Consider the following 72,089-nt stretch of genomic DNA (forward strand, 5'->3'; position numbering starts at 1 on the left):
TAGATGCACTTTCTTATCCTCCTCACCTCCACACTCCATATCATAGTGGCCATATTTGCCAAAATTGTAGCACTTGACCATTGATTGGTCATATGGCCTCTCACTTCCATCTTGGCATCAACCACCATCATTCCAGTTATGTACATCTCTTCAGCAACTGCCATCATTCCAACCATATTCTTCCCTGGCTCGAATACCATCATTGCAGCCATGTCCTCCATCACTGTAGTCTCGACCCTGACTTCAACCTCTTTCCCACCCCCAACCCCATATACAAGAAGCAAACTTATCATCTTTCCTGGAATTTAATTAGGTCAGCACATGTTCTTCTTGCCTTGTCAACTTTTCAACTTATTCTTGTGGGCTACTACTGATCCAATTTCTTTCTCCAATGACATTGCCCTTAAATCATCAAGCTACTCGATAGAGCTTGTGGTAGCATCTAACTTGGTCAGAGATTTATGAAACAATTGTGCTACAATATCCTTATCTAATGCCTTCTCCCCCAATGTTTGAGCTAAGTTTCCAGGGTGGTGAATTTTGCTCCAAAATCTTCAGTATGCTCGTTTTCCTGCTTTAGGAAGAGCTCATACTCTTAGCGCAACCGATGGATCCTTGTCAGCTTCACCCGATCCACTTCCATGCGAATCTTCAATAGGGCCTCCCATGTCTCCCTAGAAAAGATGTTATCATCTTGCTGCTCTAGCACATCTTCTGAAAGCATTTCATAGAGAATCGCAAGGGCCATTCTATCCTTCATCTTCTCTACTCTTTTATGATGAACAGCTTCCCATAGCCTATGGGCTTCCAAAACTATATTTATCTTCCTCGCCTAGACCACCTAATTTTTCTTCGTCAAAATAGGCCAAACTACCAACAACATTTGTTGTGATTTAGACCTTTAAGCTTTTGGAACCACACTAGAGGCTTCCACAATGGGTCTTTCTTCTTCATATGCTCCCTTTAATCTCATTGTCATCACCAAAACTTGATGATACATAGAACACACTAGCTAAGAGTATTTGGAGTCAACACCCTACATAAGAAAGATTTAAGAGAAGAAGTAGCACCCTTACTAAGGGCCAGAGATTATGGGGTAGTTGTAGGCGCTTAACTCCAATAATTGGTATTAGAACCCATGTAAGGGTTTCAAATCCCGATGGGGACATGTTGGGTTAGGCCAAGATAGATGGGGCTTAATTGTGTGTACAAGCTAGCAACAAGTAGGGAAGGACACGATTCGGTCTCGGTCCGATTTTACCGAAAACCTAAACCTGGACCTGAAGTTTGGTTTGGTCTCAGTCTTGGTTCGGTCCCGGTCCGGTCCGGTCTTTGGTCGGTCAAGTTGATTAGTCAATGTGCAATTCCATGTTAAGTTGACTTGGCCTTCTCGCCACATCTGCATGTTAAGTTCCCTCTATCTCTCTCTGGAACCAAAGCAGTATTGGATAATGAGAGAGAGAGGGAGAGAGAAAGAGAGGAATATTATTAGAGAGGGAGAGTGTGAGAATGTGAGAGGGAGAGAGTGAGACTGAGACTTAGATAGTGCAAGACAGAGAATACCAGAGGGAGAGAGTAAGACAGTGAGAGAGTGAGAGGCCGAGAGAGAGAGAGAGAGTGAGATAGATAGATAGATAGAGAGAGAGAGTGAGAGAGAGAGAGAGTGAGAGAGTGAGATAGCGAGATAGAGAGATAGAGAGAGAGAGTGAGAGAGTGAGATAGATAGATGGAGAGAGAGATAGATAGTGAGAGAGAGAAAGAGATAGAGATAGAGAGAGACTGCGAGAGTTATGGAGGGATAGAGGGAGTAGTTAAGGAGAGTAGAAGAGGGAGAGAACAAGAGAGGAGAGGGTGGAAGGGAGAGCCGGAGAGGGGAAGTGAGAGGAAGAGAGGGAGAGAGAGTGAGAGAGTTCAGTAGGGAGAGAGTGCGCGAGGGAGAGGGAGCTGGTTAAAGGGAGAGAGTATGAGAGAGAGAATAAGAGACGGAGAGAAGGAGAGCCAAAGTGAGGGCGAGCGAGCATTGAACGAGAGGAAGAGAGGAGTGAAAGCGGGAGAAAGGTTGACCGAGAGAGGGAGAGAGAAAGTGAGGGTGAGAGAGGAGGAGAGGGAGAGCAGGAGAGAGGATGAGAAAGAGGGCCTTGAAAAAGGAGAGGGAGAGCCGGTGCGAGAGAGAGGGAGGGAGGAGGAATGGGAGAGTAGGAGAGAGATAGAGAGGAAGAAATTGAGAGGGAGAGAGTGAGAGGGGGAGAGGGCAATATGGAAGCAGGGAGGGAGAGCGAACGAGCGGGAGGTTGAGACCGGAACGAGGGAGAGAGAGACAGGGAGAGAGCGGAAGAGAACGAGCGAGAGAGAGGGCAAGAGAAATAGCGGGAGAGAGGGAGAGAGGGAAAGAGAGAGAGAGAGAGAGAGAGAGAGAGAGAAAGAGAAAGAGAGAGAGAGAGGGAGATAGAGATAGAGGAAAAGAAAATGAGAGGGAGAGAGAGATAGGGTAAAAGAAAGCAAAGGGAGAGAGAGATAGAGGAAAACAAAATGAGCGGAGGAGAGAGATAGAGTGATAGAAAATGACAGGGGGAGAGTGAAAGCGGGGGAGAGGGCGAGAGGGAGGTGGTAAGAAACGTGAGAGAGGGAGAGCGAATAAGTGGGAGAATGAGACTGGAACTACGGGAGAGAGAGGGGGCGGAGAGAGAGAGAATGAGAAAGAGAGAGGGAGAGAGAGGGAGAGAGAGAGAGACAGCGAGAACGAGAAAGAGAGAGGGGGAGAGAACTAGGCGAGGGACCGAGAGGAGGAGAAAGAGAGGGGGGGAGAGAGGGGGGGAGAGACAGAGAGTACGAGAAATAATATATATTAGGTAAATGAAAATTAAATTTAAATTAATACCATAAATCAAAAATATGTTTTTTTAGAATTTTTTAAATTTAATTGAGACAAAAAACCACTAAAAATAACAAATACATCAATTACAGATAATTTAGAATTCTTTAATGTTAAAATCATTAGAGAGTAGTTATATTAATTTTAGAGATCTTTTAATGAATTTTCTAATATTTTTCAAAACACAAAAAATAGAAATAATAATTAAGTTCATATTTAGGGGTTCGATCTGGTTTAAATCGGTTTGAAACAGTTCGGACCGGTTCGAGGGCCTTTTCGGACTTAGCCAAAAATTTGGACGAGTCCCGAAGGGTTACTCCTATGCCCAGCAACCGCTCCGATGTGCGCGTGAGGGACTAGCTGGTAGAGAGCGCTCCTGCTACCCCTAGCGCTGCCGTGTAGCGCACACCACCATACAACAACAGCGGTGATGGTAGAAACTCAAGTTTTTAAAGGTAAACCTGATTTTTTTTAACGCAATTGTTTTGGGATTTGAAATGGGAAATAGTGGAACTCTAAAGTCCTTCTGATATCTGTCCAATATCTGGTATCGGACAACTGATATCCAATATCCAGAAAAAATTGGGACGGTTTCTGATATCGGATATTAAACAGATACCGACAGTGATGTGTAAAAAAGATATTGGGAGGGATATCAAACAGTTAAGGACGAGGCAGATCTCAGATACTAGATACCGAATCACGATATCTGGATATCCGAACTGATATCCAGATATCGATATCCGGTATCAAGAGAGAAGATCAATATTGAACATGATGCTAGATGATTACTGTTAACAGCGCCCAAATGTTTTAATTATATTACTACCTCGTTTAACATATACGCCTCAAAATTTTTGTTTTCTTCCACATGGTTTATAGGATTCAGAGATTAATATAAACTCCAAATCCTATTATCCCATATGGAAGAAAAGAAAAATATCATAGCATATTTATTAACCGAGGTAATAATATACTAAATATATATATATATAATAATCAAGAATAAATTAAGTATATTATTAACTCGTTTAATATATACACCACAAAAGTTTTGTTTTCTTCCACTTGTGAGTTTAAACTCTGAATCCTATTATCCCATATGGAAGAAAATGAAAATTTCAATAAGTATATATTAAACGAGGTAATAATTTACTTAAAAAATTATCAGCTTACCTGATGGCTGACAATTTTCCTCACCAAACCATTGCAAGATGAATATCTTAGACAAATAAATGTATTTTCACAAATATTCCATGTTGCATATCGAAATCTGATATCCAACTCCAAAATCCGATATCATCATCCTTTTGGAGAGACGGAGGCGGATGATGATATTGAAACAGATAACGATATCAGATATTGGTACTATAGCAACCAAAATCCGATATTGTGATTCGATACCCAGATATCGATAAAAACAAATATCAGAATAGTGTTTTTGATATCCGATTCAGAAACTGTCTTGATACCATACTTCGATGTTGGTATCAGGATGAGCAAACACTACTCTAATGTGGGATATTAACTTCCTTTAGAGAGAGAAAACATGCTCTAGAGAGAGAGAAAGTAGTCAAAATGAGGATAGAGAGAGAAAATGAAGAAATGGTGCAGAAGGAGTTTCAGATAGAATTGAAGGTGCAAATGGAGGAGGTTTTTTATGAAATTTAAAGGAAACAAATTAGGGATAAAGATTAAAGTCAAGGGAGAGAAGAAATTGTTTCCAGGTAGAGAAAGTAGGGGAAAAAGTGTTTAGAGTGAGAAAGTGATGGATTTAAAGGAGAAATGGATAGATATTATGGGAAAATGGAAATATAAGTTCCCAAAACCTCAATGCAATTCTAGTGAGCTATCAATGCTTCCTCTCAAGTCTGGATCCTTATATTTTGCTAGGATTAGACTTTTTCAATGCAAATAAGACACAAGATTGAATGAAAACTTCAACAAACTTATATGAAGTAGGTCGAACAACCTGGATTCTGAAAATGCTTTGTCCTGCTGGCCAGCCACATGCTAAAGCATGTACAAAATGAGGGGACCTGAGGGAGAAGAAGAGTATTTATACATAGTAAGAATTACTAAAAAACCCTTTTGGGCATTTTCTATTATATTTTCTTCCCATTTTGTCTCTTTTTCTCCTTGGGTTGAGAGCTTCCCTTTGCGATCTTCAACTTCTTTCTTTGTAAGGCTTTTGAGAGCCTAATGGGCAGGTCAGGTCATGGTCCATCTCCCTCAGATTTCTCTTTTGAAGTCCCAAAATACATATACTCCTTTCAACCCCTTTTTGAGAATCATTAAACTCTCGAAATTCTCCAACTCCTTAAGAATTGTATCCTCTCATTCCTGTAAATTTTTGCTCATTTAAAACTATAAAATACTCATCAATAATTAAACTGCTTGACTTTAGAGGAGTCAAAAAGGTTAGTTAAAAATATCCATAATGTGAAGATTGAATTTACAGCTAATGCATAAATATTCATTTAACTCAAACAATAACATCATGAATTCCCAATTAATAATACCAAAATCATGAAAAAATGTATGCAAATAACCATGCATTTATCATGTTGAATTCTTGATGCACCCAAACTAAGATTATTTAGAATCCCATGATTAGGGACTCGTAGTTTGATAAGCCGAAAAATCACGTAAAATTACGTGGTCGTTGCGCTTTTTAGACTTATGCAATAAATTTATAATTCCCTTAATTACTAAATAAGAATATAGAGCAAGCAAGGGGTCGATCTGCAAGGAGGCAACAATTCAGAATTTTCAAACAATTTTTATGAATCAAGTCAAGTAATTTTGAATTTTGCAATATTTAATTCAATTAATATTAAATAATATTCTTAAAATAATCAAAATTAAGTAAAACTTAATTTTGATTTCGGTCAGATAATTCCAGATAAGAATATTATTATTATTTTAAGCTCATAAAAATATAAATTATTAATTTCCCAATTTAATAAAATTTATAATAATTTTCAGAATTAAAATTGGGAATTTAATAATCAAGAAAGTGATTTTTGAATTGGAGTTCAAAATGGATGAATTTTCGTTCAAATTTTATTTTTGGGTTTTTATATATTAAATTAAATTCCTAAACAATAAAAAACGAAATCTACAGAGAGAAACAAATCAAATTAACCTAGAGAGAGAAAGTGAAGAAATTGGGGAAAGCCCCAATTTCGACCCTAAATTAAAAATGTAATGAAGCAGAAATGTCCTAAAATGATTAAGAATTAATTATCAAAAGTCAGATCTCGAATCCAAATCAAAAAGAAGTGCTGATGCATTCAAAACATGAATCTAGGGCATGTACATTTCGCCCATGCCAAGGCGTTTTCGAATCGTTCTAGAAGATGATCAAATACAATTCAGAAACTTACAAATTTGATAAAGAGATCCAGATCTGACGACTTCCAGAATGCCTCCTGTGTCCTTCCTGGCCAATTGCTTGGGGAGAGCCTCCAAAAGTGAATTTCGCCTTTTTTTTCTGACCTCTATTTAAAGATCCAACCGTCCAGATTGTAGAGGAGGAAAAGACGAACCTGCCCTCAAAATTTTAGCCCAATCGGAGTTGTAGATCTCAAGATATCGCAGTTTTAGTGAGATCAAATGTGGGCCGTTGGATCTCTTTTATTTTCTCTAAAAAATCGGAATTTCCTATTGGCTGGGCTTGATTTTCTCGCTTTCCGTGTTTCGGGACACGTGCACCCTCGTTGTCCGCATCGGCCGCACTTTTTCGCTGCTTTTTAAGAAAACAGAAAAGGACAAAATAGTGATTTTCCTGACTTTTCTATCTTCTCTCTCTTCCGCCTTTGTTTTCTCTCTCCTCTCTAGCCGCTCTTTCTGACTTTTCAAATCTCTCTCCTTCTATTAAATATCTTTTCTTCTCTCTCCTCTCTAGCCGCTCTACTCTCTCTCCTCTCTCTTCCGCTTTTCTCTCTCTCTCTTTTAATCACTCTATTTGACTTTTCCTATCTCTCTCCTCTATTCTCTCCTTTCTTATTTAATTAATATATCCCTTCATTCGCCCGAATTTCGGGCGAATGACGTGGATATTCATTTTAAATGCATTTAAAATGCAAAATAAATAATCAATATATTATTTAATTAAATAAAAATCATTTCTTGCCTAAATAATGGTCAGAAAAATTCAGAAAAATTCATAAAAATATGGGAAAAATTTAGAAAAATCAGGAGATGATTTACTGACCTTAAACCAAGCAAATAAAATCATGTAAAAATATTTCTTCACTGAAACAATGTCAAATTCCATGTAAAAAATTGATAAAAAATATGAAATAATAGAAAAACGACATGTTAACTGATTTCAATGTATTTTATCATGATAACATGCAAATATGACCATTAAAACACATAAATAGAATGTATAATTCAGTAATTAAGTATATTAATTTGCATGTTATCATAGTTCCTAGTCAAAGTTCAACTGACGGTCCACAAGACGTCTTTGTTGTTTCAAGTCTAAGGATGACTTAAACAATCGTGATGTGAATCAATCTGATTGAATGTTTAATAGTACCATTCAGGGATTCGTACGGATCAATTTAGTAAGCTCTTTCCACTAAAGAGCAACCATTATCTATCCTTAGTGTCTCCACACTAATGGCTATGGAACTGACCATATTCAACATATGAGTGAAGCTAGATAATATTATTCTATCCGGATACTTTGATGTCCTTCTCAAGTATCCGTTGCATAGGAATTTTTTAACACATGCTTAAAGACTAGTGATCTCAATATTACGATCTTATCATAATTCACTAAGTCAGATCATGTATTCATGGACTTCATTATAAGCATCACGTGTGCACTACCATGGATATGTTCTATTAATGAACATGGAATGATATACGGAATGTGTGATTGGCTTGGCGGCCACATATATTTCCATCAATAGGCACTTAATGGCAACAATTTGTGCTCCTTGCTTCAATCTCTACATTTTTCTCCATTGTTATTATGTACAATTACTTCAATTTCAAGGAGAAAAAATGTTTGCGATACACTACAGTGAGATCCCAAAGGCAAAGGTTTTATCCAACCACATCTAGCTCGAGAAGATTTCTGTAAAATGATTCTGTAGTTACAATTGTTTCCCTCAATATATCATATCTGACAAAAAAATGTATGTCTCATATTTCATAGAATAGTTGACTTTAGAACAAAGTTTTGTGCGATTAGAAGATAAAATGGGGAGGAGGAGGTAAATACAACACAACCATCTTTGGGGTCAGAAGCATAGGCCCAATGTCGTTGATGTAGTGAAGAGTTTGCGCTGGAGCTGCACTCTTAATACCTTTCACGCGAAGAAGGGTGACAATTATCCCGACTTTGATCCCATAGAGGATTCCTTCCACTCCCTTTTCAAGCTGGAAAAGCTTCTCTTGAAGGCCACAACCAATGGCAATCTCGTTGAGAGAGGATTTGGGGGACTGTGGATAGATTGCATGAAGAATGAAGCAGATCGAGGAAATTCATGCATCAATTCACATATTATATATATTTTCTGACTTTTGAATTATCTTGATTATGACAATGAATATAACCTAAACATGATAATTAAACAATTAATGATGATTAAAAATGGTTGTGGACTAGAAAGATGGCCACACAGAACTGCCAGGAAAGCCACAACTATGGGTATTAAGGTGTCATCATAGGCCACAGCTTCAGCCACATGCTTAGGCAGCACACGACAGCCACAACTAGGGAAGGTATGGAGTGTCAAGTCCCATGCTCGCATGCGTGGGAAGTGGTCTTTTCAATTCATATATTGTAGGATCCTGGAATTTATATATTTTTTATCATTTTTAAGTATTTCAGTATGGGATTAATAAATGAGGAACTTTCAGAAAAAATACAAAAGGCATAAACCAAACCCGTAACCCGTCATGCAAACAAATCACACAAAGAAGTCGAATTTTGGGTTTTGAGCTAACCCAGTCCAAAGCACGTGCCAACATTAGCTTTCTTTAAGGCCAAATGTTTTAATCTTGACCATTGACCTTGTCTTAGAAGATAAAACGGTCAAGTTCAGTTCCCATTTTCCCTCTTGCTAGCACTACAACGCCTTCTCGAACATCTCTCTCACTTTATCCTTTGTCGTTGTTTCTGTTTTCTCTTGCTACCATGCCTCCCTAGCAATTCCATTTGTAGAGTGGAACGAAAGGAGCCCATTTTTTAAGAGTTCTGAGAAAGGTAGAAACGAAATACAGTTGGCACAAACATTCAGAACAATGTTTGCACTTCATAATTTCCATATACTCTGTCATGCCTGATCTTCTTGAGTTTGTAGTGAAATCCTTAATTCCTCTTTGTAGGGAGTGCACTCAAATGGAAAACCAAAATGAAACAAACCAAAAGTCTCAAACCCATTACTCTACAAGCCTGCCATTAGATCTAATCCTTAAGCCATTAGATTTAATACTTATCCACATTCTAATTAACCCTAGTAAATGAAGCCAATAGTCAGGTTGAAAGCACCAAATCAGATGTTACGCTAATTGTTCATAGCTTTTAGCCATCTATGATCCTCTCTCTTTTAATAAACATGATCTCCTTTTTAGATTAATTTCTTAAACTCTGGAGAATTAAATATTATGTATATAATTTCATATTATTAAGTTATCTATTATAAATCTGAATTAATGTGATTCACTCAATTAATGATGGGATTAAGAATAAGTTGTCATTAAATGTGTATAGGCTGTGTGTCTTAATTATAATGATGGGGTTACTTAAGATAGAATAAAGAAGACTAAGTAAATCATCTTACTACAGACTAAGGGACCAATAGGTCATTGACTTTTCTCATGAGCATCCCATTAATCAAAGAGACTTCAGAAATTCATCTTGTACTGATCTAAACAACTCCCCCTCAAGACTGTTTAATTCATTTAAAAGAAGATATGAAGGATCAAGGTTTGTTTTACATTCATTTTCACTCATGTGTGATCTTCTTCATACCTAAGGATTGGTGCAAGCTTCCTGTGAATCTAACACTCGTATTTATATTCCCACTACAAATTTTTAGCAACATAATTTAGCAGATGTTGTTCTCAAAGAGACGATCATATGTTCTTCGAGAAAAACTTCATGGTGAAAATGAGTGTTCATAAGTTAGCTAATAGTCTGTAAAATATATACGACTTTCAGGGTGTGATCAGGGGTATCATTATGTGCAGTGCATTTTTAAATGGCCTCATAGTTCGAACCCTAAAAATGTATCATTTATCGTGATTTCTCTTCTCACTACCAACATGGCTCTCTTGCAACTCCAGATCAGAAAGACCATCTGAGTTAGAGTTATGGGATCGCTGGAAGTGGAAAACACAGACATTCCAGAAGGATGATATGATTACCCGATTTCCTCTAACTAATTGTTGCAGTTATTCTTGAGCTCTCCCACAAAACCCCTTTGTTCTTATGGTAGGGTGTGTGCTCAAATGGAAAATCAGAATAATGCTATTACTCTAGAGTTTGGATGTGTGAACTTAGTAACCTGTTAATTAGGGACTGCCAATGGCCCTAATCATTATTTGAAATTCTTGTTTAAATAATGAACCGTGCGATGAGTCCAATGTGAAGTTTCCATATCATATATTATAATAAACATAAACTTCTTTTACTTACCGGTGGTTATGTCTTTCAGTACAATTAAAATAGTCCACATGAAAATCTAGCAGTAATTCTTCCAGAGATGCTTGTCATTTAAATATGTATATTGCTGCTAAATGAGGCAATGAACTCCATTTATACTTATAGAGACCAATTGACATACAATTAAGATAATAATTTTGCTTAGATGTCAACTAATTGGGAAGAAGGGTATGATACCCTAGAAACTCACATTTTCAGAGTACAATAATGCGTCTAAAACCAGTCCTCATTGAATCCAAGTAGTCTATATAGAAATGTATGGTGTCTTAGACACTGTCCATTGTCTTCAGTTTAGATTTAAAGTCTTCTTATGTTCTCAAAATCTAAGGTTACCCTATGTTTGAATAGAAAAATAATCTTCTACTTAATGTAAGCTTATCCAGCCTAAGAATTCTAGGTTTGGAGTTCAAACATAATCATTTCCAGGACATATACTGGCCTCAGGAAATGAAAAAAAAATGGGAATGCAGATAATTTTGATCAGGTTAAGATAAATATCCCAAGGAAACTCTAAAATAACATTTAAAATTTCAATTAAAGTGCACATGCTTATTCCAGCAACAAAAAATTAAGACAAAGGGTAATTACTTGATGACACAACCCATGTTTATTCATAAGATTGCCCACTCACTTGTTTTCACTTGGGGAGAGGATGAGCGCACACACATGAATCCAAATTTAATTAATAATAAACCATTTTTCAAGACATGAGTACTTTTTTTATAGTGTTATAGAATGTTGTGATCTCCAATTCAAAAATAATTATTGAAATTTATTGGATAAGTTTTGCGTTTAACTATCAAAGAAGTCAAAATGGGTCTCATATAATAATAATTTTCAGGAAAATCACAACATTTAACACTATTTACTTTCATTCATAAAGATCTGAAATGAGTTTTAGCTATTTCTCGGTGAAATTTTTTATATTGTTGGGGTTTTATTAGTAGAGACAAATAAAATCAAAAAAAAAATTATTTTTAATGGATGATACAAAGCATAAACTTTGGATTAATATGTGGAACTGCAACCAAATCCTTTGAATTAATAAATAAAGAGTTCACATACCTTTCACATATTTCTACACCTGTTTAAAAACACAATGTGGTTTATTAATTGGGTCTGTTTGGACATTAATCAAACTCACACATGTCTTGAACATATCAAAATATTTAAATCTTTTTTTGTATTTACACACAATAATTGTTTTATTTTTAAATTTTGTCACCATATGTGTTATATGAATACAGAAATTTTCTCTATTTTATATTAATTATTAATTAATCATTTTCCTATGAATTAAAAAAAAAGAGAATTGAATGATGATTGGCATGTACCTCATGTGATAACAAATGGGAGATATGGAAAGGGTGACATTCTTCTCATTTTCAGGTTCTCCCATGAGCGCATAGGATATCATGCACCGCATTGAGCAATGACTATGACAAACCCGTCCCCTATTCCCATCTACTACATCCACTTGTTCCCTATGTGTGAGGTGCTACACACCTGGCGCATCCTTACCTTTATACATGGCACCACCATGCAGCTCTATATTGTCCGCAAGCATCCACTATCGATACCCATTATTAAGCTCAATGTGGACAGTGTTGGCCAAGAAGAATCCAAGTCTCGCAAGTGGGATTTTTCCCACTTTTATGGCATCCAAACTAACACATCAATAGAGGATATGATGATATATGAGGGATTTCTCCTTTGTGAGGAGAGGAACCTCCATGACCTCATCATAGAATCAGACTCACAATTTTTAGTTGACATGTTCCTTTCAGAATCTTGATCCGAATGGTGTCTACGGAATATATGGTAGGACACAATCAGGTGTTGCATGCACCTTACTGGTATATGGCACCAACAATGAGAGGGAAACCACACAATACATGCACTCACCACGTATGGGGTATGTTCTCTCACCCACTCATTCTTCATTACTCGGAAGGACATTTTGATGACGGCATGAGGTAGTCATCCCATCAAGTGACTGGAGCCTCCATCAATGCCCCCAATGGACCTCGTGAGTAGCACATCGCATGGACCATTGGAGGCAGGCTTACTCAAAATCATGCCTAGTTGGGGACTATATTGCTCAACCGACCCAACAAAACTTGACATGCGCGATGATAGCACCTCCTTGCACCAACAACTCATGCAGGACAAGTACCAATTGCTAGCACCTAATATCTCCTGAGAGACCAACTGCCGTACTTCTATATCTCTTTTCTTTGCTTCGTGTGCATGGTCGAGTGGAGTCAATATGTAATTGAGATATTTATGCTCATCCCACTCCCCAAAACTCTTGCAAGCACTAAGTTATGTATGTATAAACCCCCGTTCGGTGGGTTCAAGGGCACAACTGGATTGGTCTATGAGCATGACCCTTTGGTCAATCATACCTTGCACCATGTTTGTTTCTCAACAAAAAACCTAATAAATGTTGGGTCTTCTTATTTATGCTCATCCCACTCCCCAAAACTCTTGCAAGCACTAAGTTTTATATGTATAAACCCCCGTTCGGTGGGGTCGAGGGCACAACTGGATTGGTCTATGAGCATGACCCTTTGGTCAATCATACCTTGCACCATGTTTGTTTCTCAACAAAAAACCTAATAAATGTTGGGTCTTCTTTAACATGCTAAAAGTTGTGCCTTAAGGTTATTTTAGTAAAATACCTTAATATGTGTTTTGATGAATGTTGGAAGTAATGCATCCAAATGCAAGTTGTGATAAGTCAACCAGTTGATTAGTTCTAACTAAAGAAAAAGTGTCATTCTTAGTTATATTAGAAGGATACTAAGCTATATAGATAGCGGGTAATCTTTAGTGGATAGAGTTTACTACATTGATCTGTACTAATCCCTCATAGGTATTATACCTATATATCAATCAGGTTGATTCAAGACACAGTTTTATAAGTGGTCATTAGACCTGAGACACCGAAGATGTCTTGTGGATGTATATATCTGTCATGTTTGTCCATTATCATCTTATATCTCTCTTATTTCACATATATCTCTCTGGTCTCTCTATTATCATTTGTCCCTCTATAATTTCACATATATATCTCCAGTCTGTCTATTATATTTTGTCCCTATCTTCTCTCATTTTATCTCTACAGTCTGTCTGTTATCATATGTCCCTCACTTGTTTCATATATATCCATACCATCTTTAGATTCTAATGTCTCTGATTTCACATTTATCTCTCCCATTTCTTGGTTATCTCTCTCTTTCATGTTATCTATCTAATTTCACATCTCACACTATAGTTTCTTAATTCTTGTCTATGTTTCATTTGTTTCACTACGGTTTCACTACTCCCTGTCCCATATCCTGATTCTCATTTCTCTCTCTCATCTATTTATCCCTCATTTCACATCTTCTGTCTCATGTCTCTCCAGTAGGTTGCTACTATCATTATTAGTGTACAATATTATTACCAGATACCCTGATAACCATTATCTGAAAATCTAGAAACTTGTTCCAACGACAACAGATACTCTTACTGGATAAGCACCGGTGTTTCTAAGCTGATTACAAATATCAGTGATTGCTAAGGAGATAATGATAATTTAATAATGAATACAATGTTTTTCTATAATAGTTATTAGATACTGTTTACAAATATCACTAATCAATAATGATTATATTTTAAAATAAAAATATTGAATTAATGCTTGAAATTGATTTTTTTAATCATTTTATGTAAGGATGATAATTGTGTTGATTATATCTCACCTTATTTAGAAATATGGATAAAACATTTGGTCAATAGACTTTTTTACCAAGGATAGTCTGGGGCTTGAAATAAGAATTTTTTTAAAAAATGAAATACAAGGAGACAACGAAGATAGAAGAAATTATCTACTAGGCTAAGGATAGTTTTGCAAGAAATAGTAAAGTCAATTCTGTATTTAAGAGAGTTAAATGAAAAAAGCATCCTGGTAAGGTGGGACCAAAGCCACAAAATGTTACATTGAATGAGCCATCTGTTGTCACTACATTCCTCATTCCATGGGTCAACTATTGGGAGGATGACATCGTTGATTTGACACTAGACCAAAGGATCCATCACCAGCAAGAAGTTTTCATGGCTCACAAATATGCTATCAGCCCACCTGATAGAGTTTGGTTCTACTCCATGGTGAAGTGGGGAAGAAAAGGCGGCCTAGAAGGATGTGCTAGGTATGCACTCAAATCATAATAAATTATTCCAATGATAATGGATAAGCATTGCCCACACTTTGGTGCATCATTCATTTATGTGTATTATCATTATTGTCCCCTTAATTTCAGCATCTGAGCTGAACACAATTGTTGTTTTGCCAATTGTTGTAAGAGGAGGCACAAATCTCGATGTAGTATGCATTGAGGTTAGCTAATGATTCATTTGATGGCGCCATGATGTCATCACAACCATGAGATGATCCATCAAGACAAGTGCAATATACACGATGCTACCAACAAGAATTCATTTTTTGTATTTGAAAGACAAAATGGGTACAAAAAATCGACCTATGTCAAGTAATGACTTGAGATCAAAAGACCGAAACATCCTAATGTCACACAAATGAAATCTTCTGAAAATTCTGCAACAAATGTGATATCATATTTTCAAGTGCGATATGAGCTTCCCTAGCCGATAAAGCCCACTTTTCCTCTCTTCGATTCCCTTTCACCTGCTAAACCACAACGTGAGCTAGTAACAAAGTGAAATGAAAATAAGTTCATTGAGTGAACTATGATATCAATAAGACCTACACGTATACACATTAAATATGGGTAGTTCATGAAGATTCTTGTTTGTCATTGATGTCACTGTCGAGACAGATGCCTTACCATTGTTCTATTTTCTCCTTGTCACCAACACTTCATGCACATGAGATCCTCAATTCTAGGTGCCTCTAGTAAGGCTTGCTCATAGGTGACTATTGAACACCTAATAAAGAACAACCATTCTAATGGAGCACTTGTCTCGGACACTAATAGATATTCACAAACAATCTTCGCTAGTGTAGGGTAGATGAGAACACCTTTACAATTCCACAATTTGCATGCATTTTTACCACCTCTTTGGTACATTCTACGTAGGAAGCTGTCAAATTCATCTAACAAAGATGGTGATATTTTTTGTGTTAGGGGTTCATTGATCAGGGTCTAATTAACCTGGGCCCATTAAAGTGGTTATTGTTGATTGACAGTATTTGCATCGCCTTTGCCTAGTGTGACTGATGGTTCAATAGGGAAACTAACTGATATAAAATACAACCCTTGAACAATGGATCAAGTAGGCAACAACAAGGATGACATCATTGTTCCATAGGCCAGAATTTGTTTATACATGGAAATGCATGTGCTCCTCAATGAGACTCGCTCATCGTGGAAAGCCACCTGCCAATGAACACTGAGGCACTAGAGACTCATAGCATGACTTCATCCATGTGTCAGGATAGTGCCTGCACTAATTGAAGGAAATCTCCAACAACTAACTCTGTGGACCCGCTCGCGTGATATATTCTGTAGGCAAACAGAACGAACATGAAGGAAAACTCATAAAACAGCTCCCAGTCTTCAAGACAAATATTCATTTATTTTTCTCCTATTTTGAATAAGGTAGCACTTGCATCAATCACTTTTCAAATCACAATAGCTTCCTCAAGCATATCTTGAGTGCTAATCCATTACATTAAGCAGTGAAGTAGATAACATTGGCTTTGATTTATGCCATACAAAGTTGTGCATAATACATTCATCACTTTCTACTTCAAGGAATGGCCCAAACCAATGCATTTCTGGGATGAGTCTCCCTCGTCTTGGCCATCCTCCAACTAAGAGTCACTGTCATACAAGTCAGACATATTTGTGATATCATTCTCTGTCTCCACTATGGGTGCCATCGGTGAGATAACAAAACTCTTAAGTGCCAACAGAAAGGCGATGTTATTATGCATGTGATGGACCGAACATGTCATCTAGCACTGAAGCCTACATTTTTTTTTTAATCGCTCAATTTTCTTCCTGCCACGGCCATCATTCTTTTGTTGCTTTATGCATTGTCCATCTTCATTACGCAAAAATAAACTCTTACCGATATCCTTACGTGATATTCATTTTTCCGTTCATTATGGGATACAGAGTCTTGTGCGTTTTTACAATATGAATAGTCTTTCTACTACATGCAATTAATTATAACTATCCTTTATCCCAGCCGAAACTTAGAGAGTCAACTCACACCCACTGATTAATTTAATGAATTGTAATATATTTACAATCAATATTAAAAAAATCAGGCTACAAAGAAATGTAAGTTAATCTACACCACACACGCGTGACGGTCCGTTGCGTACGGGAAGACAATTGGACATGGATCGCTGAGAAGAAGGCGACAACCACGGGGAAAACGGCTGAAAAATAATTTCTAAAACCAGTAAATTGAAAAAAACGGGGGCTTTTCGTTTTCTTCTCGCTTGATCTGTTGCGAGAGGGAGACTAAGTCGATGGCGATGGCGACAGAACCCATCTTCACCTTCCTACGCAGCGGCAATTAAGGGATGAGTCACTGGCTTTGATATGTTGTTCAGGTAAGGGAACGACGCAGGAGAATATGGCTGCACGGCGAAGCGGAGGTGGCACCGCCGTTGAGATGAAGGAGATGGAGGCGGAGGCGAAGAGAAAAGCGGGTCTCCGGCTGGTGCGATACGACGAGCTGCCGGATTTTCTCAAGGACAACGAGTACATCCTCGATTACTACCGCTCCGAATGGCCTCTTCGCGACGCCATTCTCAGCGTCTTCTCCTGGCACAACGAGACGCTCAACGTCTGGACGTAATTCCGCAACCTCCGATCGTTATCGCCCTATCCTCTTCTCATCTCTATCTCTCTAAATAAGCCTCTCTTTCTCTCTCTCTCTATTTATTTGTATATATCTACCCACATGTCCATCTCCCTCATCATTTCTCTTTCTTTTTCTCTCTCTCACTCTATCTATGTATCTATCTATATATCCATATCTCTCATCACCTCTCTTTCTTTCTCTCTCACTCTCACTCTATCCATCTCTCTCATCACCTCTCTTTCTTTCTCTCTCACTCTCACTCTATCCATCTCTCGCATCATCTCTCTTTGTTTCTCTCTCCCTCTCACTTATCCATCTCTTTATATATCCATCTCTCTTTATTTCTCTTTCACTTTCTATCTAGCTATCGATCTGTATATCCATCTCTCTCATCATCTATCATCATTTGTCATCATCTCTCTTTCTCTCTCACTTTCACTCTGTATATCTATCTATACATCTCTCTTTCGCTCTCACTCTCACTCCGTATATCTGTCTATATATCTCTCTTTCTCTCTCACTCTCACTCACTCTATCTATCTCTATATGTATCCAACAACCTACATATCCATCTGTATCATCATCTCTCTTTCTTTCTCTCTCTCTATCTCTATTTATGCATCTATATATCTCCCTTGTCACTCTTCCCTCTAGCCATCCATGCATCTCAACTATCCACCAACCTACCTATCTCTCTCATCATGTCTCTTTTTCTTTCTTTCGCGCTCTCTCTCGTTCTATGCATGTATGTGCGTATGTATCTATCTATCTATCTATCTATCTACCCATCTACCCACCTATTCATCCGAACGATATATATATATATATATATCGTCTATCCATCTATTTCTCCATCCCTCAATATATCTCTCTTTGATTTGTCCGATCGATCGGTGGACAGGCATTTGGGAGGATTCATCTTGTTCCTTGCGTTATATCTCGCAAGCTCGTTCGAAGTCATCGAGGCCGCACAGCTGCTCGTCCCGGGTTTCTCCTTCAACGGCACAACGGCGTGGAGTATCGTGGGAAGCAAATCCCTGGTAAAACGATAACCCCACCTTATCAAATATTCACCTCTACGTTTCCTGAAAGTTGATACCTCTGGGCTTTGGGTGGAATCAGGATACACCAGAGTCGGACTGGGCAGTGCCGAGATGGCCGAGAGGGGTGTTCATGGTGGGCTCTTTGGTCTGCCTTGGGTGCAGCGCCATATCGCACCTTCTAGCCTGCCATTCCCATCGCCTGAGCATCTTCCTCTGGAGCATGGACTACTTCGGCATCTCCTTCATGATCGTCACCTCCTTCTTCGCGCCCATCTACTACGCCTTCCTCTGTCAACCTCTCTATAGATTTCTCTATCTTTCTACCATCTCTGCACTGGGAGGGGTCTCGTTCTACGTGCTGCTTAGCCCCGCCATGAGCGCGCCAAAGTACCGGAAGCTAAGGGCGGGGCTCTTCCTCGCCATGGGCTGCTCCGGCGTGGTGCCGGCGGCGCATGCGGCGGTGCTGAGCTGGGGATACAAGGCTTGTCGCGTGGCGCTGTCCCTGGAAGCGATGATGGCGGCAGCCTACGGTGGTGGCGCATGGGTTTACGTGAGTAGAGTGCCGGAGAAGTGGAGGCCTGGTATGTTTGATCTGGCGGGGCATAGCCATCAGATTTTCCACCTCTTCGTTCTTTTGGGAGCTATGCTTCATTACGTCGCCATTGCCGTCCTGCTTAATTGGCGAGATGGCCACCCTTGTCCGCGTCTGCAGTGAGCCGTTGATGGTCTCCCCTTGATCTCACTTCCTAGAGAACGCTTCCTCAATCAATCAATCAACCAAGCAACCAACCAAAGTTTTGAATTGATCTATTTAAAAGTCCGCCTGTCTTTCTGTGTATTTATCTATTTAATTTTGTGAGATCATGCTTGCGCCGTCTTCCTAGTCGAGCGAATCTACGCAGTCTTCCTAGGCTTTTGGGGTGATCTCCTCTTTGATCAATGGAGCGGTTTGGATGGCGTCTTTGAAGGTTCTCCAGCTGTCCCAGACATGTAGAGTTTTGGTATGTGTTGATTAAGATGCCATTGATCTCATTTGTGTCAAGTTCTTTGCCTTCTTACTTTTGTCGTCCTTGCATCGTGTTGTCCGCAACTTCAAATACAGCTAGGGGCATAATGTGTAACATATTGAATATTTATTTGTCTATCTCTAACTTAGGCTTAAGGCTAGAATCTTGGGAAGAATATTTCAGTCCAAGGTATCGTAAATACGAGAATACGTCCTAGAAAAGGTTGGGTCTTGGGTGGAGTAAAACTGTGGATATTAAATAAAAGAAGATCGTTATTCAGTATATTAATTTAAAAACTGAATATTAAACTTATGATGCGAGACAGAATATCACTATCTCGTTTGAGTTTACTTTGTGAAACTTATGTTGGGATACTTTTGTTATTGTTTAAATGGTACTTTTGTTAGTATTTTATTTTTCATGAGTTGGTAAAAAAGAAACGTGAAGTAATTCCATCTGGAGTAACAACTTATAATTTTTGTGTTGTGTCATGAAATTATAAAGTAGCTAGGATAATTCACTAAAAATTCTAATCTCGTGGTTTGTTAATTTATGATGTTAACCAATAGACAAATAACATGGTTTCTGTGGTTTATCATAAATTATGGTGTATATGTATGTGGAAGTAAAAACTAATAATTAAGTTACACATAAACAGAAATAATTGTCAAAACCTATTTAACGTTGTCACTGATAGATATTATGTGGCCGTCAACTCTATTGCAAATTTATATTATGTTTAGTTCATTGAAATAAAATTTCATTCATTATCATTCTCATGAGATGTTTATAATGAAGATCTCCAATACATAAAATGTGTTAGTGAATTATGATGCGATGACAATATATTGTTAGTTGGTCATTCAACAACTATTCTAAATAGTTATATTTGAAGGATATGCATTCTACTGTCCAGAAGGAATAACAGTATCTCATCTAACTTATATGATAAGTATGGCTGAACCTGTGGCGATTATTTTATAAACATTATGGACAGTGAATGCTCTTTAAGGAAAGAGTTCACTAGATTGATTTGCATGAATGCCTAAATAGAATTATCCCTAATGTTAGTCAAGTTGATTCATGTCACGATCGTGTAAGTGGTTCTTACACATGAGACACCACAGATATATGGTGGATGTGTGATCATAAGCTGACTATGACCTAATAGTCCCTAATCATTGATATCAAATGACTATTAGCTCATAATATAACAAGTGTAAATAATGGTAATAAAGTGGTCAAGATGTGATTGTTTGCCTTGGTATATGAGGAGATTTACTCAATGAAGAAAAGGCATCAAATCCTTGTCAAGGTACTAGAGATATTGGAGAAGGTATTCTCAAATGATCCCAAATAGTATTTAATAAAATGATACATTAGGCTTTCATGATTAACCATACCCAAAGTCATTTGGAAATATTGCACGAATTAAGAATTATACAAATATGGCAATTAATGATGGTAAAGGTTCCATGAGATAGTTCATTACTTCTATGTATCTTCTAAAGCACAAGGTGTAGCTTTGCACCCCACAAATGGAAAATTTAACCTATCAATTGGGTTAAATTGATCCTTGATTAATTAATATACATTTAGATATACTTAATCAATAAGGTTAAGTAACAAAAATTTATGGAGCGCACTAGTCCACGCCATCAAAGACATCTTCGGAGCCACCATCATTGTCATCGACGTGCCGCTAGTTCGCGTCCAGCCTAACCGGCATGCCAAGGCGAAAGTGAAGACACCTGGGTTTAATAACCCAGGTGAAAGCATGACCGCGCCATCAAATGTTTTGCTTTTTGCCAGCTCTTGCCCATTTTATTTGTTGTTTTACTGTGTTCGTGTTTCGGTTTTTGTTGTGTCAGTATCCACCATGTCGTGTTCGTGTTCGTATCGCCGCACGTTGTGTCTACTCATGTCATCGAATATGCGTCAAACCAGTTTGTATTTTGTGTTAAAGAGGGGAGTCCCATGTATAAGACCCCCCCATCCTTAGTAAGGCCACTTGTGCCCTTACTAAGGGCTCTCCTGCCCTTAGTAAGGGCCATCGCACCCCTATATAAGGGGCACGATGGAGCCCTAGCCAATCAGACCAGATAATTATTTTGAAAGATTTTTTTGTTCAAGCTTGGTCTCAACGAGAGGAAAGAAGGAAAGGAGCAGGAAGAAGGGAGAGAATGTAGAGGAAGAAGGAGCCACTTGTGCCGCTCACGCGCCATTCTACCTGCAGAGGTCACCAGACCTCCGTGCGCTCTTTTCCCCTTGACCGAGTTACGAGCACTACGTCCTGGTCGCGCCAACGAGCAATGCCATTGGTGTCCATGAATCGCTGTACGAATCTGTACGACAGCCCCGCATCCACCGTTCCCTGCACGCGTGCCCCGCGGACCAAAAAAAAAGTCGGACGGTGAGGCTTTGTCCCGCGTGCGTGTGATTTATCTTCAACCCATCGATGTGTTCGCATGCTCAAGTGGCCCCCGATGAGGTCTGTTGAGATGCCCTGGCATGGCTACGTAATTACATCGTGGACCGGTGACCTGACAACGCGTGCTCACATTGACATTGTCGATGCCCCAACGAGACTTCCCCCGCAATCCCACGTGAGGCTGTGCAACCCACTCCACCGCATAGTGATGATTCCATAGCTTCAAATCAACCCCACTGCTGTCGCTCGTGCCTTTTGACTGTGTGAGCTGCCTGCTTGCTGCCGCACTCTCACGCACCATCACGTGTCGCCAAGCTACCGCTACCGCTACCACCGTCGTCCCTCGCGCCCACACTATGCCTGGCAAAGACCAATTGCATGCGCGCCATCGCACCACCTCACAGCCCACCTGCCGATGCATGGAGTTCGCACCCCATGCTCATGCCACCGGCCACTGTTCGCCACCGCTGTCCATCTCTGCTCGCATAGATCCGTTATAAGGTCGTGCCCGCGGATTCAGCCATTCTCTTGAGCCGCCTCACCACTGCCCTCTCTCTTCTAGTCCGTACTTCCGATCATCGACGTCAACTCTTGCGTCGCCACGCCATCAGTCGAGCGACATCTCACCACCTCGGGTGTGTCTCCGCTGCATCTGCCTGCACCACTCCTTGCACTAACAAAGATGCTAACGACGAATGCCGCCACCGACGAGGTACGTCATTCCCCTTGCTCGTCAGTTATATTACGTCTTATAGTATATTTTTTGGCTGCACTCCTCCGCGCTTGGGGTAGATTAGGTGAGAGACTATCTATCAAAAACTACAAATTGAGTGATTTCCTAGGTACAGGTCGAGCCTATCAGTTACGTGCGAGCGCCAACGGATTTACTCTGCTTGACACCGTACTAGCCGTTGTCGCTCCGACGAGGGTTAGAAAGTCACCATCACCGTCACTGGTCGCCCACCCTAGAGCTCGGAGCTCGGCAAAACCCCATGAGTTGAGGCCTGCACGTACATATGCCTAGGTTCGCCGTATCACGTAGTTTCATTCCGCTTAGGGATTTACCCATCAGACAACGTCACTAACAACGTCCGACATCATCTTGGTATCAGAGCATCGTCTCGGTACCATCGGACAACGCCCCAGCTGATGTCCGACATTATATTGGTATCAGAGCATCGTCTCGATACCCACCGGACGACCTCCTCGGCGACATTTGGCATCAAAAATTCATTAGGCCATTAAATTTATTAGGTAGTCTGATATGTTGGCCAAGAGGATCGCATGCATAAGATCTATGGGTGTTGCTAAGTATACTTTTTTTCCTTTTGGAAAAATACACGGTCTCACGTACGTCTAACCCAACGGTTGTGCCCGTAGACCAATCCAGTTGTGCCCTGATCACCACACAGGTAGGCATGGAGGACGGATGATGATTTCGTCATCCGTCGTTTGGGTTTCGTCATCCGTCGTTTGGGTTTCACCATCCATTTACATTTAAGTAGATTGACGGATGACTGAACGGAGTAATATCCATCATTCGTCATTCGTTATCCGTCATCCATGACGGACCACGGATGACGAACTTACTGAACGAATGACGGAAAGTACCAATGACTATATTGGATGACGGTAAAAATTGACAGAAATTTCTTTAATTCTTTCCTTCTTTTACTCTTATGCTTCTTCTTTTCTCCAAATTTAGTCTTCATCTTCTGCAGCTTCTTTTCTTCAAATTGCTTATTCAACCCATTTCTTATTCCTCAAATTTCTTATCCAAACGTCTTCTTCTTCTTTGTTATCTTCTTCAAATCTCTTCTATATGTTTAAATCTCGTTTATTTCTTGCAATTTCTTATTCAAGTTGTCAATTTTTTCTTCTTATGCGGATTGTATCCCATAATAGACCTTTCCATGGCCCAAAAGAACACATTGCATACAATCATATATGTTTATAGCCACAGTTGGGATTAAAAGACCCAGATCATGACTTCTAACTGATTGATGCAACAACCTAATATTCAAAAAACGTATAAAAAACAACATATATTATACGAAACCACAACTTTAATTGTGCAAGCACCACTTTGGAGACAAGCATAGATAAGAGAAAAACAGAGATTTCCGAGGTCCAGTCTGTCTTAATTTCTGAAGATATAAGAGAGGAGGGATAGAGCATGTTCTTGTGAGCAGTGGCTTCGAGGACCCTCTTACTTGGAGTTTCTCACCATTGCCAAGCCATCTTCGTGGAAGGAGAGGAGCCCCTTTGGCAAAGGTGAAGGGCCTGAAACCCAAGTTGCATTGTGACAATTAGAGAGAGCTGCAGATGAGATAGTGAGAAAGAGAGAGAGCGAGATGCATAGGGAGAGGAGACATAGAGAGAGGGATGGAGGAGCGACAGAGGGAGAGAGAGTGAAAGGGAGAGAGAGAACATGAGAGAGAGGAAGAGATGAGAGACCTTTCTCTTAGGAGATATGAGACTGATTGAGAGATGTATGAGAGTCAGAGGGAGAGATGGATGGATGGTGGAGGTAATAAACGTAAGAGAGGGAAAGAGAGGGATGTGAGATGGAGTTACAAGAGGGATGTAAGAGAGACGGAGAAAGAGATGGAGGGTGGAGGTAAGCATGTAAACGTAAGAGAGGCAGATATGAGAGGGAGATATATACGGTTGTGGAAGCATGCAAATGTAAATGACTAGGTAGATAAATGGATAGAAGGTAAGTAGGTCCGATTTTGACACTATAAAGGGATAGATGGATGACGAGTGAACTGTAACAGATAGCAATTCAGAGAGAGCGATAGAAAGGGGGTCGTGCTCATACCGTGCTGGAAAGAAGTGTCCGTAGAGCAAAACTTTTAAGACTTCGTGACGACGCTCCGGAATCAGGCCTCTGTCAAGGAAATATGCTGCAGTAACAGGCTCAAGAAACATTAGATATAATAAAAAATTCAGAAAAATAATTAAGAAAATTAAGAAACTAAATACCTCGGCCGTGTCTTCGGATGGAGGCACGTCGATGACATCGCCAGATTGAGTTGTAGGGTGCATCCAATAGTATAATGCACACAACATCTCAATACTCTCGACATCCAAGTTCAATCGTTCTGGCAAGACAATATTACTTCCGACTAAAAAGAGTGGCTCTGCTGGTGTACTTGTCACCGGCACAGAGAGGTACTCCATGGCTAACATTGCGAGGTGTGGATAAGCACGGGCACCGGTGACCATCCACCATTTGGGAGGGCTTTCACCGTCTTGAGTAAGGGGCTCGTTGAGGTAGGCATCCAACTCCTGCTCGGGTCTTGCTTTTGGCTTGGATTGAATGTTAGCTTTGGACTCTTTTATTGTCTTCACAATTGAAGGAGTAAGCTGCTGACAGCCTACATCATCATCCACCTCAATCCGATCGGGATGCTCATCAATACTTAGTGAATTTTTTAGCCAAGATCGCAGATATGCAATAGAGTCTTCAAGAGTTCGAGGATCTAGGAGAGCCATTTTTGTTGCCGGGTCAAGCAGAGCTGCTGCTGTGATGCATTCATTACAGCGTATGATACTCTCATATTTGGCAAATTTATTCTTCATGGCCACACAAGCGTCCCTGATATGTTCCCTCTGTGAGTTTGGTAGCTTGTTCATCACTGCAAATACACCATCCCTGTTAAATCGGTCTAGGACATCGTTGAGGTGATTTGCTACAGTCTTGATCACGACGAGCACCATCGTTGCAGTAACAACCTTAGAACTACTTATGGAGTTCGTTACTTCGAGAAAGACTTCTAAGATTTTGCTAAAATCTTCCAACATCAACCACTCGTCTGCCTCTAAGCTATAATTCTTTGTGCTCGTCGATATGAGCAGACGCGCCATGTGATCTAGAACCTCTCGCTTATCTATGGCACCTCGCAGCATAGTGTAGGTCGAGTTCCACCTTGTGGGGCAGTCCAGCGGCACTTTTTTGTTGTTTGGCATATTGAAATTCTGGCATATCTGCACGTAGTCTGCCCTCCTTTGGGAGGAGCGAGAAATAGCCTTCACTAATTCACAAACCCGGGCCACTGCCTCCCCTAGGGAGGTGCAGGTGCGTCCATACGATGTGTTGATGGGATCTCCGACTTCGTCAAACACAGACATCTCTGTTTCCTTTGGTGTCGCACATAGTGTTTTGAACCCCGCTTGCACGATCAGGTTCAAGACGTGTGCAACACATGTCGGTCACGACTAAAATCTGGATTCATCGCACGCAAGCTTATGGTCAGAAAGTGCATCATAGTACTGTTATTCGCCGCGTTGTCGGTGGTGACTGTAGAAATTTGCATGTTATTCAAAATTGAGGTGCAAATTATAAAATAATTATGGCCAATAACAAGTTGCTTTTGGAATATTTATCATACCTTCGATTGAAGGTTGAAATCTTTGAGGACCGCAACGACGAGTCCGCTCATCGTCTCCCCGTCGTGCTTGTCTTTGATATGACGTAGTCCAAGCACCTACTCTTCAAGCTTCCATTTTGTATCGACCCAATGTCCGGTTATGCCTAACATTGAATGGCCGTTTGGAGTAGTCCAGGCGTCTACCGTGAGGGCCACACGGCGGACGTCATTAAACCTATCCGTTATGGCTGTTTTTTATTGGGTGTAGACTGTCCTACCAGTCTCCTTAATAGCCCATCGTCCATATATCTTTACGTTGGACTGAGCTCTAAATCTCCATGCCCGTTGGAATTGCTCGGTATCGGCAAAGGACCAAGGCAATGCACTACGGGCAATTAGCCGGAGAATTTCTTGCCTCTCCGCCTCCGGAGTTACTCCAGTGAAGTACTGCTTCGTGGATGACAAATTCGAAAACACCTCTGCAACATAACGGTGCGGTGAGGGTGTACATCAGTTCATCGTGTACCTTTCGATGAACCGTTAACAAATGTCGCCAAAAAATATTTGTGCTCCCATCTTTAGGCCGTTGTAAATAGCGTTTAATTGTAGGGTTGATAGCACGACAAAATTCACATATGTACTTTGAGTCCTTTGCTGGCGTGAAGTACTCAAATATTTTTGCTCTAGGTGGCTTCCTCATATTTTGATTCTGACACTGACGTTCATTCCTAACTTCATCCTCAGCCCCAACCGCGGGCTCAACGGCATTTCTCTCATGTGGCACATTGTCCGCACTGGACTCCATACTACACATAAATTTTTGAGGATAAAAAAAATGTCCAAATAGATCTAAAATTTAGAAGAGGAGAGGAGAAAGTAAAAAGACAGGAAAGGAATAAAATGTAGGAATAAAAGAGAAGAAGAAAAGAGAATAAGAAAAATAGGAAGAAGAAAGAGGAAGACAAGAAGAGAATAGGAAAAAAAACATTGAGTGGAGAGGAGAGGCAGGACGAAGATGAGAAGATGAGAGGAGAAAGTAAGAAGACAAGGGAGGAAGAAAATGTGGGAATAAAAGAGAAGATGAAAAGAGAATAAGAAAAATATGAAGAAGAAACAGGGAGACGAGAAGAGAATAGGAAAAAAAACATTGAGTGGAGAGGAGAGGCAGGAAGAAGATGAGAAGATGAGAGGAGAAAGTAAGAAGACAAGGGAGGAAGAAAATGTGAGAATAAAAACTAAACTTTGAAGCTCAGCAAGTCCACATAATTCTAGCTCTATCAGGCGCCTACTTCTTCAAATTGCAGATAAATGTTACGTATGGATAGAAGAGGAAAAATTGCACAAACATCATTCATGATGGAGATTTCAACATTTCACTTACAGATAAATGAATCCACACGAATTATCATTTTGACATTACATCGAACTATCATTTTGACATTGCATCAAGAGTTATCATTGACAGTAGGTATCGAGCTAAAGGTTGCAATGGTGCATATATTGAATTAAAAGATGAAAAAATGAATAAAGAAATGAATAACGAAATTGAGATTCAATGACTGGGAAAAAAACGATTATACACTTTGGACGCAATGCCAACGGATGATACCTGGGAAGAATATGCACCACAAAAGCTGTAACCTGATTCAGGGGGGAGAGTTATAGATGCCACGGTCGGAGAGATGCTTCGAGAGTGAGAGAAGGGACAAACGGAGAGAGGGAGTGGGGCGAGATATGAAGAGGGGGAGAGGGGTTCTCGAAGAAGAGCGCCAAAGGGGGAAGCGCCGAAGGAGGGTTTTTGGGGGAGAGTGAAGACTGAACAGTCTTCTGGGGGGGGGGGTTTCCGTTTTCCGTCACAATCACGTCCGTTCCGTTCCATTTTCATCGATAGACGAATGACGAGATGGAGTGATGGCGGAAACCCCTAGATGATGAAACGGAAACGAATGACGAAAATGACAGAAATTTTTATGAAAAATGGATATCGGAACGGAATTTCGTTCCGATGCGTTCCATTTGTTCATTTCCGTCATTCGTTCCCGTCCTCCATGCTACACAAAGGGGGATTTTATATATAAAGTGTAGTGTTTATCAGCATTTATAGGCGTGGAGCGAGCTTAAATGGACCGATCACATGGACCCTACTCGCCCATGCCCACGATGCAGTAAAAGAAATGAAACAATTGGGAGGAGGCCGCTTGGCTCCCGCAATGTGCCAGTGCCCTGCATCAATGGTGGTGCATGGAGTGTGCATGATCCGCCCGCCTTCGGCAGATGTCAACGTTGAGGTGTGAGACAGGTACAACAATCAGTCAAGAGGGCAAGCACTGTAAGTAAACTTAAATCATAAGGACTTCTATAAAAAGTTATAAAATAATTATAAATAGAGGGATTTACCAATTTTAGGTACCTATGCCAGCCAAATCTGGACACCCGCCCCTTTCTTCACCCCTTCTCAAAACACTAATTCCACATGTGAGACTTGATGGCAGAAATATCAATAATATTTGAAAAAATTCAAGAGGAAATCCCTCATTGCATTGGTTGTGTGGATATTTCTCGAGGATGGGAATGTGAAAACCTTGAAGGAAATATTCTAAGTAGCAAAATGAGAGTGAAAAATACCCACACAAGGTGATAATTTCATATTTTATTTTATTGTTTAATCTGATTCAGATACATATATGGGCTTCTAATGATCAATCAAGCCCAAAATATCCCAAGAATCATATGTTCTGGAAGCATCCCTTCTTAGTAGTGAAAGGAAACTCCACTTCTTTATTCAAACCCATGAGATTTCTAGGGCAAAGTAATCCCATATTACCAACCCTTTTCATCCAAGTTGAAGAAGTCCTTAGTAATCTAAATTACTCAATATCAGGTTGAGGGAAAATGGGCCAATCCACAACGAAGCCAATATTTGCTTTCTTTATTTTTACTGGCCAAATAAATGACCAAAATAGGTATTGAATTGACAAAAAATAATCTTTAGAGTTTTCCTAAATTTATAAATTGTAATATTTTCTGAGATTTATATTATATAAAAACATAATAAATATGACTCAATATTTCTTTTATTATTTTCCTAATTGTATTCAATGTTTTAATCCAAAAGAATCTCAAATCTAATATTACATATGACAGTTAAATTTTCAAAAAATTAGAATATTTTAGTTATTCTTACACAGAACTAATTTTGTGATATTGATTAATTACTATGTATATTACTTCATTTAATATACCTAATTTTGTGATATTGATTGGTGACGGTGGTTGGTGGCAACATATAGGGCGTGTGAATTTAGTGTGGGTGCCCGAATTAGTGAGCTCCCAGGGAACGCAGATCTCCCTACCTTTTCATAACTAAGTGAAAAAAATCCAAGATTTTGAGCTGTCCTTGCTCGATACTTGGGTATCCAACATGTGGCGGTAGGCATGTGGTTACAGGTGACAATGTTGATTATGTTAATTACCACATGAGTAGTTCAATTGGTCATCTATTGGGAAAGGATCCAAAGATGATGGGGTCAACACCCAGATTTTGTAATTTTATATTTAATTTAAATATTTTTATTTTTATATATAAATCACAATTTAATATTTTATTATTTATATGTAAGGATAATAAATAATAGTTAATAGTAGTGAAAGACAAAAATATTTATAAAATAAAGATAAATAAATAATATACAAATAGCTAAAGGTAAAATACAGATATAGAGATCCAGGTTTAATATGAAGCTAATCATGAACATGGAATTAAAAATAAAATATCTTACCACCGGAGAATAAGTTTCTATTGGGTGGGGAAATATAAAAATCCCTTGAAAACCAACTTTGCGTTCAGAACATTCTTGTATTCATATCTTTTGTTTACATGTGAGTATATTTTATTGGTTGCAACCACAAAAGTTCACAATCAGTTGAATTTATCATTTATAAATGCTTCTTAAGTGATACAAATTATGTTTGCTGGAACTTGAAGAAAATCCATCAATTCGTGCTGTGAATAAAATTTAATTTTGTTTGATATCATGATACGAAACAAACATTAAAAATGTATGTTTGATAAACTATGCCATATGATATTTGAAAGCTTTTCTCCTGAGAAAAATAGTTCTTTAATAATACCCATTTTAGAAAAAAGGCTATATTTTTGGGATTCTCCATGAATTTCCTAGTATTTGAGGAAGTCATCACCCTTTTTTTGGATACTTGACTCATAAGTCTTGGTTCCTTGAATTAGTATTGTCCAACTAAAAGGTCACATTTACTTCGTTTAAACATAATAGGTGATGCCAAATATGTTTTGGTCTCCAAGTTGTAACACGAGGACTGGATTTTACAGGGTACGTAGAACTTTCCTGATGTAATACTAGAGAAACTCATGTGGAAGTTTGAAACAAAGGAAACAATGCTTGAGGCACTTACATGGCATATCAAATTATCTTGTGGACACCAAAGACTTAGACTTGATATTCTGGATATCTGCTTATCTGTCGAAGTTTTCCATGTTATTCTTAAAATTTTCATATATCGGAATATGAAATATCTCATATAGCATTGGAGGCACTCCATGAGTTTTAAAACATGAATTTTATGGTTAAAGTTTAAACATTTTGCAGATCAAGTATATATGCATAGATTTTGATGCAGGATGGCTAGAGGAGACGACACAGGTTGATGCAGGATGACTAGAGGAGACGGGACGGGATGACAACAGGTGTAGGATATTGGCCAACTAGAGAATGGGTAAGATGAAACCAGACCAGAAATCACACGATCGATTCCGAAGAATTAAATCCGATGAAATAGTGATGGTGCAGCCCCTTTTCTCGTCGAAGGCGGGAGTACTATCTTCAACCACCGCGGTGATGCCAAGCACCAAAATCAATAAATTCAAACGATCATTCGCTTGAAGATTCAAAAACCTATTCAACTAGTCGCTTGAAAATTCAAAATCCAAAGCAAACCCGATGGTGGTGGATGAACTCTCAAGGAACACTGGATGATGAACACGGGACACCAAAGAGTGTAGAAGTACCTCAGCACTAGATTAGTGTGTGACGATGTTGCGAGAGATTCTTGACGCGTCGTTGGCACTGGCGATTGACGTGCGCTTCAACAGGGTGTCGCAGATCCAACTTCGCGGTCAGTTGGTGGGGGGTCAAGGGGGGAGTCGCCCCCTTGCGGGGTTTGGGGCAGCACCCCGAAACCTAAACGGTATGCGCATTGGCAAGTGGCTACGAGGGTGGCGGGGGGCGCAACGGGCACAAGCGGCCGGGGTGGAGGGCAGGTGGCGGGGGCGCAGGGCGGCCGGCCGGCGTGGGTGGCAGTTGACGCGCAGGCGGGCTTGCGCGGGCGGTGGCCTGCGCACGGGCAGCCTGTGCGTGGCGGGTCTGCGCGGGCGGCTGCCCACGTGGGCGGCGGTTCGCGCAGGCGGCTTGCCTGCGCGGACTAGCATCCTACACGGGCGGCTTGTTTGTGCGGGCGGCCGGCCTGCGTGGATGGCGATCCGTGTGGGCAGCTTGCCTGCGCGGACAGGCGGTCTGCGCGAAGAGGGGCGACGGTGACAACGACGAGCGATGGCAGCGGCGACCTGAGAGGGGGGAGAGTTAGGGCAAATCTTCCAAGAAGAATAAGACTTCAATTCTTGAAAATAGATTCACCAAGTGTATCGTGCAACATTGGCCTACATATAGGCCTTGGAGGAAAGAGAAAATACAAGAAATAAGATAAAATAGACGACGCGTTATCGTGTCACGTCAAAGGGCAGTTCTGGATCTGGCGTTGACGATGTGTCATGATGCGTGACGTGTCTTGTGTAGGTGGAGACGCAACTGATGCCGGTGCATTGACTTGGTCGTTATCAGGGTGGTTCTGCAGTTGATGTTGGCAACGAGTCATGATGCGGGATGTCTTAGATGACGGTGTTGGCGCGTCCAAAGGTGGTGCGTTGACGTCGTCGCTACCAGATTTAAAAAAATGAAAAAACTCACAAGTGAAAATAGTATGTATAGGAAACCTGCTGTGATATAAATGTCGGAACTTATGCAATCAATGCTACAATCATTTATTGCAGGATACTTTCCCAAGATAAATGTTCACAATCGATACATATATTATGCATTACACATATGTGGAGCTGAAAATACTGTTTTAGGTTTATATAAATAGGATCCCATACCTTTCGTAATTATCGATCACACTAATTTATATTTAAATAGAGACATTTTAATTTAACTGCGATATATTTCACAGTGGTAATTTACCGACTTAATATGATGAAAAGATATCTAGTCATATCTGATGGAATGTTTCACTTATTTGTTGGTGAATGGGGCCAATAATGGGTGCATCTCAACGACACACCTATTAGTACAAATATGATTGATTTTTAAGTTGAATTATTCAAGGCAAGAAGATCATTTCACTAAGAAAACACCATACCTATACTGAATACTGCAACTAATTTAACTTTTAATGACAAAGATTCTAAGTATTGATTATTTATTATCCATCTAGTTTAAAAAATCTAATAACCTTGATAAAACTGATACGATGATGTTTCATGTTACTTCAAGGATCACTAGGCAAATGATTTTTTTGGTTTCGATGAATTTCAAAAGTACTTTAATCACATGCCTTGTTACATGTATCATAGATGGACTATGTATAGCTGATTATTTAACAACCAAGTTAGCTTCAAAGCCATTTGTTATAAATATTGGTATCGATTACCGCGTAGTATCGAAACTTGATTTCTCATACTGTATAGATATTGAGTTGCTAAGTCAACTCATCTAAACCTAAGTTAATACAATAATGAAAGAGTCAACATCTATCTCTCTATGCCTCTCTATCTCACTCTCCACTTGGAGAGGAAAAATAAAGGAATCAACTCCGCCAGAGGAATCCAAAAGATGTTTGCTGTCCCAAGCAACTTCAAAAAGTTTAGCAAAAAAGAGGATGAGCCAATTTCAGAACCATCTACTTACCAGCAATCGCTGCGGAGCTTATTCTCTACTCAGGGGCATCAGCTTCGTCTTCGTCCCCAACCCTCACTGGGGGACATACCCCTAACTCAGCCTTCTCTCTCTCTTCCCTTATCACTGTACATGCAAACCCGCCTCAATCTGTCAGACTTACTACCCAAAAAAAACCCAAAACTGGCAGAACCCATCTTCTCCCTGTTAACCCACAACCTCCACCTCGGCCTCCACATCACCATCACAACTATCTCCCTTCTCTGAGCTCTCCTCTGTCTGAACTCCGGCATGGGGCCCAGCCTTGTCTTCCCCATCCATGTCATCAGATGGAGTAGCAACCTCATTTGCTGCTGTCGAATGGCCATTCGGGACCCACTGTTGACCTGGCACGAACTCAGCCGCATGCGGGTTCATGGTCTTGGAGCCCGACCCCGACCCATCTGAATCAGATCCTTGTATGGCTGGCTTGTTTCTCTGAACCCGGTTGCCAGACCTGCTGTAATTTCCCGAAAGGCGCGGTCCATAGGGGACCCTCGCTGAAGCAAACTGGTAAGAAGGTTTTCTAACCAGCATGGGAGCCATGTTGACCGGAGGAGGTAGAATTCCACCATGGTCAGCATAACCTGGAACGGCGACAGAGCTGAAAACAGGAACCATGGTCGGGTTGAATGGAGGCGCAGCGGCAGAAAGCTTCCTGTTGGGCTCCTTAACCGAGTCCCCATTTTCCTCCTGCTTTTCCTGCTCAGTGGGAGAGCATTGACCTTCTTCTATTGGTTTAGCTTCCGAGGAGTCAGATTCCGGATCCTGCTTATCAGAGAAATCTGGATCTGCCGGAGCCTGCTTATCAGAGAAATCTGGATCTGCCGGACCCTGCTTATCAGAGAAATCTGGATCTGCCGGATCCTGCTTATCAGAGAAATCTGGATCTGCCGGACCCTGCTTATCAGAGAAATCTGGATCTGCCGGAGCCTGATTATCAGAGAAATCTGGATCTGCCGGAGCCTGATTATCAGAGAAATCTGGATCTGCCCGAGCCTGCTTATTGGGGACTTCTGGGTCAACTGGATCTTCTTTTTCCTCCTCTGGATTGACCTTCAGGTCAACACTGGGACTCTCTTTTTCTTCCTTTTCGTTAGTCTCTGGCTCCTTTGCTGGCTGTTGGTCTTCAACAGCTCTTGTAATCGTGCCAGGTGGCGCCAGCGCAACTTCTTTGTAGGACAGAAGCTTCCTGGTCAATGAAGCAGGCTTTGTGGGTGGAGGAGCTTCGTTGACCAGTTTGTCGGGTGCGTTGGCCAGTCTGTCTACTGCATTGACCGGTTTGTCTGATGTGTTGACCAGTTTCTCTGACGCATTGACCGGTGGCTTGGGGCTGAATTTTGAGCTCTTGGGGACGAAGACGGTGGCAGAAGCAGTTGAATCAATTGGAGATGATCTCGGAGATGGGGAACCAGGGGAGAGTCTGGCTTTGTATCGTTGAGATTCTGGGTTTAAGGAGTTAGTGTTGAGCTTAGACAGACTTGGCCGTCTACCTGATGACTTTCTGCCCCCTTGAGAACGGCCCTTGGGGACGGCTTCCTGCCATCCTTCATCTGAAGATGGATCCAATGGTACAGCTTGGTCCTGCGTCTCTGGCGGCGATGGCGATGGAGTTATCATGTTGACCGCTGGTTTCTCTTCTTTCTTAGGTGCCTGGGCATTGACCAATCTAACCTCATTCTCTTTGTCGTTGGATGGTTCCTTTCTTGGGGATTCTGCCAAGAACTGGTCTCCACCTGTTGCAGCTCCTCCCTGTGCTTGGGTCGCTTGACCCTTGACCTGAAGCAACAGGAAAAGAGGACTGTGAGAAAACATACACAAGTTTAGATTTCGTCGAAGCAAGTTTAGCACCACCTTTGCTCGCGCAAGTTTTCGTTGGTTTTCTCTCGCCTTGAGCTGGTCATCCGGGTTGATGAAGTCTAAAAGATCCGACACACTGAAAAAAATCAAATATAGCGATAGTTATTTCCCTTTTATACAAAGTATTTATCTACAAGTGGGAGGAAGATTGGGTAATGACCTGAGGTGGCCTTTACTGGCAATGGAGGCATCAGGTTTGGGTGTGCCATTGCGTGCGGCCTCTTGCTGCTCCAGAGCCTTTGATTCGAAATATTCAAGCCAAGCTGCGGCATCCTGGAGGAGAATGATGTTCTGTTTCAGAATACAAGGCGAAATAGAAATCATGATGGTTGTTCGTCAGATTTTACCTGGGTTCTAAGATCTTCTGATCCAAGCTTCGCTTTTAGTATTTGCAGAGTAGTCTGCTCGTGCTGAACGCTCAACGAGTAAGCTTCCATTAAAGACAGAGCAATCGCAATGGCATGATAACTGGCTGCAGTCTGCGTTACAGAGACCAGTACGGGGTCACCAAGGCTCTCCAGAGAGACACAGAGAGAGAGAGAGAAAGACACGGGAGAAAGAGAGAGAGAGAGAGAGAAAGACACGGAGAGAGAGAGGGCAAGACCTGTATATGGTCGGCTCCCAGAAGTCTTTGATTGCATTTTAGCGCCTCGTGAAGGTATCTCAGAGCAACGTGGATATTTCCGAGCCCTTCCTCCATCATGGCTACATTAATGTAAGTTGCCGCCGTGTTTGGGTGTGATGGACCACAGGTCAAGTGAAGCAGATATAACGCCCGATTGACATACCTGGTAAAAATATGGGATGAGTAATGCTTATCAACAGCACTTTCTTTATCAAAGTAACTTTATTTCATTATCCACAGACATAGGTCTTTTGATAAACTCCCGGAAAAGGTAACTCGTTTATGTTGCAAAGCCTTTTGAATCTTACTTCAAGGCTAGCTCAGTATGCTGAAGCCGGTAGTAGAAGACAGCAAGATCTCCATAGCTTTTCATTGTATCCGGATGGTCAAGGCCAAGTTCTCTCTCGTTTATGTCTAAAGCCTTCTGTTGATAAATCGTAGCCTGCAGATTTTGCAGCATTGTCATCAGGAAAGGTGTTGGGATCAATGCATTGGAGTCCAGTAAACCCTTGATAGAATCATGTGTCAACCTTTTGACTGTCCATTATTTCAATTTTAACCAATTGTTTGATGAGCATGATTAAGTTGAATAGCACACTAACAGTAAATTTGGGTACTTGCCTGATTGAAGTCACCAGTGTGATATAGAACTACCGCCAAAAGACTATAGGCCCCTGCTGTCATTCGATGGTATGGACCACATACTGCTACAAGTTTTGCGAGTGCCTTGAAAAATTAAATATAAGGAATGGAATTCAGACGGTTTGTAATTCAATCAGTTTAAAGGGAAAGAGAATTGCAAAGAAGCAGGAACCTCTACCTTGGTTCCATAGTTGACTGCATCGTCAAGTCTGCCTTTGTCCAAGGACGTCTTAGAAGACTCCAACAGCGTACGTCCATCAGCAGATGAACATGAAACATGCTGTAATCTCTTGTGATTAGATATAGTTTTTTTCTAAAGTTTCAATCATACATCAGTTCGAATGAGAATCATCCTGCTTACTTTGTAAACGGGCACCATACTGACAATATCAGACTTGGTAAAAGGTGAACATCCATCCATCTCATAGTCCCTCGTTATCAGTTCAAGTCCAACCTGGATTATGTTGAAATTTAAGTACAGGAGGGTTGGAGTAGTAAATCAGTAAAGATTTAACTTGGTGTCGTAGAGGAAGAGTACCTTGTGGCAAAGGCCCCGGAGAACTGCGTATTTTCTCAGCTCAGTGCATGCATCATCTTTCCATTTGTACCCAAATCTCTTTTCAAGGAACGTTTCTATCCACTTCTGGTTTAGGCTTGCGCCAGAGTTGACCTGCTCGATAGGTGTGGAACCCAGCAAGAGATTTAAGCAAGCCGCTATTGATCCAGCGAGGTCTGTCTCATTATCGACAGCTGCAATGACTGCTTGGAGTATGTGTTTATAAGCCCGTGTTAACATTTCATGGATGCAAAGTGACTGGACATGAGGAAGCTTGTCGGCAAGTTCAACCTGATTTTATAAAAAGTTAAAATGGATAATCAAGAAATAATAATCCAAAGTGTCGAGATAGTTTCTCAAGGTTGAATAGTTTGAATAGCAAATACAAACTTAGGTACTTACAATACGGCCTAAAGAACACATCTGTAGGCCTCTGGTGTGCATAAAATCTGTAAGAGTCCGTCCATCAACTGGACTAAGTTCAAGCGATCCAAAATCCGCCACCTGATAAAATTTAAAGCGAGGAAAATAATGTAAATAATTTGTCTAAGAGATCACAGATAAAGGAAACGTGGGAATGTCGTTTCACCAGCTTTGGCAACGCTGTTTCCTCGTAATATTTGTGGGCCAGCTCTATTAGCTCATCGGGTGACTGCAAAAACAAGTGAGAAATTAAAGCAAGAGTTCACTATAAATTAAGCGGGAGTCATGCCCTCGTTTGTGTGTGACATATATATAATTTGTGAAAACCCAACGACTCGTAACGTCCTCTAAATTAAAAATTATGTTCAAATGACTATGAAATGAAGGGAGGCAATGAACCTTGAGATGTAGGCCTGTGTCAGACTCTTTTAGGCGAAGATAAGAAGCCTCAGGAAGCAACTTCTGCAAAAAGATTTCCTTCTCTGGGTGGATTTTATCCTTCTCCTGTTCAACAGAATCACCATTTGACTTCTCACGATCAACCCCGTTGCAAGCAGGACCTTCCTTGCTCGGGTCATCAACCTTCTTTTTCATCACTTTTAGGGGGCCAAGTAACTTGCCGAGCCCTTTAACGGCTTGTTCAACTTTAACTTCCTCAGTTTTCTTAGTTTCATTTTTTCCTGTTGCAGCGCTTTGCAAGTGCTGCACCCAACACGCTCCCAGCTCCCATCTTATCCACCTCCTCTGTTTGTCAGGTTCCTCTCGTAACCTTTCAAGACATCTCTCAAAAACTCTCTCCACAAAAGACTCGGAACCCTTTAAATCATCTAACTGCGGATCCGCCTTGTGCAACACCCTCCTCAAACTGCAAAAAAAAGAAGTTAAACCAGCAAACAATCATAAAGAACTCTAGAGTCCGTTTTTCAGAATCTCACCAGTTGACATTAAGGGCGTTAGCACCGCCCTCTGGCTGATCATCGATGTCGATTTCTTGAGGGAGAGAACTATCAGCCGAGATCTTCTCAGGAGGAACATTAACCACCGCAGTATACCCACCGTGTCTGACGATAACTACCCCTAGAGTGTCTGTATCCTGAAATAAAGAATTCCCACAATTTCTCATCATCATCAGCCAAAACCCCGAAGAAATCACAAGAATGCTTACGTGGACAGTCACACTCTCGTCTGCGGTTATTCCCTTGATCAGATTTCTTCGCGCGACTTCTTCAATTGACATCTCCGCCAACTGGGTACCGTCAATCTTAGTCTCCAGCCGCGAAGAGCCATCAGACTCATCTTTCGAAACTCTGATTCTTAAATCGCCGATAATCTCTTCGAAGATGCCACTATCTGGATGCCCATTTTGCCTTGCATTGGACGGCAAACTACTTCCAATAACGCGCTGGATGGCGTCCACCGCTTTGAAAACTGAAACGTCGACGAATAGATTGTGGAGAAGGAAAGCTTTCCTGTCCCGGGTTTGCCTCTCTTCAGCCGTTTTACAAGGCATGGCCGCCAAGCAAGAGAAATCTCTTCCCCATTGCCTGTGGTCAGCCTTGCCGTCTCTTCCTTGACCACCGCCATTTCCTCCCCAACTCTCATCCTCAGTAGGAAGCGGCTGAAAAGTTGAGGCTAAATCTCCAATCACGGGAGGAACAACCCAAGTATTTGCGCGGAATCCGTATGGAAGATTGCCGAACTGAAATGAAATTGGAAATAGGCAATTTCTCACAATCACATCGAGCAACGGGAAATTAGCAAAATCAAAATTTTATGACGAATTTACCTTGTTGTGTTCGGTGAACGCTTTAATGAGAGCCGTGTAAGCCTGAAAGTCAATTGAAGTTCAGTTCGAAAACTGTTGACGAAGAATAAAGAGTTCCAATTCGGGAATAATCTTCCACTCACGGCAGAAAACGCCCGGCTGATTTGATGCAGCAGCCCAACTAACGAACGGCTCAAAAGTGCCCTTCTTCCAGCCGGGTAGAACCCTTCTCGAGAAGCCACAATCGTCGCCGGCTTCCCATTACACATCCTCACCTGGTTAGGAACAAATTCAAATCCCATTCGAGATCAATCAGAATATCCCACACAGAAACAAGCCAAATCCGCGGAAACTTACATCAATCTGGAAGAAATCATCCTCTCTTTTATCCTCCACAAACGGCCGGGAAGACAACCGAACATCTGAAACACATTAGATACAGTAAATCTCCACAACCCAGACGACAGAACCGAACCAACCACCGAAAAACAACATCGACAAGAAGAAATCTGACATTGCAGCGGCGGTGTCAGGTGGGCGAATGAGAAGAAATCGTAAAACTGTCCGAGCTTCGGCGGAGGATACATCGGCTCATCCTTGTTGCATTCGCCAGGAGCCCTAGTCGAAATTGGGGATCCGGGTTTCTTCTCCGTCCCCAAACCTTCATCTTTAGACTCAACCTCGGATAGAATACTCTCCGTTTCCCTTCTCCCGTCGTTCTTCCCCGTTCCTCCCGCATTCTTCCCCGGCGATGGCGATCCGAAAGCGGTCGTGCAAGCGATGATATCAAGCAGACGACGAACATGCCCGATCGCGATCTCCTCGGTGTAGTCCTCTGCCGATCACAGCAATTAAATATCATCCTCCATAAGTTCATTTCCGAAAGTCCCCTCCAATTATATACCTTCGACCAAGGTCAGATGACACGGCTTCAGCGACACAACCTCCACCGAGTCCTTCAGCCTGGCTCCTCGGACCTGGGATCGGGTAAACCGACAACCGATAAGAATCCGAACCCGACCCGGTTACACGTCGGACGGGGCCACAGAAGATTACCTCGTGGGACAGGGAAAAGTTGGTGAGGTGGCAGGTGTCCACGTGGACGGCCAGTAATTTCCTCACATCTAGGATCCTGTCCGTCGATATTCCCTGGAGGACGACGTCGGATCAGTTTAAGCGCGCGGGACAAGATAACAGCCCAGGCGGTTGGTTACTACCTTGAGCGTTCGCAGGGAGAAGTCGGGCGTCTCTACGGAGATGTCGAGCGCAGACGGCAAAGCTACAAACGAGAAGGGAAATCAATCAATCGCTGAATTGCAAAAGGATTGGCGAAGAAGAGAAGAATCAGATTACTCTTCTCTTCCTTCTTCTTCTTCTCTCCCTTGGATTTGTGCTGCTTCGCCTTCCCGGCTTTGGGCGCCATGGCAGGGCAATGCTGGAAGGGAATTCTCGGTTGAGGAGGAAGAAGAGCTCGGAGGGAGTGAAGAGAGATGAATATAGGACAGAGAGGAGAGGGACAGGAGAGAGGGGGGAGATTTGAAGGGATAGAACGGATGGAGAAGCGAGATAGGATAAGGTTCTGATAGTTCTCCTCGTTCGGCTTACTGCGGGGAGACCATCGCCGAATGGGAAGCCGAGGAAGATAGAGAGAGATAGTGAGGAGAAGAGAGAGAGATGGCGCGTGGGTGGGGGCCGGAGCCAGCCATTTGGAGCCTCTCGTTTCTCTCCCTTCCTCATCACCTCCCTCTTTATCTTTTATTGCCTCTATGAAGCTCTCCCCCCCCTGTGCTACCGTTCAGATAACGAGTATGAAACTTGATATCGGATAACGATTTTGATAAGGGTTCAGATTACTCGCCTTTGGTTAGTAATCTGGGATTTTAGTTAGTGATATTGGGCCGATGCCCATGGGCTTTCTTACTCGTTTCTCCTGGGAGATGCCTGTAAGTAGGGATCGTCAAACGTCACCGTGACGGACACGTGACGGTGATGTGTGACGGGCTGTACGTGACGGTGACGTGACAGTGACGGGATACCCCGGACGCATGACGTGACGACAGGTCCGTCACGGATGACGACCGTGACGGATTAACATAGTAAAATAGTATTATAAATAATAACATAGTAAAATAAATAATACTGTATGTTGAGTATGCTTTTAAACATATTAAAAATAATTTTTATCATTTCTGTCACCGATGACGGTGATGCCATCACAGAGACAGTGACGTGACGGAACGAGGAAGAAGGGACGCGTGACGAGTACGTGACGGAATTTTTCAAAATCCTCGGATGCGTGACGAGACAGTGACGTGACGAACATTTTGTCATGTCACCATTCGTCACACATTATCATCCGTCCCATCACGTCCGGGGCGTCACGTCCGGGGCGTCACGTCCCGGACATGCCGTTCCCTACCTGTAAGGGATGGAACAGATGACAGTCTATGTTTGAAGTAGATTGCAAAGAGAGAGAGGGAGAAGGGGCAGCTTCATTATATGGCTGACTTGTATCAGGTGGTCAATAATGGGTAGGGCTTTAAAAGCTCTCTGGACCCATAAGTCTGTATTGATTGCAAGTGGTTGTGTGGGGGGCGACATGACGAAGAAGGATCACAGGATGAGATGTGCTCAAGAAAGAGCATGCATTTGGTAGTTTCGGGGATCACCGATATCCATGAAACTAATATCTTTAATTAATTTCATCCTTTTAGACATGCACTTCATCTTGATAAGTTTTTGCCGAAAAAATAATTTTACAAGATCTAATAAATTTTAAATTATAATGCGAGGTGTTTTTAGATTGAAATATATAGCTTTTTAAAATGATAATCAATTACAAATCATCAAAATAGTTAGGTAATGATTATTATTTATGTTCCACATACTACATAAGTATTATATTTTTATTGAGATTTAGTCAAATATATCTATTAAAAAATTAGATAACTATATACATACATTAAAATATCGAAGTTGGAGGTGATATTTAATATTTTAGTTGGGAAAACTTTAGCCTTACTTGCTACGCTACAGTAAATATTTTATTTATTATATTGGATGGATTCATTAACAATTTATATTCAGATTTATTTATATTATAACAAAATGAGTACATATACAGATAAAATTTAAAAGATAGAGGCTGGATGGTCTATCATAAGATTTTTTTGAAGTGTTCTCATAATATTGGTTATGATAGAAGGAAAAAAAATTAATGAATAGATGTTCAATAATAGTGAAGGTTATAAAAACAAGGAATGTTAGTTGAAATAAATTTATTAAGCATGACTTTTATTTTAGATCACATTAAATCAATTTACTTATTTAAGGAATCAAGGAATCAAAATAATTTGGGATTAGATCCAGAATAAAGAAAACACTCAACATTTGGGTCAGGAATCTGTAACATCGGTTCCTCCACAAGACCGATCGCCAAATGGGCCTCCACAGAAGAGATCATTGGCTGATATCACTTGGTGGTTCAAAATTATGATTTGACATATCATAACCCAGTTATTTGATCCATTTTGTATATTTCATGCTTAATTATTCAAGGGTTGAATATGATTTATTTAACGAATTTTCAAGGTGGAATTTCAAATATGCTTTAAATAATTTTATTGATATTCCTTAATTTTTTAAAATTCACTTTCTAGAGTGAATGTAGACATTTGAATTCTTAAACAGAAAGATAGAGGAATAAAAAAAACATAGAGTTTAACAATTTAATAATTGGTCACAAAATACCCCCATAACAAGTAGGAAACCTCAATGACGAGTTTTTAGTCCAACAGGACAGCTAACAAAGGCCATAATCCCAGGCACTGGATTGTTAAGGTGAACACTTATACATGTCAACATTTTGAAAATGCGCACTTAAATTTTATGTCATTATTTAATGTTAAGGAGATAATATAAATGAAATAAAATATTTATTCCACTTTGCTCTATTTTAAAAATAAAATTTAGTGAATGAGCATGAACTTTGGTAAAAATAATTTCTCGTCTAAACGTAAAAATGATGTATAACTTGGGAATATTTTTATTTCTATTCATTATTGATGTAATGAAATTAATAACTTCCCTGAAGTGGTCAAATTGTAATATTATCTTGAGAATTTTTTAAGTGTAGTTTCATAGATGAATCATATGAGAAAGTAAATACCAACTGTGAAATGAAGAAGAGCACCAAGAAAAATGTCAATCTTAAGGTGAATTATCATATTATTTAAAAATTGGGTTTTATGTACTCTTTCTTTGTCCACGTCCTTCATCCATAAGCTATAAGTATACATCTTTCCTCAGATGCCTTCTCCTTCCTCATGATTATTCATATAGTGGAACCATAGCAAGTTGATTATTCAAGGTCTCATCCTTCGTCGAACTACTCCATTTGCACTCTCATCACATCCTTCTTTTAAAAAATGGTTCAGTATCATTATTTCAGTTATCTCTTTATATCAACAAGGCATATATGGTTAATTGATCCCAAAAGAAAGAATATTTTTAAAAGTGTGTGGTCAGGTTGCCATGCAATGGTGAAATCTTTTTCTTAGATGTTGCATTTATGCTAAAAATTATGTAATGTTTTGAACTCTGCTCAACATCATCCTTAACACAATTCCAAGATGAGTTTGGAGTTGTTCTAACTCTTAAATTTCCCTCATTGAATTTTTTATCTATATCTTGAGCAATTGCTTTTGATTCATCTAAAGCACTAGTATATCTTATTTGAAAAATGCCCAACCTAATTTAGCTGATCCTTTATAATTATTTCCCACTTCAAGGTCAAAAAATTATGACCAAAAGAAACATCCATCAATTTAAATACTGACATTTTCAAGTTGGCTATTACAATATCTCTGATTCCCATCAATGAATTATATAGACTCAGTTATGGGATTCACTTCTCCTTCAGGATCTTCTAAATGATATCATTAAGCTCTGATACAAGTCTATAGAGACACTATAAACTTATATCCCATTAATATCATATGTGATACATGTTTCACCTTGATTTATCCTGATATTTTCTATGATAAATAATAACACCCTAAAAGTGGTATTTAGTTCAGTAATTAGCTCAATTTTATGCATTTGAAGAGTTTAAAATAGGTTTATTATCATATATTTACATATTAATTATTACTCCAAGTGAATTCTGATTTTTTCCCCTAATTTTCTCTAAATTTATGAATTTTATAGATTTTATTTAAGCTTGTAATAATTCTATTTAAATGGAAATGGCAGGTTCAAAAATTAATTTTAATGTTAATTAATGTGGGGACGAATTACTGAATTTTCTAGAATTTTTAGAATTTTGTTGGATTTCTATGGGATTTATTCGAGAAAGAAATGAATTTTTAAATAGAAAAAAAATTATTTATATGGAATATAATATTTTTAAAGCAATTTCTAAAGTCAGAGGGGTTTCTCTTAAATTTTTGTTGCAATTATGTCCTTAAAACAGCTCTCGGTCGCCCATTGCAGGCGTAAAGATACAACTAAAAGAGTTGCAGGGTTTTTTATGAAATTAATCAGGATATTTTAATGTTTTTAGGAAAATATGGAGGAGAGAGAAAGCAGAGGGGCATATGCATAAATAGTTTTTGGGCGGGGTCAGTTTGTACGCGTGAATATTTTCGGGGACTTTTGCAAAAAATGCAAGAAGTTGATTTCGCGGGGCCACGTGGCCGAATCTCAGCCATTGGATGAGAATCTGACGCCTTATATGCAAAAATCAAACTAAGTGTCCTCGAAGATAAGTGCACCGCCTGTGCAGTGCATACAAAGCGCAGGCATAGGAGGTGACATGGGTAGTTCTTGTTGGGAAGCGCCAGGCACGATGCACAAGTAAGTGCGTTTAATATGTATCGTGTTTATTTTTTTATTTCTTTCTATTTCAATCCAATCAGCAGTAGACAGATAATTGCATGTATGGAAAAAAATTAATTGAATAAATGGATATTGATCCAACGGCTATGATTGGTTAAACTTCATTTATTAATAACTTTTTATCCTGAAGTCCAATTGAGGTCAAATTTCTATGAATTTTCTTGTCTCAACGTCTTCTTTCTATCTGTATGGTTGGATAATTCAGAGCAACCCTACATTGATGGATAAAAATTAATTATTGGGGGTATAATGGTAATTTCTACCATTCAACCCAAGTATAAAAGCAGAATTTTGAGTTGAGGAGGTCATTCTGGGGGAGGATCTTTCACAACTACAAGACAAAGAGGAGAATCAGACTGGATCAAGCTTTGGTACTTTTTATGTCATTGTATTTGAATTTTTAGTGTAGTGTCGATGTTTTATTAGTGAATTTCTTCATCATTCTTCTTGATCTTGGTCTGAAATTCGAAATCGCTAGGCCTGAGCAGAATGTACAAGTCCAAACTACTATCAAGAGGAGTGAGCATTGAGTTGATCTAACTAGTCCAATTGCAAATTAAGAATAAGAAAAAAATTATAAAAAAGGTTTAAATTCTAGGAAGATTTGGGTGTGTTTATGAGATAGTAGTTACTGAATTTGGTTTCCGAATCCCCCCAAAACAAATTAAGACTAAATCTCCTTCTTAACCCCTCTATTTGACTACCTTGATCCTTTTTATTAGATCAAAGAAGTCAATTTTGAGATCCCTAATTCTTCTAATCCTCCCATCTCTTCTACCCTCCTTTTTAAATTCTTAATCTAATTAGGATAATTTGATCTTCATTGAAGATAACATTAACTCTAATTAGGGTCAAATTATTCAAGTAAATCACTAATTGAATCCCTTACTAGCTTCCCATGGACGATACCTATACTTATTAATATACATCTTAAGGTATGGTTTTATAAATTTTATTTCATAAGCTAAAATTAACAAAGACAAGGGATTTTTATTAGGTAATTTGACCCCTAATTTTTGGCTTATCAATTGGCACCATTGCCAGGGAAGCAACGCTTAGGAATTTCAATTTGTTTTTATTTTTATCAATTGAGTGTTTTGAAATTGTGTTCAAAATCGTTTTGGTTTTATTTTCTATAAAGTGCTTATAATTAATCTATTATACATTCTTGCACTACATTTTTTTCTAATTCTTGATTTAATTGCTTAGAAAGTGCCAAGTATTGATCTAACATCTCTCGTACTAAATTTTATTTCTGATAAGAGAGTCATTATTACTCTAATATTTCAAAATTTATCTTCTGGCTAACGACTAACAGGTGCTTGTTTTTTATTTTAGTGATTTTGTATGAAGCTTAGGTCAGAGTTTGAATCAGATAATATTGGCAGAACTGAACCAGTAGTAAGCTCTTACTCAACCAAATTATGTTCGATTTCACCCACACTCGTAGAACCAACATCCACTAGAATTCCACCAATGAACCCTGCCGGAAATGGAGTAGGAAATCCTGAAGTAGTCAATGAAGGAAGGAGGAGGATTAGAGAATATTCAACCCCATTTGAAACACCTATCTTGACTAGGATATCCAACCCCATTGGAAACGATGTGATGTTTAGGATAGATCTCCACCAATTTCAATTGCTACCATCCTTTTTAGTGAAAGCCAATGAGGAACCATATGACTTCCTGGAACAGGCTTGTGATAGTTTTAGTTGCCCGAAGATTTCAAAAGAGACAGTGAGAATGAAATTATTCCCCCATGCCTTGAAGGGTAGAGCCACGGATTGATTTAGAACATTGGAAACAAATTTTACATCCTGGAGTGAGAAGGCAAAAATTTTCTTTAATAAGTATTATTCGGTAGCACAAACAAATTCATTTAGGAGAGAAATTAGAAATTTTCAGCAGGGAAATAACACCTTTAGTGAAGCTTGGGAGAGATTGATGGGGCTCATCCAAAAATGCCCACACCATGGCATACTTACATGGGAGTTGGTGCAATTTTTTTTATGAAGGGTTGAATGATGTTGAAAAAGGAAGAGTTGATGTTTCTAGTGGACGTGCCCCAGGAGTCATTGTATGAAGATGAAGCTATGGCCCTCCTACAAAAAATGTCAGATAATTTAGCCTACCACCAAGATGCTTCTGGTCATGTACGGGTCCCTCCTCGAAAAGGGGATTGTTGGATGTTAGAGGAGTGGAACCTCAGATCAGCATGGACAGACTTGAAAAATAGATTGGGATCATGATGGGAAAAGATATGGAAAAAATGAATGAAAAAATGATTCCCCTATGGCAAGGACAAAAGAGTGGAAGATTTCATAACCAGTCTTTGAGTAATCAAATCAGCCCCATGAGAAATATGCTCGAGTTGAGAAGTCTGCCCAATGATTTCAGACGTTAATGCAGTAGGTAGGCAAGAGATGAAAAATGCTCAATAGGCCCCTTGAGAGAATTGAGGAGGACAGGGATCTAACCTTAACAACCGCCCACCTCAACAACACTTCCAACCAAGAGCAAACCACCAACCTCAACAACTGCCTTATCAACCTTATAGGAACTTTGCAGATTCAACCAATGCAACTCTCACTAGGGTGATTGAAGAACTCAAAGAGGACAAGAAGAGGATGCTCAAGATTATTGAATAAATGGAGGAAAGACATCGATGGGAGATAGACAAGCTCAATGTAGAGATGGGGTATCAAAGAAGTAAACCAATCATTCATGGGAGAGCACCGCAAGGTACTCTTGATGACTCTACAAAAATGGGCACAAGACCAAGTAAACTTCCTACACAAGATTGTGTTAATCCAGATATTTTACTTCATGTTGATAATATGTGTATCATAGATAGTGAGCACATTCCTGATGTGATTGGCACTTTAGAGGATGATAGAGAAGAATATATAAATGTGGTGTCCAAACTTAGGAGTGGTAGAGAATTACTTGATCTGTATGTGGTTAGAGACAAACAAAAAGTGGTTGAGGAAGATCAAGATGAACGAGAACACCACGATGAACTTGTGGGAGAGGAAGATCATGAGAAAGAACCTAATTCGAAAGCATATTGTCCACCCATACCTTTCCCTAGTGCCTTAAACTCTAAAAAAGAAAGGTGAAAAGAGAGCTCACTTCTTGAATATTTGAAGGATGCCACTATCAAAATCCCTGAGTTAGATGCAATACAATACATCCCAGATTATTCCAAATTTGTGAAAAACCTCCACACACCTCCAAGGAAGCAAAAGAGGATTCAACTTTCAGAGAACATAAGTTCAATTTTTTTGAATGAATTGCCTTAAGTTTGAAGGCCTTATTCGAAACTTTTAAGTTTGGAGGATTGCAACTGGTGAATTTAGAATTTCAATTAGGCGATGGATCAATTTGAAGACCATGTGGACAGTTAGTGAACGTAGTTATGAAAGACAAGAAATGTTCATTTGCATTGGATTTTATACTAGTAGATGTAAAAATCTCAGGAAAAAATAGTTATGCACCTATTATTTTGGGATGCCCATTTTTGGCCTCGGTAAGAGTGAACACCAATGGGAATGAAGAAAAAGTTAAATTGAGAATGGGAAAAGAAGAAATTGAATTACTGATAAGCCAAAAATAGGGGTAAATTTTATGCAATTTTAAACCCTTGTCGCTGTCAATTTTAGCTTATACAATAAAATTTATAAAAACTCTACTTAAGATGTGTAGTGATAAGTACGAGTGTCGTCCAAGGGAAACTAGTAAGGAATTCAATTGATGTTCTTCATGAATAATTTGACCCTAATTAGATTTAATTGATCTTCAATAAAGATCAAATCACCCTAATTGGATGAGAAATTTGGAAAGGGGGGGTAGAAGAAATGAGATGAATAGAAGAAGTAAAGGAGCTCTAAGTTGAATTATTTGATCCCAATGAAAGGATCAAAGAATTCAATTAGAGGGATTAAGAAGAAAATTTTGATTTGGTTGGTTGGTTTTCGTAGGTTTGATAGTTCAGAACTAACTACACTATTAGATAATAATGAAAGATAAATTTTAATACCCTAGAATTTAAAGTTTTTTTTTATAGTTTTCTTTTGAAATGCACTTGAATACCTAGTTAAATCTCTCAATTACTCCTCTCAATCCTAATCAGGGCTTGTACATGCTGTTCAAGCCAAGCGATTTAGAGGTTCAGACCAGAGTCAAGAGAACAATCAAGAAATTAAACTAACCTTATCCAAAATGCACCAAAAATTCAAATACAATGAAGGGAAAGTACCAAACAGGTTGATCCATGCTGGGGCTCCTCTCTGTCTTTCAGCTGTGATAGAGAACCATCAAGAATGACCCCCTCCTCTCAAAATTTGGCTTTCATACCTAGGTAAAATGGTAAAAATTACCATTTTACCCCTACCTAGTAATTAATTTTTATCTATCAATGTGGGCTTGATCTCAATGATCCAACCATATAGATAGAAAGAGGGGATCAAGACGAGCAAATCCATAAAAAAAATCATCTCAATCGGACTTCTAGATCAAAAGTTATGAATAAATGAATTTAAACCAATATTAGCCATTGGATTTAAATCATTTATTCATAATATTTTTCTTTTAACCGCTCGCTGAGGTGTCGTCCTCCCATTGGCAGCAACTTTTAAACTTCTTCAGGCGGGTGGATTCTCGTTGCGCCACGTACCCCCTGGCAAAAATAAAAAAGAAAGAAAAAAAGTGAGAGAAATCTGACCAGTAAATATCGCCAAGCACTTAAGGTGCCTTTGCTCAATGTGTTATCCATTCGCGGCGCGCCATGTCACTGCCTGTGCGTGCGCTTTGCATGCGCCGCACGGGCGGTAAACTTACTGCCTAGTGGCTGCTATCACTATCCGCCGTCGGATTCTCATCTGACGGCTGTGATGAGGCCACGTCGTTGCCACAAGGGTCGCTTGTCATTTTACACATTAATCCTCTTTAAAACAAAAAATTGCCGCCGACGCAGCCCAAAAATAATTGCGTATATACCTCTTGTGCATTCTCTCTCCTCTGGTTTTTTTCCCTAAAATCATTAAAACAAATATTATATAATTGCAATAAAACCCTAGAATATTTTAAATAATATCTTTACGCCTGCAATCACGACCGAGAGCTATTTTGAGGGTATCATTGCAACAAAAATTTATGAAAAGCCCTTCAAAATTCAAAAATTATCTTAATACTCATTTTTTTCCTTATAAATATATCTTTTTTTCTTAATAAAAATGTATTTCTTCCTCAAATAAATCTCAGAAAAATCCGATAACATCCTAAAAAATTCTAGAAAATTCACTGATTCATCCCTGTACTGATAAATGTTGAAATTAAATATTAAACTTGCCATTTTCATTCAAAAATAATTATTTCAAGCTCAAATAAATTCCTTAAAATTCATAGATTTAACAGAAAATTAGGGAAAAATCAGAAATCACTTGAAAACAGTATTTTCCTGTAAATAGATGATAACAACCCCATGTTAAGCTCTTTAAATGCATAAAATTGTGCTAATAGCATGAAAGGAAACCGAATTTAGGGTGTTATCAATTACCGATTTCTTAATTGATGAAATGTCCTGATAGTATCCAAGAGGATGTGTATATATGTTCTTTAGATGATGAAGATGATGACTGTGAATCCATAGGAAATATGATTTATGATGTGTTGGCCATAGAGGATAGTACCTTTGAAGAGGAATAGGATGCAGGACATGGAAAGGAGCGTGCTAGCATGCATGATCACATATCTATGCCCACAAAGGAATTAGAGTTGAAAACCCTTCCTTCCAATCTGAAATATGCCTTTTTAGGTCCAAGGAAAACATATCTAGTTATCATCTCATCTGCACTTACGATTGAGCAAGAGACTAATTTTTTAGCGGTGTTATTGAAACATAAAAGTTCTATTGGATGGGAATTAAAGATATAAAGGGAATTAGTCCTGATATTTGCCAACACATAATTTTTATGGAAGAAGTTTCAAGGCCACTGGTACATCATCAGCGATGCCTAAATGCATTTTTGCATGTTGTTGTTTACAAAGAGATTACCAAGTGGCTCAAAGTTGGCTTCATTTACCCTATTTCAGATAGTAAGTGGGTTAGCCCAATCCAGGTAGTGCCCAAAAAGACAGGAATCACTGTCCAAAAAAACCTAGATGGGGAAGATAGCTTCAAGCTGGAGGGTGTGTATTGACTATAGAAAATTAAATTTGGCAACTAACAAAGATCACTACCCTTTACCTTTTATTGATCAAATTCTAGAAAAGTTAGTTGGACAGAGTTTCTTTTATTTTTTGGATGGATATCCAGGTTATAGCCAAACTGGAATCCATGAAAATGATCAAGATAAGACAACATTCACATGTCCACTGGGAACCTTTGCTTCTAGAAAAATGGCATTTGACCTATGTAATGCACCCGCAACTTTTTTGCATGAGTGCTATGGTTTTTGATCTCATTGGTACATGCTTAGAAGTTTTCATGGATGACTTTTCCGTATTTGGAGAATTATTTGAATGTTTTTTATCTAACTTGGAAAAGGTATCACAGATTTGCGAGGAAAACAAGTTAGTGCTTAGTTGGGAGAAATCCCATTTTATAGTGGACAGGGGGAACGTTCTAGGTTACCATCTCAGTGAGGGGCTGGCAGTGGACAAGGCAAAGATTGAGGTCATCAAGGACCTCCCACAGCCCACAACCCTAAAGCAGCTTAGAGGCTTCTTGGGCCACGCTGGATGTTATCGTCGTTATATCAAAGATTTTGCCCAAGTGGCTAAACCTCTTACTTTAATTCTTCTAAAGAAAAATAACTTCTTTTGAAAGATTAGTGAAAGTTGGCTTTTAATTTAATTAAGGAGGCATTAGTGACAGCTCCTATCTTACAAGCTCCAAATTGGAGCCTATCCTTTAAGATTTTTTGTGATGCTTTAGATTATGTAGTAGGAGCAGTTTTGGGACAACGCGATGACAATAAACCAACATCTCTATATTATGCTAGTAAGACCCTAGACGCTGGCCAGGTAAACTAATCTACTACTGAAAATGAACTATTTGTGATTTTTTTGCTTTAGATAAATTTGGATCTTACCATATAGGAAGCAAGATTATTATTTTTTCAGATCATGCTAGTCTCAAACATTTGCTAAGTAAGAAAGAGACCAAACCTAAATTGATGAGATAGATCTTATCGATGCAAGATTTTGACATCAAAATAAGGGATAGGAGAGGAGTGGATAATGGGCCAGCAGATCACCTCTCCCCATTATAACTGCCTTTTATCGTGCCCGTATTAGATTCCTTCCCATATGCCCGCATACTAGGAATAGACTCCAAGAAACTACCTTGTTATGCACACATAGTGAATTATTTAGTTACTGGTCAAATACCTAATAGTTCAGATTAGGATGATCCGGAAAAAAATTATAAGGATGTCAAATGTTATTATTGGGATGAACCTGAATTATTCAGACTGGGAGTTGATCAAATTTATAGATGGTGCATACTTGAAGAAGAACAATGGAGAGTCTTGGAGTCTTATCACTCATCTTTGTGTGGGGAACACTACTCCTCCAAGATTACAGCATATAAAATATTACAATGTGGATTATATTGGCCACATCTTCATCAAGATGCATATGAATTTTGTAAGAGATGCATTTGATGCTAAGTAGTAGTGAATGTGGGACGAATAGATAAAATGTCGCTCCAACCTATTCTCGAAGTTGAATTATTTGATTTGTGGGGAATTGATTTTATGGGACCTTTTGCACCATCTTTTGGATATGAGTATATTTTGTTTGGTGTTGATTATGTCTCTAGGTGGGTGGAAGCAATACCAACAAGAACAAGTGATCATAAAGTAGTTATCAAATTTGTCAAAGAATTATATTTTCCTAGTTTGGCTGCCCTTGAGCCGTTATGAGAGATGGTGACACTCATTTCAATAATAAAAATTCAAACATTTTTTAAAATGATATGGTGTCAACCATCACCTTAAAACTCCCTATCATCCTCAAGCCAATGGCCAAGTGGAAGTGTCTAATCGAGAGATCAAAAAATATTTAAAAAGATCATCAACCCTAGTGGAAAGTATTGGTCGAACAAGTTGTGCAATGCATTATGGGCATTATCAGACTGCATATAAAACACCCTTAGGAGTGTCTCCGTACAGATTACTCTTTGGAAAAGCTTGCCATCTTCCCCTGGAAATAGAACATAGGGCTTTATGGGCTATCAAGAAACTTAATCTCTCTCTAGATGATGTAGGTGAACACTATCTTTTGCGGCTACATACGCCCTCTCCTTGGGAATCTTGGGTTGTTAGGCCCCAAGAAACGTCCAAGAAACCTCTTCTTGGAGGCTATCGTCCCAGCCGCCACTCTCGTCCGCCGCCGCCATCACCCTCCACTTAGATCCAGCCAAGATTCGCCCAGAACTCTCCAAGATCCCTCCAAGAAGATCAAGAAACGCCCCTCTGTCAGTCTTCTTGGGTGGTTATTTTCAATAAACCTCTTCTTGGAGGCTATCGTCCCCGCCGCCATCATCGTCCGCCGCCGCCATCGCCCTCCACCAAGATCCAGCCAAGATTCGCCCAGAACTCTCCAAGATCCCTCCAAGAAGATCAAGAAACGTTCCTCTATCACAGTCTTCTTGGGTGGTTGTTTTCAAGAAACCTCTTATTGGAGGCTATCGTCCACGCCGCCGCCGTCGTCCGCCGCTGTCATCGCCCTCCACCAAGATCCATCCAAGATTTGTCCAGCACTCTCCAAGAGCCCTCCAAGAAGATCAAGAAACGCCCCTCTATCACAGCCTTCTTGGGTGGTTATTTTCAAGAAACCTTCCACTCGGAGGTCTCGCACCATCCGCTGCCGCCGTCGTCCGCCGCGATCCTGCTATTGACTCACCTTCCTCCACCGGTCAACTACGCTGCTTCCCACGCCGTGGACTATCGTCAAATCAGGTACCTCTCCGTCTCCCCTCCATTACTTCCAGTATTATTACCTGTCTCTAGTGACGTCTTCCGCTATCTCTTCCTTTGCCCTGCTTTATTCCAATAATCATTATAGGATAGCCACCATCGTCGAGAGATAGGTTTCTTCTTTATGGTTGAAGATTAATCGTTGATCCTTAGGCGTCGAACATCTTCGGGCCATCAAATGCCCCTCGCTCCTTAGACGTCTTAGTTGGTCCAACGGGTCATTGGGAGTTTAATCTGGATCAATATCTCGTTTAGTGATTGGTATCGACTTCCATCCCTGTCCGTGTTGTCCGAATATTGCTCATTTAACGGGAACTCTCTCAACTCAACATTCATTCATTTAACTACAAAACCACTCATCGTCTTTTTTTTCCTGTGACGTAATACGAGACGATCGATCTCGGCCGTCATCGTATTACATCAGTAATTATATCGAAGAATAAAACTGGTTTAAGATAACGTGATGGTTTGAATAATACCATTCTCCCATTTTAATTTATCACAACAGGTTTGTTGCGCCCAGGCCAACAAATCAGATTTGTTAAATAAATAAAATTATAAATTGTATTCTTGCCCTGATAAAATCCAATCAAGAAATTGCATTATATCCCTTTCTTTTGTAAAAAAAAAAACTATATTTAGTTTTTTATTGTGTCATATATATAGGGTAGCATGAAGGATGTAGGAATCGAGTAGAGTAGGGACCAAAGCTAAAAAGAGACTAGAGACTTAAAGTCATTTTTAAAGTTAACTAAATCTATAAATAGAAATAAAGAGAAGATATTGGAATGATCCTGATGGTATTAATTATCAATGAGGTTATGTATTGATTTCTGAGTAAAGTAGTTCTAATTAGAGTTGAGTAATCAAGCTATTTCATTTATTATATGCATCCACTTGGATGCATATGCCACTTACCCACTTATATACGAATGCGCTAGATTATAAATGGCACATTTTGTGAGACCTGGAAAGTGGTCAAAGATTTAAAAAGGTCTGTTGAGCACTTAATCGCTATGTCATTGTAAATCCCAGCACATGTGCCAAATTGACTTTAATATCATAATTGCTCTAGTGAATAACTAAAAAATAAATAGATAGGTGGTGAGTACAAAAAAGGGAACTAATCATAAAGATCCATCTCACAGAGGTTCACAAAAAGCTTGATTCTGGCAGCTCTCTTTGTAAGTGTTGTTCAGAAAGAGGACTTAATGATTATTAGTTTGCTAGAACCATAAGTAAAAATTTTGTTTGATATGAGTCCCATAAAAACATCTTTTGAGCTATGGGCCAAACCTGTCCATTTATCAAAAACAATAGCCAAGGGCCCTGAAACTACAACTTGGATCTGGAACCTACTTGTTGATGCTCACGATTTTGATAGTCAGACCAATGATTTGGAGGAGATCTCTCAAAAAGTATTTATTCCTCGTTTTGGTCAACTCGCTAGTATCCATCTTAAGATGAGTGGCGTGTACTTCCATGGTGCTTGTTTTTGTAATTATAAAGCATGGGTAAGTGATCCTACTCACATTGCACCTAGTGCATGATGGAAATCTATGTGGTGGGCAAGCCAATCAGAAATTCCACATCTTGTTCCATGTTCATTAATAGCACTATCTATCCTCACTCATGTGATGAGTATGGCCGGTCCCTTAGCCATTGGTGTGGAGACACCAAGGATTGATAATAGGTGCTCTTTAATGGAAAGAGTTCACTGAATTGATTTGTATGAATCCCTGAATGGTATTATACTAAACTGTCAATCAGGTTGATTCGCGTCATGGTTTTGTAAGTGGTCCTTAGACCTGAGACACCAAAGATGTCTTGTGGATGGATGGTTGTACTTTGACTATGGCCAACGAGTCTCTAATTATTGGATTCTTAAGAGTCTTAGTTTGGGTACACCAAGAAGTTCATGAAGACGATTGAGTGGTCAAGACGGGATCATCTACCCTTGGTATAAAAGGTGACAACTCAAGGAAGATGATGCATGGCCAAGGTAGTGAAATATTGGAGAAGAGTTCTCCGATGATTTTCGAATGCATTAGTACTAACTCGAATGACCAATTAGATTTTGACAGTTGATCATGCCCTAAGTCATCCAAGGAGCGTCAAGTGGATGAGGGATTATACATACAGGGTAACCAATGATGAATATGTTCCATGAGTGAGTCGATACACATGTTGGAGACTCAACCTATCGATTGAGTTAAATCGATCTGACATTAATTAATATATATGTTGATATAGTTAATTGATTTGGAAGGCCAATAAAGGTTATTGGGCCGCTAGAGTTAATAACTAGACTGATACATGGGCGTAGGGGGTCACAACCAAATGGTCTTTTGGACGTCAGAAGAAATACTTAAGTTTTTGGAGTTTTATGAAAACTACCCACTTAATATAAATAAGGGAAGGCCTTGAAGAATATTCACCCAGGCTAGAATTGTTTAAGGGTCTTTCCTGTTCTTCTCCCTTCTCCCCACAACCCCTCTCCATCCCCGATGCGATTGGAACGCCGTAACGAGGCGACAAAGATTGAACAGGGCTCGTCAATGAGAAGGAGGAGATTCAATGTGTCGAGGATCGCGTGGATATATCTAGAGGCTGCACAGTTGAGTTGCTTGACTCATCTCACTCAAGGATCGAAGAAATCACGGATGTGACCTGTCCAAAGGCACTTCGTTTAATGATTTTATCAATGTCATTTTGATTCTGTTACGTGTCTTCCGCTGCGTAGAATCATCGTCTTCATCCATGTCAAGGCTCTAGAGCCCAACAGTACCCAGGTGGTTTGGTCAATAGTGGGTCAAGAAATATTAAATGGTGGTGATGTTGGGGGCCATTTTTTAGGAATACAAATAACCTCTTGATTTTTTCAGCTTTGGTGCACATCTGGAAAAACTAGTGAATTACAATTATATTGCCACTAGAATTCGTGCTTTGGTCTTTTCAGCTTTAGGTCTTTTTGCGTGTTGATTCCATTATCACAAAGCTGCACCAAAACTGGCTTGGTTCCAAGCTGTAGAATCTATGTTGAATCAACACTGAGCGGGGATTACTAGGACTTGGTTCTCTCTCTTGGGCGGGACGCCAAATTCATGTATCTTGGATATTAACCAATTTCTTAAGCTGGAGTAGAACCTAAGGAGATACCAATTCCTCATAAATATATCTTGAAACAGGATCTTTTGGATTAGCTTTATCCTAGTTTTGATGGGGGAGCAACTCCATTTTTTCACTTGAATTGGTCAAAATACTCAGATTTTCTGAGTTTTTGTGGAGGATTAGATCTAGTAACTAGAGGTCTATGGCTGAGTGTCACGTGGTCAAATCCCAAGCTATGTCTCTTGCTCGAATCTGATGCGTGCCGGCCTCAATGCTTGGTGTAGAACAATGAGCAGCCTTGATCTCTTGCAACGTTGGGTACCCGATATTTATTTTTCACTATTACCTTATTCAGCATTCGGTAGTCCACACAAAGTTGGAACGACCCATCCTTCTTCTTTTGGAACAGGATTGGGGCGTCGAAGGGAGCCTTGGATGGCTGGATTAGCTTGCTTTCCAATAGTTCTTGGAGCTACTTCTTCAATTCCTCCAGATAAGCGGCCGACATCTTATAGGGTGCCCATGCAGGGGAATGGGTACCAAGGAGTAGTTCAACCTAATGGTCCACATCCCGCCTGGACGGCAGCTTCATAGGGAGTTGCGTGGGCATCACCCCGGCAAACTCCCGTAGTACGTCTGTAATTGGCCCGAGTAGTCCACCCACGGCTGCACCAGGATTGTTGTCGTCATCGTCACCCCAACTAAGTGCTGCCAAACATGCTGGTGCACACTCCTACCTTCCACCCTTTTTTCGGGGTGCTGGCCCTCATATGGTGACGAGGAAGGTCTCTTCCCCTTCCCTCAATCCATTCGTGATTTGCATTGCAGAAAAGAGAGCCGTGTTGTGCGGTTTCTGGACCCCTTGGTACCTCATGAAACATGGGTAAGATCCCTTAGGGAACAGCACACCGTGGTACTGGGGAAACACAACTACGCGTGATCCCATTAGGAGGTCGAGACCAAGGAAGACCGTGAAGTCATCAATGGGGGACACCATGAAGTTGGTCCAGCCCTCCGACAATCCCACCTGCAACACCACTCCCTTGGCCAAGCTGACGATGTCTCCTGCCTCCGAGTTGACAACCTTGATCTTCCCCATACTTGGTAAAATTTTCAGTTCTAGCTTCTTAGCTTCTTTCTCAGTGAGGATGTTGTGTGTCACCCCCGTGTCAACCATGGCCATAAAAGTTTTGCCGTTGATCAGTACCGGGACGTGCAAGAGGTTCAGACCCTCATACAAGACCGAGGTGCCCCCCCATGGTGCTGCCAAGCACTGGAGGGGGTTGGGGGTCACCATACTGCTACCCCTAGGAACATCTGGTTGGGCGGGGGGGACGACCATCGCATTGATGTTGGTGGCTGTCGCCACACCCCTCGGGAAATCCTTCATGAAGTGGGGGCCTCCACATGGGAAGCATGTCAAGTTGGTGTCCCCATCGCCTGGAGTCGTCCTCCACAGTTCGGGCTCTTGCCCTTGTCACAGCCTTTACCATGGCCTGTCTTTAGTTTTTTCTTCAGGCCCTGACTGCTTGAGTTTGCTTGTGCCTTGGTGCGTTTTGGACGCTGCCTGTTCTATTTCCCAGATTTCTCCTCTGGCTTTGTAGGTTTGGTGGGGCAGAGCTCCGTTCCTTACACAACTCAATATGCAGAAGTAAGGTCTCTACAGTGTCTTCTCTCCAGCTTTGTCTGGAGACAGTGGGAGAGTCCCTTGGCAAAGCGGTAGAGCTTGTCCACCTCAAACATGTCAGTAATCCTTCTGATTATGGACACAAATTGGCCACGTATTCTCTCAAAGTACCAGTCATCCTAAGGTTTTCAAGTTCTCCCCTCACTATCAAGTCATCCATGCAGTGTTGTACGATACAAAATTTTGGTTTATTTCCCACACAAGATCTTCATATGTAGGGGGTGGTCAGTTTCCACAGTCTTGCCGTTGACGCCACCATAGCTTTGCCTCGTCCGTGAGGAAGCAACTTGCTTGTAGTACTTTTTTTTCCTCTGAATATCCATTGACTCCAAAGTATCTGTCGCAACTGTAGAGAAAATCTGCCATCGCTTCTTCTCTACGGGCACTGTGAAACTTCGATGTTGGGAGAGTGACTTTCTCACCTCCGTCGCTACTAGGACAGGCTTTGGGAGTTTCCTCCCATCTTTCCATTTGAAGCTTCAGGGACATCACCATCTCTATAAGTTGCCGTACTGTGTTTTCGAGGACCTCATGCCTCTAGCGGGTCACTGCCCTTAGCTCTTCCATGTTTGTTTTCTTTTCATCCTGGTTCTTGTTGACTTGGGTATTCAAACCCAAGAGGTTCCTCTGCAGGAGGCGGGTGTTCAGCCTCTGCTGTTTCTCTTTCTAACGTCGCTCTTTGAGTAACTGTGTGCGAAGTGATTCCATCTCCTCCAATAGGTTCATGAGCATAGGGGGAAGCAATCCAACCTGGCTCTGATACCAATTGTCACGCAATCAAATCTCGAGCTACGTCTCTTGCTCAAATATGATGGGGGCCGGCCTCAGTGCTTGGAGCAGAACTCTAAGCAGCCTTGATCTCTTGTGGCGGAAGTCTTAGCAATTGCTTAAGATTGGATAGAAGGAGGTTCAAGGAGATGGCGAGGACAGAACCCCATCATGGAATAAGGTCATTGCATTGATATCATGGATAGGTTACATCGTAGTTGGGACAATTACATGGGAGAAGACGAGAGGTGATACAGACAAAGGAGGCGAGGCGCATCGCGCTAGGGTAGTGTCACCTTTCCACCTCGAAGCAACCGCTCCGCGCGCGTGCTTGCTATGCTGCTACCCATGTGCCCCCGGGTCGGGCGCCGCATGCCCGTGGGTGTGCTGATCACACACGCCACCTCTGCCTTGAAAATCACACACGCCACCAGCACCCGCGTTGACACCTTCACGCGCAGCCTGCGTGATGCCGCCGCGTTCGATGCCACAAGCTAGGCGTTACGCTCCCAGCACTATCCGTGAGAATGCCACAAGCCCCCATGCTGCCTCGGCACTCTCAGTGTGCCACTTGCCTTAGCCTCCAGGAAAGATGTCTCCCAACCCCGCGCCCCGCACACGCAATGCGCGCGCTGCCTTCACGGCCGCTGCACGGCACCCTACACAACTCCGCGTGCTACAGCCGTGGCACGCAGTCCGGCTTGCGTGTCCCACGCTTGCGCGCAGCACTTCCCCCTCCCGCGTGGCGCTTGGCGCTCGCGCGTAGCATTGGCGCTCGTGTGTGGCTCTTGGCGCTAGTGTGTAGTGCTTGGTGCGCACGTGCTCACACTTGTTGGTCCACGCTCCCAACATGCGCGGACCTCACCTAATCCGTTCCACCTTAGGTGTGAACAAGCATGCGCACCGTCTGTAGTGTATCACCACATACGGGGGTGATGGCCTGAAAGACCACGTTGGCCATCGCTAACCTTAGTATGTGTAGCACTAAATATTACTCAGTCCTTAAATCTCGTGAGTCTCAGGTGGACACGTGAGACTCACAATATGTAATGAATGAGTCCTATTTAGTGCTACTACGCACTAAGGGTGATGACGCCCATCCTGATCTTTCAGGCCATCGCCCCCGTAGTGGTGATTCAATATGGATGGTGCACATGCCCATTCACGCCTAGGGGGGACGGATCCGGTGAAGTTCGTGTGTGTTGGGTGCACGGGATGCAGGTGTGAGCGCACAGGCGCCAATCTCCCGCTATAGCGCCAAGTACCATGTGCGGGCGCCAATGCCTCGCACGAGGGGCACGCACCGCGCATGGGCGTGGGATGCGCAGGCCAGGTGGCGTGTCACGGGCCAATGCGCGAAGTTAAGCCAGGAGCCGCACAGCAGCCACACAGGCAGCATGCGCATTGCGTGTACAAGGGGCGGGTTGGGAGATGTCTTGCTTGGATACTAAGGGTATTGGTGCACAGTGAGCGCCGAGGAGGCATGGGGCCGCATGGCATTCCCACGGGTAGTGTTGGGATGCGACAATCAGCTTGGGGAGCTGAGCACGGCTACATCCGAGCAGACCGAGCGCAAGGTGCCAGCATGAGTGCTGTGGTGCCTAGAGGCGGGACTGGCGCGTGTGAGTGCCAAGCCCCGTGCGCGCGGCGCGCGGCGCCCGGCTTAGGGGCACGCATGTAGCGGCAGTGCCAGCGGGCACGCGCGCGGGGCTACAGGCCTCAAGGCATAGTGGTACCCCTATCCAAGCATGTGGTGCCTCATCTTGTTACTTCGGTATCAACCATGGTCTTCCCCCATGTAATGATCTTGACTATGATGTAACCTTTTATGATATCAATGCAATGACCCTATTCCTCGATGGGGCTACATCCCCTCCCTTTCCTCTAATCCCTTCTATGCATTCTTAAGCTATTCCAAAAGACTTCCAATGCAAGAAATCAAGGCTCCTCAATGTTCTGCTCCAAGCACTGAGGGTGACACGCGCCAAATTTGAGTGATTGACATAGCTCAGGATTTGACTGTGTGACACTGAGGGATAGTGCAATCCATTTAGCCATTATTATTCTTTTCCTGATAGCTGATCATATGAATAGTGATAATCTCAATTTTAGGGGTTTTAATTCATCATTGGTAATTGAGATTATTCAATAAAAATATATTTAACCATACTTAAGAATATTTAGTTAGTGATGAGTATGTATCGTCTCCACAAGGAACGATGATTAAGGATTTGATTTTCTCACTATAGTGATTATCGGTACGAGAAGAAATAAATATGAGAATAGGATATGCTAGATAGTGATATCAAGGAAATAATAGTAGAATTACCCAAAATGTTATAATAATAAAGTAGAGGGTGTGACGGATAAGACAGTAATCGAATGCATGCACAATATGATGGTAAAGATAGAGACGGGGTAATGAGGACGTAAGTAAGTGAAGTGATAAATAAAAAGATGACAAATCTTAATTAAGCTAAGAATGGTGTTGGGAAAAGAGCAACGTAAGGCGAAGACACTTACCTTAGATCCTTACATTCGGCCAGGATCATGGTGATTTGTGAGTACCAGTAAACTCCCCCTCTTCTCCAATGCTTCTTCCCACACACCCAGGACACCAAGAACACACTTGATGGATTTCAAAACTCACTATCTTTCAATCAGTCCACAAAAGTAGGAAGCAAGTTCAAGATAATTTTCACAATGATCCATGCCTATATTTATAGATCAGAGGACTATGGAAAGAGGAAGGGAAGACGAAGGAATGCTAAAAATTTCAGCTCCATTGGAGTTATAGATCAAAAGTTATGGTCATTTGAAGTTGAGCTAATCATAGCCCTTGACTTTTTCTCTCTCCTTGTCATCCCCTTCCTAGTTTTCCATTTTTGGTTAAATTGTTGTGTCATTTCAAGTTTTCCTTGTCTCCTCACCTTACATGCTTGACTTCTCGTCGTCTGCGCCACGTGTACCTAAAAAAAGGACAAAAAAGAAAAGGTGCAAACTAATAATAAAAATGAGAAAGATGGTTCTTTCTCGAGGCTGACGTGGCGGTATGTTAGTGCACGCCATGTTGCCTTTATTCTCTTTTTTCTTTTAATTCAAACGAGTAGCCATGAGCGCGCCACATCACCCCTACACCAAAAAAACAAAGAAGAACATGTTATCCTTTAGTGCAATCATCCCTTCGCGAATATCAAAGCGATGATTGCCTGATTAATGATTGGCTGGAGCCAATCATCAGCAGCCTAATGATTCATCGCCATTCGACGAATCGAACGTAAACATGTGGCGACGCAAATCAAAGGGCTTAAAATACTTTTAAAACTCATATTAAATAAAATAAATGCCAAAAAAAATACATATAAATATATATTTCGACTTATAAAAATCATATCTTTCCAAATTTAATGTCAAACAATTCCAAAAAAAGCATATTCTTTTTTCTAAAATTATATTTTTTAGAATCTATTGTCAGAAAATTCTCCAAAAATTCATAAAAATGCAAAAAATTCATAACATTTTCCTAATAATAGATGTAATCCTTTGAAGTTTAATAACATGTAAATATAAGTAATTTAATGCAAATAAACATGTAAATATGTTCATATAAGGTACTAAAAATGCATATTATCATATAGGACCAACTAGGGTATTGGTCATGGCTTGAAAGACATTTTAGAGGCTCATTAAGGTTCATTAACCAGTCAGGCCCATAAAGGTCTTTATGAAATCCAAACAACACCATGGCATGCTCAATTAGCTATTAAACTGGCTATGTTAGCTAATGTAATACGATCGGCCGGGATCGATCGGCTCGTATTACGCCACAAGAATTCGATGAATAATTTCGTGAATGATATGAATATATGACGATGAAGAAAACGTCAAATGAGCAAGACTCGGTCGTTTACAAGCAGGGAAGAAGACCTCGCCGATCAAGGGGAAGATATTGACCCTAGATCAAATTCCCAATGACCCTCTTGACCAAATAGACGACTACGAGGTAAGGGGCGTGTGACGGCCCTAAGATGATCGGCGTTCAAATCAACAAATATCCTCTCAACCACAAAAATAAGATCCTATCTCTCGACGAATGTGGCTAACCCTATCCGTAGATTATATTGAAAGAGGGCAGCGGACGAGATAGGGGAAGACAACACTGAAGGCGGTAATAATACTGGGAATGACGGAGGGGAGACAAGAAGGTACCTTGTATGTCGATAGTCCACAGCGTGGGAAATGGTATCTCGATGTAGTCAAAGGCGATGGGAGATTCTGCGTGGGTGAGGCACAACAAGGGCGGAGGATGGGGTTCTTGGCTTGTAATCACCCCAAGAATGCCTCTAGATGGTGACTCGTGTCGATTCTTGAATTTCTTGCGCAGTAGTTGATCAAGAATGCCAAGAAGGTGACGATTTCTTGAAGCCTTGATCATTCTTGAGCGGTAGTAGATGAAGAATGCCAAGAAGGTGGTGGTTTCTTGAAACCTTGGGGTTCTTGAGCTGTAGTTGATCAAGAATGCCAAGAGGGTGGCGATTTCTTGAAATCTTGGTGGTTCTTGGTGGATGGCGATGGCGGCGGCAGACGATGGCGGTGGCTGGGACGATAGCCTCCAAGAAGAGGGTTCTTGAAAATAACCACCCAAGAAGTCTGTGATAGAGGGGTGTTTCTTGATCTTCATGGATGGATCTTGGAGGAGGTCGATTGTGGCGGCGGACGACGGCGGCGGCGGGGATGATAACCTCCAAGAAGAGGTTTCTTGGACGTTTCTTGGGGACTAACAACCCAAGATTCCCAAGGAGAGGGCGTTCTTGGAGGAGGTTGGTGAAATCTTGGGGAGGAACAATGGCGACACGTACCTAGAGTGATCTTGACGGTGACGGTTGACGATGCTTCTCCCTTGGTGATGCTTTCTTGAACCCTTAAGACCTTTGGAGTGATCTCGACGGAGGGCTTCTTGGCTTCAAGAAGGGAGGAATTCTTGAATCTTTTAGCTTCTTCGGAGTGATCTCGACGAAGACGTTGAACGCGTTCCCACGGAGTGGTCTCGACGTGGGGGACACGGGCTCTACTCCACGGAGTGGTCTCGACGTGGGCGGGAATAGCCAATTCCCTTTACTCTACTCACTACGATAGGTGGAGACAAGAGTTGTAAAAATTCTTTCAACAAATGACTCAAATGTTCCTAGGGCATGCTATCCCCTTATATAGTGAGGATAGGTGCCAAGTGAACGTGGGGAGAGGACGAACCATCGCGAGACGTGGTTCAGCCTCTCCTTAAAATTTGAAAATAAAACTGAAATTTCAAAAGTAAAAGATAAAAGGTGAGGCCCAACATTGGCCCAGTCCATGAAATCCAAAGACACAAGCAAAACATAAACAAGCACAAGGGAAGATAGAGATGCTTACGCGGGGTACTTGAACCCCGGGTGGCGAGCGTCGACGCGAGCTGCTCGACGTGGCTGATGTCGTCCCGTCGTGCCATCTCCAGGATGGTCCTCCATCATTAGCTCTTTGAGCATTATTGTAGCTCAGCAAATGTACGCCATGCCCCCTTATCCATAATAAGCTACTCACTATGGTACACAGCTTTCATTGTTCACACATCATACGTGGATTGGTGGATTTCTCATAGTTGGAGCTGCTGCACATGTATCCATTTTTATGGTAAGGGACTACGATACAACGATCTATTAGATTGTGTCTTGAGACACCATGATGCAATCATATCACAGCTGCACTTTGTATGTATATTTCTAGTTTTTCAAAGATTCAGCTTGTATATTCATTAACATACCATGAGTGCTTTAGGGCATCCTCATGATATGTTTTTAGACACTGTTATATAATTACAACTCATCTTCGCACAATGGATACAAAATACCGATACTTTAGCACTTGGTAAAACCGCTACTGGTGCAACAGCAAGTACGAGTTTAACTTGCGGGGCGGTGACTTAGTAGTAGTAGGAAGAAAATTAGCTTTGTTATCTATCGATTAGGTTCCGCATACTTTTTGGTTCATTATATTCATGCATTTACTATCCATGTGATGCAAATGACACTACTAAAAGGTGTTCTATTTGCTTGTAGCTCCCGTTTAATACCTGATAAAGCAAATATTTATTTTAATTTCCCTTATGATGGTCCTAGAAGAGAGGTACATGTCAAGTATTTGCATTGGATCATATTTTCTTAGGTCTATTTTGTATGTACAATTCGATTTCGATAGTCATTTTACATTTCACTTAGAAAATGCAATCGGATGTTTAGGGCATTGTAAGTGATCGAGGGGTTGTAACTCATATCACAGGAGGAAACTTTGCACAGAGTTCCACTACTATTAATGGTTGGCTTAGAGACTTTTATGGGCACAGACAACTCAGGTAATTCAGTCTTAGGGTTCATCATTATCTGCATATGGTCTTTTCTTCTTACGTGCTCATTTTGTATGGGCTTTCAGCTTAGTTTTTCTATTCAATGGACATGGTTATTGGCAAGAACTTATTGAATATATTGTTGGGCACATAACAAATTAAAATTTGCTCCTGCTAATCAGCCTAGAGCCTTGAGTACTATACAAGGATGTATTATAGGAGTAACCCTCTACCTTTTATATGGAACTGCCACATGGGAGTTCTTCTTAGAATGAATTCTTTCAGTAGGATAATAGACAGACCTATGTTACCAATCCAGTCTTCATTCTCCTTTATTTTTTAAGCTATACAAAAGAGAGTCCAGTACCTCTTCTCTTGGTCATTCATATTTGAACAGGCCAAACTGGGCCGTACGGATATCTTTGCTTCGGAACATAACAGTTAGAATTAGGCTCAGTCAATTGGAATGTGTATTATCCTTATGGGAGATCTTATAATTGAGAAAATCCATCAACTTGAGATGAAGAGAAAGGTCTATATATTTTCTTTAATGATTCAGTTAAACCAATGATTCATTATTGAAGCAGATAGCAGTACAACGTCATCAGACATGTGTATTTATAACATAACCTGGTTTACTTATTGGAAACTTTTTATGTAGTGATAATTACGAAGTCAATCATTCTTGCATATCCATTTTATATCATCCATACATAGGGTTTTAATCTAAGATTTAAATTCTTACATTGTTCAGTAGTAGCATATTTTTCAATGGAGCTAAGGTGCGTAGTGTTAATGATCTATCAGAAATAAAAAACAAAATTTCCATCCCCTCAATCTCTTTTTCATGGCCACATACCTTTACAGCTAAGGAATGGAAAAGATTTTTTCTGTTACATGATTTTTTTTATCAGTTAAAATGTTTTTAAACAATGTCTTTGTCATTTGATCCAATAGCCTTTCGTTAAATAGATTATTGATAAATAAATACTGAAAACTCTCAGATAGAATATTGGAACAAAAAGACTTATTAGACAATGAACTATTGGTCTAAACCAGTGATATATCAACCATTCGAAGTGTTTTATCCTCTCCTATAGTCATGTGTCGTGCCTTCAAAACCTAAGATAGATGTAGTTTAGGAGGAATTTTATTTTCAAGTACTAAGGCCCTTTGATATCTCTTCATTTGCAAAGAATTCTCTACATGAAAACATAGAAACTTTGGGCTGATCTTTGTATAGGAAAAATAATAATTGCATAAGCAAAAGTTTTGATGAAGGTGCCAGTTAATGAGAGGGAGTGGTATCCAACATTCTGAAAGAAATCAAGATAACACAAGTCACTTATCCAATGTTTTTAAAGAAGGTAACGTTCTGTTTACATAAAAAAGTCAAAGAACTAAATCAGGTTATGAAGGTTATCCAAAGGTTCAGCATTCATGAGTTTATGATGGACCAGATCTCGAAAGGTTATGAAATAAATACATATGAGAAAGGTTCTGCAAGATGTCACAAAGTTATTGCACAATCCACCCACTAGGCTAATGAATGCTGCATAAATAAGAGAGTGGGGGGCTGTATCCTGCCTCAGAAGGAGATGCACACCCATGATAGAATTCATTTACTTTGTAATGTAGGTTCAATAGACAACTCATTTACTTTGTAACCTTCTATTTGTTTGTACCATTCTGTCATCGATCACAGATGGGTCGGTTGGCGAGTCACCCAAACGAGAAATGTTCCACATATCTTTTTTATATGATCAGCGGTCTCATTGTTGCTACGCCCAAAAAAGTAACGTGCAGAAGAGGAATCAACAAACAATCAAATTTCAGACGAGGGATAACGAAGAAATGAAGAAGCTAATCAATGAAGGTTACAAAGTAAATGACCCCAAGAAGTAGAATACAGAGGGAAACCCTGCTATGAGTAAGCGGAGAGGAAAGATCTTCAGAAATTCCTATCTCATTCCATACAAGTGGCTTGACCAGTAACCAATGGCAAAAACTAAAAAATCCATGGTTTCCCATGTCATTTTGACCAAAAATTGGAAAAAAGATGTGGTTTTTTGCACAGCTTGCTCATAGAGTGGGTCCTTCTTGTGTCTTGTATTTAACCAAAAAAGCATTGGACAAGTCGGATTTCCTAATTTCTTGGGACTCCATTGACCAACTTCTACTTTAATAGATCATATGGATCTAGAAAACCTTCTTGTTTTGAGGAATTTCCAACATCTCTTTTCCATTTCCATTTACCCAGTTCATATCTTTGTTTCCTGTGTTCCCAGAAATAGTTTTATCTCTTCAATCTCAAGATACTAAAAGAGATTTTGGTTCTGAAAGGTTTCAAAGTCAAGTTAAGTCAAATAAGTCGGGAAGAAAGAGTAAGCGGTCAGGTCACACAAAACGTCGGCTGGTTCCACCACCAATATAAAGTGGACATCTATTTATAGACATCAATAAGAAAGAGCTAGGTGCACTTCTTTTCTTTGTAACCCTTCTGCTCCCACTCAAAAACTCCCGCCTTGCCTAGTTCCTTTCTATGTAAAGTAAAGTAATGAAGAAACTCGTAACATGCTGATGTGAAGACCTCCAAACTGAGGGTTCGGTTTGAAGAGAGGAACGTGTCATATTAGCAGTGAACTAGGTGTCCTCTAATCATAAACACCACTTCTGATAAATCAGAACCTCTTTTAGTTTAGTAGAGTCAGCTATTTATTTTTCATTCTGAACCTTCTTATTCATTTACACCCCCAAAAAAAGAAATTGACTTTCTTTCAGTAATTATTTCATAACGTTCTGCAAGAACTTCATAACCTATGGTGCTCCTAAAGTTGTGAGTCATTTGAGTTTGGGTTTGGATGAATCTGTAAAGTAAAGGTTAGAGGATGGAACCATGCTCTCGTTCTCACTCAGAACCTTGACATGTTCCATCGTCGTTGTAATTTTTTCTTAAAGGAAAAGTTACGACAGTAACTTTTCTCATTTATGCCCGCAAACTCCAGTTTTTTGGAGTAGCTTTCCCTCCCTATAAAACAATCCCATTACTATCAAATAATATTAAATCCTAGAAAACAAAAAGTAAGTAGAGGATAGATAGATGTGACTCCCCTCAATCCCCCTTGGGGGGAATCCTATATTTTGAAAGAGGGAAAGTCAACCTGAATAAAACCCTAAAAAGAAAACTTACTAGCTGATCTAACTCCCAAACATAGCTCTCACATCTACTTTATGCATTCAGGAAATCTTGTTTACCTACTCGACTCTAAGACATTTATTCCAAGTCCTGAAAAGTGCCAAAAAGCATGCAACAGATTTATAGAATGAAAACTCCAAGTGCCCTTGGCCAGGCAGCCTCAAGGATTGCTTTGCTTGTTGTGCCCTCGTCCATGTGGCCTAGAGGATCATTTTTCTTGTTGGAACTCCAAAACTTATATATTTAGTGATTTATGAAAAAGAGGAACTCTCAATACCCTCGGCACAGAGGGCTCGGGGATCTCCTTGCTTGTTCCTATTATTGAGTGAACTCCAACAAGCAACAAGTTCATGTCACTATTCCAAATCAACAAGTGGAAATTAAAATCACATAGATAATCATAAAAACCATTAACCAACTTCATGTACCCAACAGGTAGTCTTGCCATCATGACAAATGCCCCGCGTAAGAAAGTAAAGCAGGTATTCTATTACATTGGCATGAGGTCTCAGTGCTCAAACAATAAGGCTATGACTAGCAAAGAAGCCTTGATGTGCGGTTTATTATTTGTATGTAGGATATGGAATGGGTGTTGCGTATGCGAACCCAAAATAGCATAAAGCTATGGCAGCATTTGTTCTAGATTTTGTTGGCAAGCAATCGACGGTGGCCCCATACATGCATTTCTAGTGCCTTATATGTGGTAGTAAGCACCAAACCCGTAATGTTGGGTCGTACTACTTGATCTAGTTTGTTATGGGGATTCTATCTATCGTTATAGGGTTCCTATTCAAAATCTCCACAGATCCTCTTTGAGAAGCTGTAGGACAAAGACCACCAATAGATGGCAGGGTAGGATGGGTGGTACCACTCAACTTGCAGCCAGTCTTCCTCACTGCATGTGATCTGGGCTTGGAGCACGTGAAACTCATCAATATCTTGCAAGGATGTTGCCAGCACAACATGTTACACAAAAAAGCCACTTTTTTTGGAAGTCACATAACTGCTTGAATAGAAGAGCCACTTGATCTGAAGTGTTTTCACACAAGATAGGCATGTTGCTCCCCATCTGGCCAGGAAAATCTAACTTATCTTCCAGTCAACAGTCCACCCAATAAGGTGCATAAAACATAGTGGAATCATGCAATGCAGGCAGCTGGTGTTCTTCCTGTACACAAGGAAAGAAAGAAAAGCAACAAGGCACAACTTTAGAGCAAAGTCAAAGAATAAAAAGAAGACTGAATACAAAAAAATTGACTATTTGCAGCATGGGAGCTGATTACCCAAGAAATCCTTAAGAAAAAAACCAAAGATAACTAGGTAATGAAAACTATTGGAGGTTGTTTTGGTGAGATCCAATGGTAAATTGCTGCCCAACAAAAACTGCCTCAAAGTTTAAGGACGTTTAGTATTGTTCCCTACCAAGAACCAGCACCCTTTGCGTCAAGTGACGACTGCCCTTGTCCCTTTCCTTTTTCCATTCAGTCTAGCCTACTTCTCTGCTACAAATAGATTCAGGTGTGATGTTAATAAACTCACTCTTCCCTTATGTAGACATAACCTCCAGGAGCACATGGTACATATGGAATAAGGCATTTTTATGAATGATCAGTGTGGCAGACTTCGATGAATGCATTTTTTATTGTTTATGGAAGCTATTGCTGTCTAGGAGAATACTCTAAATCTTGGAGGGAACAGGAAACTCCACGGGTGGATGGTGTATGTCCCAACAAATACTAGCTGAGACTGATTCGGTCACGATATGGAAGGTGATGATTTTGAAAGATCCGATGGGTTTCTGCTCTAGTGGAATGGCAGGATGCAAGTCGCTCTTTGTGGATTAACTAGCCAGAGGAAGCTTTGTATTATTGTACAAATAAAACTGCAGTCACCCGAGTAGCCGGATGGGGATGTAGGTGACTAGAAGTTAAATCAGTGCGATCCGGCTGCCCTTTTCCTTCACCCTTTTTTATCTTTCATCTGTCTTCATCAGAGGTTTTCACTTGTCTTTTTTTATTGACTTCTTTTTTCTTACTTTTCTATGTTTCTTCTTTGCATCTAAAGTCCACTCGTAAATGTTTACCTACCTTTTCTTCTTCACTCTGCTCCCACTCATAAACTTTATGATGTAATACGTTGATCGTGCGGGGATCAGACGGCTCGTATTACGTCATAGGATATGGATGAACAGATTCGTATTATCAATGAAATGAATGCTAATCAAGAAAACCACGTACTGAGCAATTGAGACGTCACCGAAGAGGGATAATGATCAACGTCGTCCCCAAGAGGCGATATTGATCCAATTAGACTCCTGATGACCCTTGGGACCAACTACGACATCTAAGGAGTGAGGGGCATTTGACGGCACGAAGGAGTTCAACGCCTAAGTCGACGACTAGGTCCTTTACCGCAAGAGAATCCTATCACTCGATGAAGTGGCTATCCTATAGCTGATCATCACGATAACTCGGCAGAGGAAGAGATAGGGGTGGACGGCACTGAAGACAAGTAATAATACTGGAATTAATGGAGGGGAGATGAGTAGGCACCTGAATGTCGATAGTCCACGGCGAAAGGAGTGGTATGGATGACCCGGACGAAGGCAGTTCCATCGGCGATCGATGGTGGAGCGGGCACATGCGGCAGTGACTATGCGGGGATGAGGGCTGTGGCCAGACCAGAACGCGGGCGGCGACGAGAGCACCGAAGGCGAGCGCGTGCGGGCAGGGCCTGCGCGCTGTCGACGTGTAGGTCGAGCCGGTAGGCAGGGGGCGCACGTGAGAGCGTGCTGGGGTGTCCGTGCGCGATTGACGACGGGGGCAGGACCGTGCGCGGCCGGATCTGTGCGCACCCAAAGATGGGAGGGTGACCACGAGCGCTGTCCGCACACTCAATCGGCGGCGGC

General features: G+C 40.6%; 2 protein-coding genes and 1 non-coding gene across 4 annotated transcripts; 1 reads left to right on the forward strand and 2 right to left on the reverse strand.

The window, feature by feature from the left end:
• The first annotated feature begins 17,040 nt into the window (after positions 1 to 17,040).
• LOC144713231 (heptahelical transmembrane protein ADIPOR2-like) lies at positions 17,041 to 19,310 on the forward strand. The gene is made up of 3 exons (XM_078587759.1): positions 17,041 to 17,398; positions 18,310 to 18,448; positions 18,531 to 19,310. The coding sequence occupies exons 1-3, from the start codon at positions 17,178 to 17,180 to the stop codon at positions 19,164 to 19,166; spliced, it is 996 nt and encodes a 331-aa protein (XP_078443885.1). The 5' UTR covers positions 17,041 to 17,177; the 3' UTR covers positions 19,167 to 19,310.
• Positions 19,311 to 31,892: 12,582 nt separating this feature from the next.
• LOC144713161 (Tetratricopeptide repeat (TPR)-like superfamily protein) lies at positions 31,893 to 40,892 on the reverse strand. Of its 2 annotated transcripts, XR_013583971.1 has the most exons (24): positions 40,515 to 40,892; positions 40,379 to 40,440; positions 40,218 to 40,310; positions 40,066 to 40,138; positions 39,676 to 39,996; positions 39,519 to 39,583; positions 39,305 to 39,436; positions 39,183 to 39,224; positions 38,562 to 39,095; positions 38,332 to 38,489; positions 37,796 to 38,261; positions 37,563 to 37,625; positions 37,376 to 37,477; positions 36,956 to 37,264; positions 36,779 to 36,871; positions 36,596 to 36,697; positions 36,397 to 36,501; positions 36,084 to 36,217; positions 35,755 to 35,938; positions 35,498 to 35,629; positions 35,311 to 35,423; positions 35,145 to 35,226; positions 33,264 to 35,069; positions 31,893 to 32,233 (listed from the first exon to the last, which is right to left on the reverse strand). XR_013583971.1 is itself a non-coding variant. In XM_078587665.1 (23 exons), the coding sequence occupies exons 1-23, from the start codon at positions 40,582 to 40,584 to the stop codon at positions 33,459 to 33,461; spliced, it is 5,046 nt and encodes a 1,681-aa protein (XP_078443791.1). In that variant the 5' UTR covers positions 40,585 to 40,892; the 3' UTR covers positions 33,155 to 33,458. The 2 variants fall into 2 exon arrangements, 1 of the variants encoding a protein (XP_078443791.1); XM_078587665.1 differs by lacking the exon at positions 31,893 to 32,233 and having other exon boundaries at positions 33,155 to 35,069.
• A 6,038-nt stretch (positions 40,893 to 46,930) lies between these two features.
• Positions 46,931 to 47,038, reverse strand: LOC144713366 (small nucleolar RNA R71). The gene has a single exon (XR_013584031.1). It is a non-coding gene; the product is annotated as a small nucleolar RNA R71 (small nucleolar RNA).
• Between the last annotated feature and the right edge of the window lie 25,051 nt (positions 47,039 to 72,089).

The sequence above is a fragment of the Wolffia australiana genome, chromosome 15 (assembly GCF_029677425.1).
Source record: "Wolffia australiana isolate 7733 chromosome 15, ASM2967742v1".
NCBI lineage: Eukaryota > Viridiplantae > Streptophyta > Magnoliopsida > Alismatales > Araceae > Wolffia > Wolffia australiana.

Coding starts and splice junctions, on each gene's coding strand:
- LOC144713231 (XM_078587759.1), top strand. CDS start 17,178: ATGGCTGCACGGCGAAGCGGAGGTGGCACCGCCGTTGAGATGAAGGAG. Junction 17,399..18,309: donor GAGACGCTCAACGTCTGGAC/GTAATTCCGCAA, acceptor ATCGGTGGACAG/GCATTTGGGAGGATTCATCT. Junction 18,449..18,530: donor TCGTGGGAAGCAAATCCCTG/GTAAAACGATAA, acceptor GGGTGGAATCAG/GATACACCAGAGTCGGACTG.
- LOC144713161 (XM_078587665.1), bottom strand. CDS start 40,584: ATGGCGCCCAAAGCCGGGAAGGCGAAGCAGCACAAATCCAAGGGAGAG. Junction 35,939..36,083: donor CATACTGAGCTAGCCTTGAA/GTAAGATTCAAA, acceptor TATTTTTACCAG/GTATGTCAATCGGGCGTTAT. Junction 35,424..35,497: donor CAGAAGATCTTAGAACCCAG/GTAAAATCTGAC, acceptor ATTCTCCTCCAG/GATGCCGCAGCTTGGCTTGA.